Genomic DNA, 62,409 nt, shown 5'->3' on the forward strand with positions numbered 1-62,409 from the left:
CTCAGTTCATTCCAGTGCTGTAAATGCCACAAATCAAGGTTGAGTGTTACAGTGGCCTACTCAGAGGCATGAAAACAGAGGACAAAAAAAAATATGGAAAATATTGAATGTTTTAGAGAAAGCAGTCACTAATGGATTCCTAACATGATCTAAAATAAGCTGTGTGAGTAAATTTGGATATAGAGGTAAATATACCTTTGTAACGGGTGTTATCTGTTTATAGCATTACAGCAGCATTATTGCGGCTGTGCCCGGTTTGCCCGGGAGCGGGACTGGCTGCACGAAGGCCACGGCCTTTCCGCACACCGCGCTGTACGAGGAGCAGCGGCGCTCGTCCGGGGCGCGGCGGGAGCGGCGGGGCCAAGGTGCGGGCGGGGGCGCAGCGCTGGCCGTGGTGCTGAAGGGACGAAGCGCCTGGGGAGCGGAGCCGCGGCCGCGCCAGGGGCAGCTCTGCTCGGGAGGGAGCACGGGAGGGGACAGCGCGTACACCGAGGCTCCACGCAGCCCGTGGGTTCGGCCGGCGGCTCCGGGGACTTGGCAGTGTCTGCCCAGGGCGGCGAGCGCACCCCGCCCCCGCCAGCGCTGCAGTCGGGGACACGCAGAGCCGCCACTGACTCGAAACGCTCCCGCACGGAGATCTCCGTCCCCTCCCTGCCGGGCATGGTTCTGCCTCCGCCCGCCACTGCTGAACCCTGCGAGGCCGAGGAGAGTTTCTGACCGTGACTGGCAACTCCGTGGTGCCGGGAACCCCGGGGGCTGCCTGCAGCGCGCTCCGACGCCCCTCTCGCTGCCGCACACAGGCGCTCTCCCTCGCCCTCGCCCCCCCCGACTCCGCACGCCGTCTCCACCTCACTCACACACACACGCGCGCACTCTTCCTCTCATTCTCCCTTCATCCGTAGGTGCACCGATAGCCATTGAATGAGGACGAAAAGTTAAGAGATTAAACCAATATGAACCACCTTTGCTCGTAGCAGTGCCGTATCCAGTGCAGAGCATTATCCAGCGAGCATCCCCTCAGGAATGGAGTCGGTAAAACAAAGGATTTTGACTCCCGGCAAGGAAGGATTGAAGAATTTTGCTGGAAAATCGCTTGGCCAGCTCTACAGGTAAGACCGATATCTCTTACAGGATTGTAATTCCCTCCCAAAATTGGAAGCTTTTCTTAAACGTCCATTGCTGCAGGAGGTAGAATGCTTTGGGGAGGTTAGCGGTGGCAGGGTTGGGAGCTGTTGTGATTCTGCTGGATATAATCTAGATCCTGGAAACTAGTGCTGAAGCTTCTCAATATGGCACCCTCGTAACTTCTCTATCTGATTCGTAGATGGTGTCAGTAAAGATGTAGTAAAAGATCACCCCACCTTTCTTCCAAAAAAACAGGATCCCATATTGAAATCATAATCAGGAGAGAGTAGCAACCTGTATTTTTGTTCCATCATAATTTTGCAATGTCCTCACAGGATCTTGCCCTCTGGCCTTAATAGTTATTAAATATATATATATATATATATATATATTCTGTTTTTGATTAGTCTTGTCCTTCGTGTAATTCATCATCAGATGAAAGTAAACATGGAGATGTATAAATAATTGATATCCAAACGATTTTTTTCCTACTGAAGCTGAAACATATAGAGGAATGTGTTTAATTATTCATCCATATGCCTTTAGAAGCATCTGCTTGTCCTATAAATGATATACCACTGCAATTGCTAAACTCAAAAGCATCACTCCTGTATATTTCTGTGTGTAAAGAATATTTCTGTCATCGTAGAGCCCTGTGCACACAGATAAATAAACTCAGATTTTTGCATACCTAAGAAGTGCAGGCACTAAAATTCACACATCATTCTCCATCCAATCTGGTGATTTTAGTGACCTCCACAACGTTTGAGAATAATATGTGAAATTCCAATAAATTTTCGATTGTACCTTCTGCTAGAAATTACCCCGAAATATTTGGTCTGGTTTGGGGTGTTTTGTTAGTTTGGATTGGGTTTTGGTTGTCTATGTGTGTGTGTGTGTGTGTGTGTGTATGTGTGTTTTGGTTGGTTTGGTTTTTTTTGTGTGTGTGGTTTGGGGGGGGGTTGTTTTTTGGTTGTTTGTTTGTTTGTTGGGGTTTTTGTTTGGTTTGTGTTTGTTGTTTTTTGTTTTGGTTTGGTTTTTTTTTTCCGAATTGCAGCTATAAGGTAACTGCGGATTTGTCTGCCCAGGGTAGGTCACGTAAAAATCTTTTTTCCATACCTATGCGGCAGTGCTGGGCACATACACCAGGCTGTTTCACAGCATGAGTCACAACTTCTGCTGCCATTTTAAGGGAAGGGGACATATCAGTGAAGTGATAAAGACAAAATTAAGGTTTCCATTTTCATAGGAAGTGTGCCATTAAGAAAAGTCATTAAAGTCATCAACAATGCAATTAATTTCCTACAGTTTTTGGTTATATTTAAATAATTTTTAATTGCTGAAAACTAATAATAATAAAAAGAAAGGAAAATCCAGAATAACTGCTTAAAATATAATTAAGAAAATAAACCTTTTTTTTCCATTCTTAAAGGCTTTACAACATTTAAATAAAACTACTATCTCTACTACTTGTAGTCACACAGTGAATAATGGAGAAACGGTGTTTGTATTTTCCAGCAAAACTCCGTTTGAATTCACACCTCGACTAACAAACTCGCGATTTGCTTATCTTTTTAAGCTCAAGGCAATTAAGTACTTGTTCACTCTTCTTAGAATCTAAACAATTTTTTTGCCTCTTTCACATTGATTTCCAGTCTATTCCCGAAGACAAGACACCCATTCAGCGAGAAAACACTCCTACTCTTTATCCACACAAACGAATTTTGAACATAAACCCACGGTGGTTTATTTTATTCACAACTTTTAAGCTATTTCTTAATGCCGCGATCTTTAAGCGTGGAAATTATATGCTCAGAAAAATCAGGAGAATTTAATCTGAGTAGTTTTTGCAGAAAATCCCTGTATTTTCTCCCGAACACGTATAACCTTTTAAGCCTTATTCTGCTACTTGTTAGTGCCCTATCAGCTGGATGAGTTAACCTGAAAGAGATGCTCCTCCGAGTGATAAAGCCCTTCTACAGCAGAGGTGAGATCAGCGGTTGTAGAGTCCAGAGTATCGGCAAATGGTCACATATTTGCTTCTCAATACGACATAATTGGTTAGCTTTTCTGGTTTTTAAATATCTCAGTGACTTCAGAAGAAGGTTTAGGGATTCAATATAGGACACGTGCTCTATAAATCTGATTTTTCATGCTACCGAGAGAGCATTTTAAAGAATTTTCAAAAAAAAAAAAAAAGTTCTAAATCACCTTTCATGGTATTTTTCAGCTGATTGGAAATAGCTGCAAACAACCATTTCCCTTCAGATAGTTTTCTAGGAAACACGATTTTCAAGTAAAACCGAGGGAGTGAGAGCAAGGGGGCAAGAAGGTAGCGCTTAAAGCTGCTCTGGGAAGGTTAAACCTGCTAAGTGATCACACACAACGTGCAGCTGAACACTGAGGTCTTTGGGAAAGCCTTCTCCGGAGATGCCAGTTCTTGGCTGTGTTTTCTTTCACTGCATGTGACAGCCATTTTGCAAATCTAAAATAAATAGCAATATCGCCCTCTCCTCCTCCCTCGTCCCTCCCGTCTTTTTCGCTCAACATTTCTTTTTTTTCCCAGACCTAAAGCGAGGTGCACGCCAAGATCGCTCCCTTGGTGCTTCTAGCACAGCAAAGAGGTAATAAAACCTCTAGAAGCCCGTTTTGTTTCTGCGCCTCTTGGGCTGCCCAACATGGCGCCTCTGCAGTGGTTACAGATGATGTCTTCTTGATACGTCCTACGTATTTAAGCAGAAGTCTTTAATGATAGATGAGGAATTCTCAGCTAGAGCTCCTCCCTGGGCTGCTGCGGAGGGGTGGCGGGGGGAGTTGAGGATGACTAATCGTGACTCCCACAGGTCATTGCTAAAGAACAGTTGAAGGTGAATGGGAAGCAAGGAATAAATCCTCAATCTCCAAGCCAAAGGAGTGAGGGGAACGGTGAATTTAAACCTCCAGCTTCCCGAAATTGTTGTGCCTTCAGACGGCCAGGGCTTGACTTTCCCTTCTTGTGTCGGGCAGAGTCCTAGAGAAGAGGCAGAAGCCAGGGGACACAATCGAGCTGACAGAAGATGGAAAGCCTATGGAAGTGCCCGAAAAGAAAGCCCCGTTGTGCGACTGTACCTGTTTCGGGCTGCCCCGGAGGTACATCATTGCCATCATGAGTGGATTGGGATTCTGCATTTCCTTCGGGATCCGATGTAATTTGGGGGTGGCCATCGTGGATATGGTCAATAACAGCACCATACACCGAGGAGGAAAAGTTATTAAAGAGGTGGGAACCTTTCTCTCGTAAATCTCACATCCTCCCAGTACAATACTCAGTGAAACACCTCAACACAGGTGGGACAGGCTCTGGATGGTTTTGCCGCATTTCCCCCCACCAGAACGCCGATGCTCCCCGGTCCCGGGGTTGGCGGCCCCCCTCCCCCTGCCCTGCCCCGCTGGTGCCCTTAAAAGGACGGAAATCCCGTTCTTGACACACAAACAATTTCTACCGATTATTTCTACTTTTTCATTTCAGTTTCTAGACCCAGTTTGTGGTATTATTGTGCTGGCAATTTGCCCCTCGCCCTATCTTTTTCACACAGCCTTGAAAAAGGTAGATATCTCCTAAAATAAACGTAGGGGATGGGAGAAGGAGGGTATCGAATAAGGGACTGTCAGCGGGTGTACCTCGCCTTTAAGGAGGCGGAGAGGTTTTGCAGAAATATTTGAAAACAGCAGGGTGAATTTGCTTTGACAAAAGGCTTTAAATTATAGAGCCGTTTTAAGGCGAGTTAAAAGTGTGGTGAGAAAGATGTGACAAATGTAGATGAGTCTTAAACACCCAGATTCACAGATAAACGCCCCTTACGGCTCGCTGGCCGCACAGGCAAGAGGTGAGTTCGGGCTGTGCGCCTCCAGCCCCTGCCAGAGCAGGGCTGTGTCTGTGAGCCGAGGGTCCCGCGGGTCCCAGGGATGCCCGGCTCTGCCCTGCCCGACCCCGTGATCCGTGCCTCGCGGTCCCCCTGCTCCTCTCATGTACCAGGGAGGCACGGACGGTGGTGGTTCTATTGCTGTTCCTGGGTTTGTTTTGCCTATCTGGCGGGCAGTCCGAGCGTTTGCCGTGGGGGGCTGGGGCAGAGCCCGGTGCCGGCACCGGAACCCCTTCGATTGCGCTACGGGTGAAGCTGCTGCTGGTGAAAGCTCTGAGTGGCACAATTACAGCCTTCCTCCTGTCTTTTTCTCTTTCTGTCCTGGTCCTTTGCATTGGAAGAAAGCGAAGTTTAATTGGGATCCCGAAACAGTTGGCATGATCCACGGCTCTTTTTTCTGGGGATACATAATCACCCAGATCCCCGGAGGGTATATCTCATCCCGGCTGGCAGCGAACAGGTAAACACCGCCTAAATAGCTCCAAGCCCCGTCCGAGCCCGAGCCGGGCCGGGCTGCGGAGCGGCGGCGCGAGGGGAGCGGAGTTGAGCTCCGGACCGCCGGGGCTCCCCTGCACCCTCGAAACTTAACCCCCGCTCAAAGGGACTACCTTAGGAAGGGAAGGACCTCTTGCATGCGATCCGGGAACTCCGCTGTGATGGTGCATTGCTCTCCCTCCTTCAAGCAACCCCCTGGTTTTGCTGGGGTATCTCATGTTGGTTTCTTTTTCCTTTAGACAGTCACTTAAGGAGGTTGTAGCAATGATATTCAAACAGCACATATTCAGAAGCAAGTTCAAAAATACATTATTTCATCAAGGGTTGAGATTTTTTTTTTTTACTGTGATTGAATTAAAGCATTTTATGATTTTTCTTTTAATGGAAAGGAAAACGGTCAGCAGGAATTTTACATTAAAGCATAAATTAATTTAGAATGGTCGAAAAACATGTTTAAATGAGACTTCCACAATGAAAAGAAAGTACAGATGGTCCGGGGACTTAAGGACTCGTTTCTATGGTGTCTGGCAATTTTTCAAGCACCCAGGGTGCGATTCTACCTGTTAATTAGATCCACTGAGTATTCGAGACACATGAGGCTTTCACATCGATGCTTAATGCCACAGGCTCATCATTTGCAGAAGCAGCAAAGGTCCTAGTGCCACTCTTCAAACCAGGACCACACTAAGTGCAAATGGATACTAAACTCAGCCATATATACCTTTAACTCTTCTCAGGATGGGCAACATTAAAGGTAAGCCTGGATGGGCAGAGAGGCTTAGCCTGAAGAGCAAGATGGTTTATGTGTGCTTGAGACTGAGAGGAAGGAGAGAGTGTGGCTAAAGCAAAAAATGGTGTCCTCTAGATAAATATCTTTTAGACAGATCTACAGTAGAAACGAGTATTTACAAAAGGAGAGATGCTCTGTAACTGAGAAAATCACTAATATCCTACCCTTAAAAACAAATAAATCAAACCACATCATTTTTAAACTGGGGTATCCATTTGTCTTTCTGTTTACAAGTGCCATCTTTCTGATAATGGCTCAGAAACGTAAAAGGCTTTTTCAAATAGCCATTAACAGCTATTTAAAGGAGTTTACCTTTTCTTCCTCCTTTAATCATTTTTGTATATTTACACAGTCTGTAACTCCTCAGGATTAATTGGAGTTTTGGTTGAGTAAAGGCTGCAGAATCTGACCCAGAAAATCAAAAGCTGTCTTCATTCACTCAAACAACATCAGAAGAGCTATTTGAACCAATTCAGATGTAAAGTGATGCAACTACAGATTTGCAAGACAATGGCTGGGTCATTGCCAGGAAAAGTCAGTATTGCCGGGAAGCACACAAGTTGTGTTCAAATCAGATTTTTCTCTTCTTCACAAACATTTACATTTATGACAATAACTGAGGACTACCCCAGTTAAGCTAGATGTATTTTATCTAGCTAGGCATTATTCCTGTGGAAGCACTTCATGCCTCAGGCATCTCTCTGTCTATATATTCTGTAGGGAACCCGGGTTACTTGGGGTATCTGCCCCAAGTGGTGTGATGAAATCCCTTCTTTTCTTTTTGTCTTTTTCACAATCAAGTCAGTGACTAACCGGATTAGTGATATTTACCACATTGGGAGACTGATGATTATCTGGCTAGAGTTTATGAACCTTTCAAAGATTCAGATATTTATGATACTGCTTAGATTTGCTGTGGTCTTCACATTTCATCAGTGATTTGGGAATATGTATAAATGCTGGTAAACTTGTGGGTACAAAAAGATCCAGTCAATCAGACAATATATTAAATTTTTGATTGACTGAATGCTGTTCGATATATGACACTTGAGTACAAAGTAACACCAGAGAGGGAGGGACCACTGAAAAGCAGTCTCACTGAGTGGGATCTTAAGCCATGTGGGACTAGAAACACATCACAAGCTTCCAGCATAATGCTCTACTAAAGTAATCAGTGTAATCCTAGAATGTTTATTTTTCTTTATTTAGTGCAATGAGTGTATTTAAGTCAATGATGTTGTTCTTGGATTTTTGTGGGTAATTTGGACACATTCATATTAGTGTGGGCATTGAAAAATTAGAGATTCCTTTAGAGATCTTTAACTGCTTCAAAAATGACAGTATAAAGTGATCCCTAGTGAAAGAAACAGCAAGAACTATGTATTCAGGACAGATGTATATAAAAATATTGCTAGGAGGTAATCTGATTGTAAGTATGCATATAATTTCACTGGAAAAATTGCTTGGTATAAGTATATCCTTTAGTCCTCTGGAAAGAGATGACAAGAATCAGCAATTGATAGCCATATAAAAAAAATAAAGGTTAAATAGTAACAATAATGACTACCCACCACTGGCCCAACCAGAGAAATTATGTGATAGTTTTTTTTCATTGTTTTCATTGTTTAAACTGTTCCATTATGTTTTAGCTATTGTTAAATGTTTGCAGTAGAGTGATAATTAAGCAAAATATAAAGGATAATCAAATGTTAAAGGCTGTTGCCATAGTGAATTTCAGGCTACGTGGTCCTATTAGTAAGCACGTCTTGTTTTCAATCTAGAAATTTAATAATTTAATTCAAATTGATATTCCTTATTTCACATTCATGCTACTGCAGCTGACTGCGAATAAAATACCTGCTGTGCTGTCACACACACATGGAAAGGTGTGAAATTGTACTTGGTTTTATCACCTCAAGATAATTTAAATATCATTATATTTTAAGCTTCTGATACACCCTTTAAATATCCTCTACGTATCTGATTTCCTAAGTGAACTATTTAAACATTAACTGTAAATCAGGAAAGATTCTCTGAAATTAACAGGACATTGTTAGATTACACAACAGAGAATCAATTCCTGATGCAGTTATATATTTAAAACAGAAATGCCAGTTTTTATATATTTAAAACAGAAGTGCCAAGCATTCTTTCAAAAGTAAATCTGCAATAATCACAGACTATTTTTTATAAAACATAGCTGAGTGACCATTTTAGCTCATTTGTGTATACTCACACATAAGAACCTTCTGACACAAAGAGACACAAAGGAATAGAATACAAATTTTTTAAAAATATAAATCACCTGTGGTAATGACAGATTTCCTCTTATCTGTCAAAGCTCAAAACCTGGCACTATTCACATTAAAAAAATGTAATTACATGACTATACTACATTTCTCTATAATGCAATTCTCTCTGATCTATGTTGAACTCAGTCATCATCATTCTAATCTGAATGAAATTATACAAATTAACATTTCACTTCAAATTAATCTTTGTTTCTCAAGTGCCATTCTTCTTGTTATTAAAGGCTAAATCCCTCTTCCCAGCAAGAAATCTGATAGGATTATTTGTGTGAATAAAATGAATGATATTTCAGACAACTCTCAGTGCATCTTGTCTCAGATTCCCACAGATTTTCACTGAAACTGTCATTAGCATGTCAGTGAAATCAGAATCTCTCTTAACTCAGCTTTAATGACAGCAAGCATAACAATTTAAGGTAAAGTATTGGTTTAGAAATACAAGTAGAAAGATGTTCCAGAAGTTCACATCTTTGCATTTTTCTATTTTAAAAAGAGGAATTGTTCCATTCTTTTAGCAGGTAGGTATATTGTGCGTTTTCTGTTTTGCAAACAATGATTAATTCACAACATGAATAGGGGATTAGTGGATGATTAAACAAGTGCCAATTTCATAACTTCTGAGGACTTAAGATGACCTTGCATTGTGAGAGAAACACCTCCAGAGCTGCACTTGACAACCCCACCTTTCATACTCAGTCCAAAATCCTGCAGACTGAACTGGTCTCAGATCCCTGGCACTGGTGTGGGGCTCATCTGTTTCCAGGCAAAGAAGCCAATATTGCACAAAAAAACCCCAAGACGATTTTTTTCACCCTACTGCATTGCAGATTCTTTTAAGTACCAGTCTTTACAAGAAGGGGACTGGGGAAACTGGTAGCTGGAACTGCTTTTCCCTCTGCCATATGGTTCAGAGTTCTTCCATTTTTCTGTCATGAATGATGAAGCTGTTTTCACAATTTAATGATGCAACAAGGGATTTAGATGGGGGTTTTGCTTGATAAAAGGGGGCCTCAGATGTGTGACAAAAATTAATAATGTATCCAAGCCCTTATTATACTAGATTAGATGGCGGGAGGTCGACTTTTACATATTAATGCTTCATGAAGGGCTTATAATAGGATTTAGTATGAAGAGCACAGAGACACATCCCCCTCCTCCCATATACACATGTGAATGAAAATAACCTGTTTTATCTTGATTTAAGAAAGCCAAATAAAGCTGTTATTCTATGGCTTCTGGCCACAGACTGTTTTTAAAGAGGTTCTGTTTTAAGCAATTCTCCTATGAAGCATGTTCAACCTAGGACTGGTGCTTGGGAATAAGTGTTCATCTCTAATGGCAGAGGTAGATTATTCTCTCTGCTTTTTTGGGCAGCTGAATTCATCTACCACTCCAATATTCATGGCATAATCCCAGTTTTTTTAGCCCTATGTTGTTTTATGCAAATAAGGGCCCAATTCAGAAAAAAACACTACATTCTGTCTATCATTTAGGAAAACATAAATTTTCAGAGTGAGCATTTCACAGGGATATGTTTACAGTAGAGGGGTCAACAGAGTCATAGGGGAAAATCGCCTGTACTAGACAAAAGTCAGAATGACTATATGCCACAGAATAGCTAAACAATATCTCCCCATAATGGCTTAAATTCTACTTAGTTATTTTGAAGTACATAAACATCAGTAAAAGTTATCCTAAGAAGGGTTATCAGTGTGATTACAGACTGAAAAAGACAACTAGATTAAGACAAATATTATCAGGAGTATAAAAGGAGATGAACAAGTGACATGATAGTTATATAACTAAAAAAAAAAAATCAATACAGGTAGCATAAGTCTTCCAAAGGAGTGGCTACTCACAGTTTGCAGTCAAGGAGGTGAATATGAAGAAAGCTGAAAATGCTTGGAGAACAGCTGGGGGAAAAAATGAAAAAAAAAAAATCACACTATTATCAAGCAAAATTAATACTTTCAGAGTCAGTAAGAGCACAGTTTATATTTACATGCATTGGAAGCATGTAAACCATCATTAATGGTGTTTAACTTTTTAGGTTTCAAGGCACCTCAGGCTGTAGTGTTATAGGCTAAAATGTTATTTTCTCTGGTACTGAGAAGCAGCTGTATAACACTACACTGGTAAAGGTGGAATTTTGGAATTGAATACAGAAGGGAAGAAATCCTTGAGAAACAAAATGCAGACAACCAAATTTATCCTTGACTAATTTTTTCATGACTAAATATAAAATTTTCAGAATTTAGCCCTCCTTGTTGAGATGTAACTACCAGAGTAGGGTTATGTTAGAAATTTAGGTTTATTTTTGCATTTCATCCCCCACTGATAAAAATCCTTTGAAATCCTTATCTGTATAAAATTCACTACACAGTTTACATAAATTTACACCAGATACTTTCAGAGAATCCTAGAATGGCTTGGATTGGAAGAAACCTTAAAGATCACCCAATTCGAACCCCTGTGTCATGACACCCCTTTCAGAATGAGCCAATAAAGTGACTTCTAATTTATTAGGATTATATCATCCAGATGTGTCAATGCTGTCAAATAACTTTATTCCCAGTTCTCTTCTAGTCCTGAGTTTCCACAAATCGTTACTGCATTAACTGTGGTATCTAATAAATAAAGCAGTCTCTGAAACAAAACCCAGGGATGCTTCTGACCATTAATTGAAAGGCATGTTATGCAACAGGTATCCTTAATCACCTCTACTTGCTTTGTTACGTCACCCCAAAACAATTTGTACACCGGGTTATGCAAAACAATATTATCTACGTTGGTTGCATAAAAATGCTAGTGTCACTGTCCCTTTGCTCTGAAAGAATCTGCCTTTGCTCTGAGCAATCCTGATGAAATCAGCTGTAACATGTGGCCCATATATCAAAAAACACTCCAAAAAGCAGTACAAATGTCCAGCTTTTGAGTCCAACATATAGTAGTTATCCTCCCAAACAACCACAAAACATCTTAAAATTAAATCTACAGATTATTCTTTTGATAAGTGTGTTATATATCTCTAAATCAACAGAGACAGTTGAACCACAGCCTAAGCCTTGCATGTTTGTAAGTTGATTTGAATGAGATAGTCCTGGTTTGAAACATTATCTAGCAGATTACATATTTAAAGAGCAAGCTGTCCCAAAGCTAATGAGCTAGAAGGAATGAGTTGGAGCTTTGTCTAGACATATATAGATATGAGTTGTAAAACTGCAGGTTGAGAGATTCCCCAGGTGAATTCAGAGAGGACAGAGAGAGGATTGGTAGAAAGAGCAAACGAATGAAGAAAAAAGCAGACAAGGTGTAGAGGATCTGAATTGGTTAGTAATGCAAAAGAAAGAAGGCAGGATTGCAGTTGTGGAAACTGAAGAGATTAAAACCGTTAAAATAAAGCAGCATGGGTAGAAGATATATACTGGGTATATGAAGTAAAAAGTTGGAAAGGAAAAACTACTACTAAGTAGGGCGAATACTTATAACTTCTCAGATGGAACATAATCTGTGACAGTGCCCAAGTTTTTATAAAACAGATGTTGACATATCGAAAAGTAGGTCTGCGAACATGCAAAGGAAGGTGCAGCCTGAAAACTGGGGTCTTGGTAGGAGTCAGTGGCATCAGTGGGGTTTGAAGAAGGCAGAAAGCTGAAGACCTTCAGGTTGCTGATACACATTGATTTAATCTCTGCACGGCATTTCATACCAGTGCTTGATCTAGTCCTTTGTATCATCTGTTTTGCTAAAAGTCCCATGAATATTTTGGGATTTTTTCATCTTCCAACCTGGTAGACCAAACCGTAGCAAATTCAGGTCATCAAAATATACATGTTCTGTATCAAAGTCTTAGAAGGCCCTCATCACACATACCCATAACATCTCTATTGGTTTATATATATGGGTATATATATATCTATATGCTTTGTAAGAAGGGAAGAGTTAAGTGTCAATTAACCCCTAAAATTACTATATATTAGAAGAAAAATCTAAGTGAAAATCTTGATCATAAATTGCCAGCATAAATTGCCAGCAATATTTACAGAAGAAAAGATTCTGAAAAGCTGCTATAAGCCCACAGACATTCCAGTTAGATTCTATCTTGATTCTTTCTAGATATTAGGTTTTACTGGGAAAAAATGAAGCATTTAATATAGCATTGAGCCTTGCAGTTCCTCTGCAAGACAAAATATTCTTTGGGTTGTATAAAAATATAACATAAGCATGTCTATATTGTGTTCCTGCCCTTTGCAGAAGAAGTTTTGTCACAGATTAAAGACAATAAGTAGAGTCAAAGAATACATTTTAGAAATCTTGAGCTGACAGAATAGCCTAAAGCCACATTATGTGATATATACTCTGCTGCTCAGATCTGCTGCTGCTGCACTAAGACTATCCCAAACAAGCACTGTTCAAGAAAGAACAGCAAAGGAGAGTCAAAACCCAGCTTAAGTTTTATATATGTTTCATAAAATAAGTCTTTGTTCAACATATTTCATGTGATTTCTGTAAGGAAAATGTCAAACCAGCTCACCAACTTTAATCTAAATAAATTTCATTTATTTTATAATGAAAGATTTTTTTCATCTAATCTTTAGATTAGGTTGGGAAAACTTCAAGAAAGCTCGTATTTTCAATCCTCTTTATTTTCCACCCTCACCTAATATATTTGTAACTATGACTAGGGAAAATGTTTTATTACTGCTTACAAATCAAGTATTTGGTCAAAACATATATTCATTTTCATCCAATGAAAATAATGTTCTCTAGAATATGATCAATATTCATGTAGAATTGTCAAGTGCAGAGGTTTTTTAGAAAAGAAGGTGTTACATTTTCCATAGGTTCCTGTTTACAGTCAGAATAAACTACTTCATAGTATTTTGAATTTAATTTATTGTAGTTGTGCAAAATGCTCTCACACACACCCACACACACCCTATGCTTCCCTAGAAAACTAACAAAATAATCAAACTTTCCTATTCAATAGATAGATTTTCCATGAAATGATGATCAGTGGTGCTTTGGAGGGAAAGATTATTCAGTTACAGTCCTGAATTAATTTTCTATGGAAGCCATTGAATATTGGTATTTTTCAACACAAATCTGTTAAAATACATGCAATGGTATTTTGTAGTTGTAAGTGACCAAGACTTACTGTTCTTTAATTGAATTTTAATGAAATTATGTTAATAATTCACTGATACAGCATATATTTACACAACTTAAAACTATTTTTATTTAAACAAGCATTTTCTTGTTTAAATAATTATTTAAAAATCCATTTTAAACATGCAGAGTTACTTTTCAATTATTTTAAAGGACAAATTTAGCTAAGGTACTTCATATGCTTTAGAAAAGACACATTTAGTATCTTTAAGTTTCATTCTCTTGAGGTGATTTTACTTATTCAGGGAATAGAGACATCAATCATTGTGGAATTTTCCAAATATATTAAAAATTGACATAAATAAAAATAGTGGGGGATCAGAGATAAATTAATTCCATCACATACACATCTAAAAGTGTTTTTAGTTTTATGAATTCTTTGCAGCAATTTTCATTCCCAGTCACTGGGGTAAAAGGACGTCTCTAACCAAGACCCCTTATTTTCAGATACCTGATATGTAACTCAATATGTCTTCCATCTGTCTCTCAGCATTTGAAGTGCACTCTGCTCAGCTCTCTTTTTGAGCTGACACTGCTTCCAGCTGAGTAACAATATCTGTAACGCACTGCTTATGTAATGGGAATTGCCTGACAAAGGTAGATTACAATAGTGCTGCTGCACAAATGCAGAGATTAGAAATCCAGAGATGAAAATACATATATTTATTTTTCTTTTGTTCAAAAGAGAAAGATGAGCAATTGACTTGAAACACAAACAGATTAATTCCCTCTTCAACCTGATTCCATTCTAAGCACTTCTCCTGAAATGTCAAAGTAATTTTCTTTCTTTTCTTCCATCTCAAGTGTCTTGCATTCAAATTGCTATTATTACTGCTTATATTACAGGAGGATTAGGTCACAGTTCATGACCTTTGAGGCCAATGCCAGCAAAACAATGAAGATCAATGCTAGATTCTGATTTTTGGAACTGGGTCTATCCAGTCTAGAAATAGATAAGTAAAGCATAATTTTTTTGTTTCAGGACTGCTTCTGGTCACTTATTAGAACCAGAATTTATCAGGGTTTTTCCCCCCTCTCCTTGACATACTACTACTGTATTTATTGTCCTCTTCTATATATGGTTATTTTCTTCCAGATATATTTGCAGAGTCGCTGATTTTGAGTCAGAAAGGAATTTTTTTTCAAGACTTAGGGGCTACTGAAGACATGTCATGTCTTCATGCCGTCATGTCACAACGTTTTAATTCCATGCTAATGCAAGGTCCAAGAATTATGGCAGTGTATTACCTGCTTTATCTCTGTGATATAACACAGTTTTCCCACAGTTTACCTTCAGTCTGCTAAAGCTCTTAATTTGTGCCATGGCATTAAAACGTTTTGTGGGGTTTGGAGTATGCCCAGAATGAAATAGATTTTCAAGGATACCTCTGAATGAAAGTCCAGCCACATGGATTTCCCAGGCTGAGCTCAGCCCAAGGGACACCCTGCAACAAGGCTTGGCTCACTCCAGGGCCCAGCTGTGGAAACACAACTGAACAAGGTACAACAGGGCATAGCAGCTTCAAATCTGTGTGTCCGATAAGGCAGCTCTCCATTCAATGTGGAATCAAGCAGGCAAACAGGTACTTGTATAAAAATCTGATGAAGTGTGGAGAGGAGGGAACACTCCTAAACAAGCTGGAATTATGTTTTGCAGGGAACTATATCTGTCTGAGAATGAACATTAACCATCAGTGCATACAACAATGGAACCACACACACATTCAATTTGCCATGAGAACAAGAAATCTAAGCTTTGTAACCCATTGCTGAAGTTAACTTTGTAGAAAAATTGAGCAAGATGCAGAAATTAAACATAAAGGATCATAAGTCGCTTGCTTAATAGACAGAAAAAAACATAAGCAGAAAAAAAAAGGATTATGCAATTTGACAGTTTGATGTGTGAGTCAGCAAAATAGTTTAGAAATGCCCTAGGAACAATCAGAATGTTCCATTTCCCAATTGAACATATTCAAATATGAGCTGCATTCAAATATATTTTGATTGACTGCAGATCAGATTTATTTTTACTTGATCTAAATAATAATAAATATTGTTAAGTGAGATATTTAAAGCAGTAAAACAGTTTTTACAAAAAACAACACTATATCACAACATTTTGTTAGGCAGAATTTAGTATTTATGGAAATAAACAAAAGAAGATTAAAGAGCACAAAGGAGAAATACTTATGATGTTTATGATTGTGAACTGAGGATGCAAAGCAAATATAGGAAGATTTATTTGCTCTTATTAAGATTTGTAGAGGAAATGGACTCACTGAAATAGCCATGCATGACATCACTTTTAATAGGGATTCACAAAAAGAATTAAAAGCCATTTCTTGTGAGAATCATAATTTAACTTATTCTACTTTTAAATCCTTAGATTTTTGGGGAAAGAGAGGAAATCATTCTTATAAAATATAGTTCAGAGAGAGAATTGACTCACAAGTAACGCTGTGGAATCATTTCATCATCTGCACCCTGATGTAACTGAATATTCACCAACACTTCTATGTCTAAATACAGGCAAGGTTTTAATTTAGAAGAAGCACGTCTCCAATCATTCCTTCAGTTACATTTTCCTTTGTCTTCTAGAAGGAACAAACTCAAGGAAATAGCTTCTCTTTAGTAAACATGAGAACAAAGATAATTCTGGGAAATGCAACTTTAAGTTGTGTGCAAATAGAAGCTAATTTCAGATACAGGTTTAAAAAACTAGAGTAAATTTCCTTGAAGAAACAGTTAGCTACTGGAACAATTTTGTAAATCTCATCTTTATAAAGACATAGCATTTTTTAATATTCTATCTTCATGTGATTTTAACAGGACAAAACACTATTGGATTTATGTGACCATAAGGAGGTATAAAATTGTAAGGAAATGAAGTGCATGTAGTTTTGGGGTAGAAACTTACACATAAAGAAATCAAGAGTTGAAGAAAATTTAGGTCAAAATAGTCCTCACAGTGCAACACAACCACATGCCCAGACAGTCCCAGCAAATGTATTGAACATGCTGACAAGCAAAGCCAGAAACATAGTGTACAGGCAGCTAAATGTTGTTTAACTTGAGATGGAGATCAAAGGGAACACTATGAGGAGAAAAGATTAAGAGCTCTTTAGCAAAGCTTCCTTATATATGTATCAAATAAAAGTGGCATATACTCAGTTTGCTATTTGAAGATTTGTTTCAGACTGTGATTGTAAATACAGAATGTGGAACATTGTGTCTTTGAGGAGAATTTTCGTCCTGCTTCTTTAGCCCAAGCATCCTGCATCTGTAGCCCAGCATCTGTTTCTCACCAACTTAAGGCACTGTACCAGTTTCTGAAGAACTCAAGCAAATGTCAAAGGTTTCTGTCCAATCTGTTCCACATCAGAAACAGTGATGTCATATGTCATCAGATTTATATTTGCATTATATAGCTTTATAAAAAAAAAAGACACAATAATGCTGGAGAAAAGGTTTCTTCCTACAATAGGTGGATATTAATTGAGTCAAATGAAAATTCAGTCAAATCAGTGGAATTGAAAATGGATCACCACTTCATGCATTTATTTAGACTTTGTAATGTGCTTTATTTGAAGTTAGGATGCTGTGGAATCAAAAGGAGCAATTTTTAGCGAGTAGCCTCTGAAAAAATAGCAGTAAGAATGATCTGTTTTCTACAGATATGTGTTTCCAGATTGATTAACTCTAGTGTCTAAGAAAATCCCAGCTCTAAAATTCTGCCTGATGCTTTTGGCCTGTATGAAAGTGGATTCTCTTCTGTTTTATAAGAAATGAATGCATGGTGACACTTTCTTACTGAAAGAAAGAGAGAAACTCTTTTACTGACCATCTGTTTTAGCAAACCATTTGGAGACAATTTCTAGTTTTGTTTCCAGAGGGTGGAGTAGTCAATCAGATTTGGTTGAAATTAGTGTGAAAATTAAAGTGGGTGTTTATAGGGAAAGTAATATCTATACCTGTGATTGCATAAGATATATTTCCTTAGGAGGTTATGCTAAATAGATAAATACATCCATGTTTGGTCTGGGTCTTACCAGACAGATTATTACACTAGATGGAAGTAGACACTTACTTATCCAGTCCAGTCAGTATATTCCTCATATACAGAACACGTGTAGAGAACATCTATATTGATATATGAGCATATGTAGAACAAGCCAATTGGAACAACACTGAAGTTTCTTACTTTTCCTTTTTTCCCACCTTTGCAGAGTATTTGGAGCTGCTATACTGCTGACATCTTCCCTCAACATGCTAATACCATCTGCAGCCAGGGTGCACTATGGATGTGTCATCTTCGTTAGGATCTTGCAGGGCCTTGTAGAGGTATGGAAAAATTATATAACAAATAGTAAATGTGATAGATGTTTGTTAGCCTTTAACTAGCAATTGTAGCTTTGGAAGGAAGAGAGAAATGGTTTTGAATTTATTACTGATATTGAGTATAAACAATTTCAATGTTTTATAGCTATTTGATTTTTCTTCAGCTATAAAATTTCATGGCAAAGTATTCTCTGGCTGAGAAGCCAGTGGGATATGCATTTAGCACTGACATTTCACTAAACTCCTATACTGCATAAAGCTTATACTGGTGTAATTCTCAACAAATACTTGATGATCAGCATCCCAGAATAAACATATAATAAAAACTTAAGGTCATATCTTAAGTCCTGACCATGCCATGTTTTTCTTGGAATGAATAAGAGATTTACTATAATTTAAAAGAGGAAAAAAATAATTGAGCCTTGCCTCCCCTCGCCTTGCTTCATCTCCCCTTCCCCTTCCCCTTCCCCTTCCCCTTCCCCTTCCCCTTTCCCTTCCCCTTCCCCTTCCCCTTCCCCTTCCCCTTCCCCTTCCCCTTCCCCTTCCCCTTCCCCTTCCCCTTCCCCTTCCCCTTCCCCCTTACCCTCCCCCTTACCCTTCCCCCTTACCCTCCCCCTTCCCCCTTCCCCTCCCCCTTACCCTCCCCCTTCCCCTTCCCCTTCCTCTTCCCTTCCACTGGTGGCTGGTTCATTGCTCCTCAGGGCCACAAAGCTTCTGTTGCATTAACTGTTTTGAGCTACTGTACTTTATTGTATTAAAAGATTCCAAAAAAGGGTGCAGAAATAGCCTGAAATTTAGGTGACTGTGAAATAATTTCTTAAAGCATATGTGTATAAATTTGGATCCATTCCTGACAAGTGATCTGCATGCACAGAGGGTATGTTTCACTGCAAATGTGAGAGGACAAGAAGCAAGTGGGTAATGAATTACACAATAAAATACCTATTGCAGACTCACACATTTCTCCAATACTGTTCAAAGGAATTATGAATGCAAAACATTCCAAACAGGACTTTTTGAAAAAGGGTTGTGATAAATAACAATAATTTTATAATTATATATTTATATATTTTTTTTAAATTATAAAATACTGAAATAAGCAGGAAACTGTGTACAGGACAGTTTTGTTTTTTCAAAACAAAAGAAGTGATTTTACAGAAGTGATTTTTCTGCATGTGGAGGCTCATCCTCTGAATATTTGTGAAACCCTCAGCATGCAAAAAAAGTTACTGATTTTTCTAATTTTTAGAAATTTTTGGAGGAACAAATGATCAGATTAGGAGAAAAATGAATCTATATAACCTATATAATATATATGATATATATATACACCATAATTCTTAACCAGCAATTTGTGTACAGTTGCTGTACATTTCATATAACATCTTCTAAATTTCAACACTACAGGTTTAGTTTTTCTATTGCTAAGTCTAGTTTTGAAGAGAGACCTAAAAGGTAGCTGGTTTCAAATCAAGTAAAAAAATATCATTCAACTACTTGCTTTACATGGTCAAGAAGGTTCATCAAAGACTCCTCTTAAAAGTATATTTCTAAACAGTTATAGATCTTATTTCCTAGTTTTAGAGCAGTGGCACTTTAATCTGGATTTCCTAGACTATACTTTAAATGTTAGATTAAAAAAAATAAGGGTTGGATAAATCAGTCCTGCATTAGAAAGACTTCAGAGGGTCTGTGTTCCCATCCTTTCTTTGACTCTGGTTCTTGTACACTCTTTCTCTTTAATTATTTGCAATTCTTTCCTGAAAGGGGGAGGGGAAACAAAAGGAAACATGTTTTATATTTGTTTCATATAGTTTCTTTAATGATTTGGAGTGATATACAAAACCCATTTCAGCTTGAATAAATATTGACATTTTTCTGTGGCTGTGCTCAGATTTTGCTATAAAAGTACAAAGCATTATTATTACTGCTATAAAAGTGCAAACCTCTTGTTTATAGCAATTAAAAATAAAAACTCATTCAAAGACAATTAATTGAGTGACTGACCAGCATTAGCTAACTTGTGGCACACCCATTCCCCAGGGGGTCACCTACCCTGCCTGCCACGGTATTTGGAGCAAGTGGGCCCCCCCATTAGAAAGAAGTAGGTTAGCAACCACTTCCTTTTGTGGTAAGTAACTTTGTATTTTTGACTTCCTTCCATTTGTAATGTACAAATGTTTTGAAACTGATTTTTTCTCCCTTTTCATCCACATGTCTTGTTTTGTAGGTTCCTATGCAGGAGCTGTCATTGCAATGCCTTTAGCTGGGATTCTAGTGCAATATACTGGGTGGTCTTCTGTGTTCTATGTGTATGGTACGCATTTCTGTTCATTTCACTCCAGTATTGTATGACCTCATTCTACCCTTTCTAAAAATGTAAAAGCTACTGTTAAGAGGACAAAAACCCCAGAGAAGTGGGATTTCTAAGATAAAAGTACAGTCCAGACAAAAGAACAATGAAAGAACAGAATTTAAAGAGTATGAAGAAAGCAACCTAATTAAATAAGAAAAGCTAGCTCATGTTGAAACCTTCATCACCTTTAGCACAAGCAGTGCAAACTTCTGTGCAGACCTATAGTATCTCTGCTCACAGTAACAACTCTCACACTGATGAAACTGCAAATTTAGAGTAGCTTCCCTGAATAAATTGTCCTGATTTTTATCTGAAGACCTACATAACTTTATTCACACCAGTTTTGTTAACCTACACTGACAAAAAAGAATGTCCCAAGGGAATTAATTCTGCATTTATGTGAATTAAGTGGAAGCATTATAAAAATTTGATGAACTACTCAGGAAGTGCATTGCTATTTTGAAAAATATTGCCAGTCTTCTATTTTGCAGGTAAAAAATTTAGTGCAGTAATCAAACAGCAGCATCTTAAAGCTGAATGAGCCTTCATTTACAGTTTGGTGAAATGAAATGGAAGCTGTTTCATTGCCTTGTATTTTACAAATTGATGTTAAAATCATTGAATATTCACTTCCAGTGAAATCATGCTGTAAACGAAGCAAAGACTGCTTCACTGTGCTATAGTTCTACATGTATTTTGAACAAGTATTATTTAGAGTATCAAACTCTGTGTTGGAGAGTTATCTCTACTGAGAGAACTCAGTAAAGACACACTGACAACAATTGCCATTTAAATTTGTTGTAATTCTTCTCAGATTATTCTTCCTTGTTTGCTGTTTTACTGTGTATTTCTTTTTAAAGTCTTTTTTTCCATTCCAAAGGGAGCTTTGGTATAGTCTGGTACATGTTTTGGCTTTTGGTTTCATATGAGAGTCCTGCAAAGCATCCTACAATCACAGACGAAGAAAGGAGATACATAGAAGAAAGCATTGGAGAGAGTGCCAACCTCTTAGGTGCAATGGAAGTAAGAATATTACCCACATGAGATATTTCCAATGAGATAGTAAGAAAAATAAACACCCCAGCACCCATATAAAGACAACAACAAAAAATCACTCTCCTTTAAGATCGAAAAGTGTATTTTGAGCAACTTGAAAAAATGTGGTCCTGGGGGATGGGAAGATCTTAAATCTGCTGGTGGATTTCTGGGTGGATACTGTTTTTGCACTAAGAGAACATAGGTTCCAGTTCTTCTAGCAGATGACTCATGGAATTTATGCCTCTCTTTCAACTCCAAATTATAAAAAAGAGGTACAGCTACATTTGAAACTGCAATTTTATTTAGACTTTTCTTATATCTTGAGCTGAAAAGCCAGTTTCCTTCTTATATAGTAATTTCTGGAAGGTTTTAATCTTCATAAAAGCAAACTTCAGGAAAAGCACTACTCAGTGTCTTTTGAGGTCCCCAGAACATCAAAAAATGCCAATCTATATTATTTTATGTTTTGTCTGCTAGAAAGACTGCAAGTTGCAATAGAGCATGCTTTGAGATCCATAAGAACACTTCCCGTTATTGCAGTAATTTTGCTGGAGACATATTATCAATAATATAATCTTAGTTTTGTACTGGTTTAGTTCTCAAGAACTGCTAAAAACCATATATGGACTCTGAATTTTCCAGCCATTTAACATTCTATTCATGAAAATAATCATGTTATTTCTGTATCTGCTGAAAGGCTTTAAAGAAGCTATTGCCATGTTTGTTCACTCAGGAAAATAAAAAAATTGTTTAAGTCTCACTTCATTGCTTAAATTTTTGCACCATCCATTCCCAGTAGACCCTCATTATGTTTTCTGTTTGGTCAGAACACTGGTTCTTGATTGAACTAATGAATTAATAATTTTTGTCTTTGTAAAAACTTTGTTTCATATTAAATAAGGAACTGAAAATATTAGAGCCATTTTTTGATAGCTGACATTTTTAGATGTTATTGAGGACCTGTCTCAGGTGGTATTCAACGGCATTCAGCAATGTTCATGGTTTTGAAAACCTGATGTAAAATGAGCTCTTTGAAGGATGCCCATACAATTTGAACTGGGATTGTATGATTTATGTCTATTTTTTATTGTGGCTTTTTAATTAAATATTTTTTTTCCAAAGTGATTATATTGTTTCAGTAGTTCAGTTGCCTCTAAAATATTTAAGCTGAAATTCTTCCCATACCATCGAGTTTGATGATTTTCTGGCTGGCTTCTCATTAATTAAGTCAATTAATCCTTTCCTCTCATTTAGGTGTAATTTAATAGGTATACAGGGTGTTGCACATATCCATATATGGACTGTTTTTCTTTGAAGAAAAGCCAGTGTTCAAATCAATAGTAGACTGAATTCAACCTGAATTATTGCTGAAGTGACTTTCAAGCACTTATCTGGGTATGGATCCTGTGTTTGGATCAACACAGATGGGTGGAAGCTTGGGCTTGTGGACAGGTGCTGGAACCCAGCTGGATTGTCCATCTGTCTTTCTCTTTTCCTTTATGCAATTTATTTTAAAAATACAAGAAAACAAACAAAAAACAATATTGACCAAGAAGTTTCAGCTGAGGCTTGATTTTTTTTAAAAAAAAAAGTAGAATACTGCAATTAGGATTTAAATGCTAAAATACATGTTTGCAGCAAATATGAATGAAATCATGTAGTTACAATGTCAAATCTGACTGTTGCTCTACATACAGCAACATTGTCTTTTAAAGACACTATTTAAAGATGTTATTATTTAAAATGTCATTTAAATACATTATTATTTTGATCTTATATCCATGTATGTTCATGTTTATATGACTGAGATAAAAGCACTTGTACATGAGTGTTGTGATACAATTAAGTATCTCTGGGTTTCTCTACTTGTGCATTTTGTAGTAACTTTTATATGTTGTGCATATATGTGCTTGTTGGACCATAGCTAAAAAAGGGCAAAGAAAGAGAAGATGGATGGTTGATAATGATCAACATGGTAACTGGATCCTTTTTCTATGTTTCAGAAATACAAAACACCATGGAGAAAATTTTTTACATCTATGCCAGTCTATGCAATAATAGTTGCAAACTTCTGTAGAAGCTGGACTTTTTACCTGCTGCTAATTAGTCAGCCTGCTTACTTTGAGGAAGTGTTTGGATTTGAAATAAGCAAGGTATGTAAAAAGAATGTAAAGCTCTTATCTTAACTAAGTAAATATCAGAGCTACATTCATAGTATTTAGGAAGAACAGGAAAGAAAAGTGTTACACATCTTTATCATGGATTTATATCTTAACTCTTACTCATTCCAGTTGCTGTTTCCTTGACCAGCATGAATGAGTGAAGTAACAGTTATGATAAAGGATGAGATAGGGAAAGGTGGAGGCAGGATGAGATTTAGTGATGAGCTACTTGGAGCTGCATTGCAAGTGCTCAAAACCAGATGTGCTTGGTATTAGAAAGGTGTCAGCTGACCCATTGCACTCTGTCCCTGATGCCCATGGGGTTGCAGAATCCCATCAAAGCAGTACAGAAAGCATTGACAAATGTATTTTTCCAGGTGCCTTTCAAAAAGCAGTGCCATCTTGTTCTAGGAAGGATAATATTTGTCACCTCTCTGTATGCCACTTCAATGTGGTGAGAACTGCTCTCCCTTTCTCATGTAGAAAGGAGAAAAGATGGTGGCAAAATGTGAGTATAGGGTTGATGTAAGGTTCCATGTGATTCATTTGAAGTTTGGATCGGACCTGTAATGCATGCAGACATTTACAGACATGTAAATATGAATGCACGCATATAATCTATTGGAACAGTCATCACAAAGTACTACATCTTATTTTGCTATGTATGTGTAGTACTTAGAATATCACCAATGGATATTTAGTATTTTATCTTTCACTACATAAAAAGTTTTTCAGACATATCTTTTGCTCCCATGCACTTTGCAGCTTAGTCAGAAATCAAAGACAAATAGCCATTGTGCACGTGATGATTATCCATAAGGAATCTGTCTAGGTATGTGAGGCTTACTGCAAAGCTGCAATGAACACCAAAAGAAATGTAGCAATTCAGTTTTACATGTTTGATCATTAATATTCTGAAAATTCTGACAAGGGGACTCTAAGTGAGGGGAAAAAGCTTTAGCTTAAATATAAACTATGAAAACAATCTGTAAACAAAAATTGTCATGGTATCAGAGGGTCTTATAAATTCTCACTGGACTAAACTAAACTAAACTAAACTAAAATAAAATAAAATAAAATAAAATCTTCAGATCACCAGTTTTGTTAATTTCATAATCCAGCACTTTTAGTTTTAACACAGGGAGTGACGTTGAAAAGAAATAACTATTTAGCTTCTGAATGCTTCAGAAAATGAAGAATAAAGGTTTTCTTATGGTTTATACTTGGCTAATTCTAATTTTAATTTTAGGTTGGTATCTTATCTGCTGTACCACATTTAGTGATGACAATTATTGTTCCTATTGGGGGACAAATTGCTGACTTTTTAAGAAGCAGGCAGATTGTTTCAACGACTAATGTGAGAAAGATAATGAACTGTGGAGGTAAGTCTTTGTATTTTATTTAGAAGTTTATTGGAGGGATTGAATGTTCATATTGTTTTCTGTATAAAATAAAGAAACAAACTGCACAGTTGTATGTTCTTAGGAGGCACTTTTTATGTAATGCAGATGTTGTTACTAAATAAAAGAAAACACAGGTGCTCCCAATCACCATTTCCATCTAGTTACTTGGTATTTGGAATGGAAAACCATTTAGACTGTTAAAGAAATAGATGAGCTTTTGGAGGGTAATTTTCCTACCCTTGGCTATTTACTCAGTCTTAGCTCCTTATCTAAACACCAAGAGAGCCCTGACAACTACCTGAGATTAACATCCTTGGCTTCTGAGATGTTAAAGCCACATTAGCTGTGGTAAGGGCTGGAAAATTCACAAGCAGGTTAAATGTATATTCCCATGAGAGTTGGCTGGGATGACCTAACTACATCACAAGTGTTTATTTTTATCTTGAAACTGACAGAAAATAGCAATAAATTAGCATACAGAGAGTAAAATAAGTATTATTTGAGAGAGGAAGAACATGTGTTTTATAGAGATGAAAGAAATACCTGATTATATCCCACCCTGAGGTAATGTTTTATTTGTATTTCTATGAAATATCATAGTACCTAAGACCTGCATTATTTGAGAAGTAATTAAATCTGATGCCTGGTTTTATTTATTATTTCACCAGGTTTTGGTATGGAAGCAACTCTTCTTCTTGTGGTGGGATATTCACACAGCAAAGGAGTGGCTATTTCATTCTTAGTGCTTGCTGTGGGCTTTAGTGGATTTGCCATATCTGGTAAGATTATATTACTATTAATACTAAATTATTTTATCTTAAGAGACAGGATATCTAGCTTTGCTTTTATTCATGGATAGTAATCAAAAAACTCACTCACTTTGAAATTCCCAGAGGACATTATTTATGATTGTTACAAAGGAATATACATTTGATACTTGATATTACAGCTTTTATATTAGATTATTTTTGTTCAAATAATTCAATCCTTTCCATATTCATCACAGCAAATTAGACTCTCTCCTCATTAAGATGCTAATGTACAGATTTTTCTTGAAATCAAACAGAAGGCATATGGACTGGTATTACACAAGGATACCTAAATAAATATCTTTGTTTAAATAGAAGTATTTTTTCCACTGTGTATTGGTTATTGGTTTGTTAATATTGTATTATTTTATTAATTTGGGGCCTGTTAGTATTATATAACTTTATTTTGGGGCCTAATTACCAGAATTTCTTTTCTGAGATAAAGTTCAGCTATTCCCCTTTCCTGCTGATTCATCAACCCTTTGCCTTTGCCTTTCCCTTTCCCAAGCACAAGTCACCTGGCCTCTCCTTGTTTTCCCACTGCGATTTTAGTATTCTCTCCCATGGTGGTTCCTTATGTCTCAAAAACGTTCTCTTTCATTTTGTGCCAAACATCTAAAATCTCCTCTAATCAAATCTGTCCTTAATCTCATGTCTTCTTCAAGGTATCATTCCTGTTTTGTTCAATTTGGGAAGTGTATTGAACTTTCCCCAAGCTGATCATATCATACTGCCTTCCTTTTCCCTTTTACTATCTGTGTCCAAAGGTTTGGTTTCCGATTTCACTTATATAAGTACTTATTTTGGGAACATTCATTATTCCTCTTCAGATTAGTTAAATAGTTACTGCATACATTTTCAACAGAATTGTTCTGTGGAAAATACAAGAGAACAAGTAAGTATCTTTCAAAATTAATTAGTAATTCAGTTATAGATACTGCATTTTTTCTCCAATTTACCACTGAAGAATAGAAAAGAAGTCCTATCTGCTGGTCTGGTGACAAAAAGAAAAATGTGAGTAATAGGGAAGGAACATATAAAAAGCATGAAGAAAAAAAGATATATTATTTCCATCATGAAATGGGCGTGGAAGGGACTATGAAATACAAATTCTTTTTCTGCCTAAATATCTTCTGGGTTCTCCATAGAGACACTTCTGGGAGGTTTTGGGGTTTTCTTAAACTGCAGTTTTGGGAGAAAATTAACCTGGTATCCCTTTAAAATATTTTCTTAAAAGAAAATGAAAATCCAGAGTCTCTCTAGGAATATTTAAGCATTATAAGTCTAATAGAGGTAAAGAAATGCAATTAAGCAGCCCAAATACGTTATAGTAAAAATGTCATGTCACTTTTCTCAGCTGAAGTACTGCTTAGTCTTGGTGTGAATGCTCACTGACCTTTCTATTGCAGGATTCAATGTCAACCATTTAGACATTGCCCCAAGGTATGCTAGCATTTTAATGGGGATTTCTAATGGAGTCGGGACCTTGTCTGGAATGGTTTGCCCTATAATTGTTGGAGCAATGACAAAGAACAAGGTAAATGGAAGTACAGTTTTCGAATCTTGCAATTGGTTTCAAGAGAAAGACCTTTCTGTAATACAACTTGCCAGGCTATCCATACATCCATATTGGAGTCTGGAACTTGCATCCAGGGATACAAATTTGAGGCAGGCTTCACTATATGCCCACTAGGTTGATGCTTTTGTGAGCTGATAAATTTTTCAAAGAAAGATGGATATAAATATTTCTAAAATGTACGCTTAAATGTTTTAGCAATGCTTACAATCACAAACTCAATCCCTAATTTAAGTCTTCCAGCTCACAAGAGTTAGGTAAATCTGTGTGCTACTCTGATTTTAAAAATTACTTTTTTACAGACACGTGAAGAATGGCAGTATGTCTTCCTTATTGCTGCCTTAGTACACTATGGAGGTGTGATCTTTTATGGCATATTTGCTTCAGGAGAGAAACAACCCTGGGCAGACCCTGAACAGACAAGTGAAGAGAAATGTGGCTTTATTCATGAAGATGAACTTGCTGAAGAGACAGGGGACATTACTCAGAATTATGTAAATTATGGTACCACCAAGTCTTATGGTGCTACAACCCAGGTCAATGGTGGCTGGCCTAATGGCTGGGAGAAAAAAGAGGAATTTGTACAAGAGGAAGTACAAGACTCATACAACTACAAGGAAAGAGATTATTCATAACAAACCTAAATATTTGGTAAATTTTGTAGTGTTTGTGATTAAATTCATTGTGATTGTTTGCACACAGAAATAAAATGTGGTATAAACTTGTAAACACATATCAAACAGGAAGGTCTTACTGTAAAAAAATACATCAAAGTGCAATCTGTATGAGTTGTGATGTTATCACTTTCATTAGGCTATATTTGTTCTATAAACATTAGATTTTTAAGGGTTTACTGGTCAAAACTATAGAGGCAAGTAGATACTTTACAGTATACAAGAGCTAAAACTCATAATTAAAGATTAAAGCACAATTAAGCAACCAAGCTGGCACATCTAATGCTCTTTTTCGAAAGCCAAAATTACTTGATCATTAAAAATGCACTTATATATTTGTTACACTGTATTGAAAGAGATTGTGTTAAGGACACACATTTACTCAGTGCGAAGTAGGAGTTGTGTGTTTAGTCTAGGACAAGAACTTTCTTAAAGAAGAAAAGTTGAGTCCTAGGCATTTATGAGGATTGATCCAGTTCCTTTAATAGTAATTGTATCAAGCCTAAAGAACAAATAGGGCATATTGTATGTTTATTGTGATAACATGCTGCAGGCTACTCTGTGATAAAGGAATGAATTATTTAGGAGTTTTATACTGAATGTTTGGGCACAAATTCTTATTTCTATTCTTTACAGAATCTCATGAAATTATAGACATTGTCATGTTCTTCCCTGCATTTATCAACTAATATAAAAACAATATAAAATACTAAGTCTGACTTTTCAGACAACCTGGAAAATCCCTTTATCAAAAAAACAAGCTTTATTATTCTATTATTTACAGTATTTTCTGAATTTGTACTGGTGATTTTAGAAAGAGGAAAAAAAAACCAATATAACATAGAAAAATATAGTCTTTTACAAAATTCCAAAGAGAAGTTTACTATCAGCTAGTAGCCCTATGAAAAAGGATGCATTTGTTTTACAGAATATTTTGAAACCAATAGAAGAAACAGAATAATTTAACCCTTATCCTTCCCTTAATAGCTTTCATATTTTTACACATCATGCCACAGTTGTATACATAGATATGTTTATTGAAGATACTGTAATTATAGTAATTGTTGTTATTTTAGAAATCCCTGAAATAAAAGATGTATTTGTCTTTCAATCAAACCTAAAAATGGACACTGAATATGAGTAACATAAAAGCTCACAATAAACCAAAGTGGTAAATAACTAGTGTTGGGTTGAAAGAAGCCAACAAGCATTATGCTTGTCTTTTTAGCATAACTCAACAGCGACTGCAACATTAGTGTACCAAGCAATAAGTGCAATGCATTATGAAGTGCATAATCTTCTAGATGATATATTAACCTTCATTTAGCTTGTTGTATATACTTGGGGTTGTTGGGATTGAACCAAACTGAATCAACTGAAGTTCACAACACCAGACCACTTCTTAATATTCTAAAATGACAACAATGATCCATTTCTTAATTCAATCAAATGATTATTATTGTATGTAATAATCCATTCTGGATTCTTGGTCTGTTCATTGTACTGTGCTAGTGATTGGAAACCCTGCTACCGCAATATACAACTTGAGGATTGTTTTTTCTCCTTTTTTTAATGCAAATCATACCTTGACTTTAAGAAAAGAAGTATTTTGCTTTGTGCCTCAAAGTGATGTAAAACGTGACCATAGCTTTTGCTGTGTTTAATGAAAAAGATGTGGACTGTGTCACTTTTGTTGCTGCATAAAGTGTTAATAAAATGCTCTATTTATCCTTTTATATAAAAAAGACCACTATAGCTTCTTGTAATTTTTAGATGTGTTTTAATATAGATGACTAAAATTATAGTCACTGCAGAACAAATTCTGCTATTGACATGGAGAGAGTCTCACAGCTGGGAGCTCTGCTCCATACCCAACCTTTCATATTGTTCTTGCCTCCAACCATGTGCATGCCTGTGGTGGGGAAGGCACCTGTCTCAAGATTGTCCTCTCATAAGGATGGTTGGCATAGGTGTGGAAGAGAAAGGAGCAGGAGGATCAGTGTGACAGATACAGTGAACCTAGGAAGAACAGACTAATCTGTGCTAGTGGAAAAGCTGGCATAGATCAGCATTCTCTAAAGAAAATGAAAAGCTACACATTGCTGTTTGCAGAATTTTTCCCTTTCTTGATTATGCAACAAGGCTCCTTAACTGAAACATACTACTTTCCATCCATTTTTTAGATAAACCCCACAGCAATCTGTAACGTAAAGAAACCCTATATTAAAAATAAGTATTTTTCTAGTAAAATTTTTCAATAAATAGTAGAATAATGCAGAAACATCAAACTGAGCAAAAGGCTTCAGAACACTAATCAGAGCAGTAACAGGCCCCGTGCTTTTCACCAATAGGCTGGTTGCCACGAGATGCTGAGTCAGTTAAAAAACAAAGTTTATGCTAACTGTTTTGATGGACTGGTGTGATGTTGCCATAGAAACTTCCTGAAAGATTCAGAAGTTGGATAATTAGTGGCTTCAAAATTACTGTTGTATTTATTGTGATAAGTGGACGGCTCAGAAAGTACAAACTAAATAAAAATAAATTTTTCTTAATTTTCAGTCTGATCTTACAGGTTCTCTATCTTGGAATTATTTCAATAATTTCCTTTCATTAAATATAGGTAGGGGTTTTTTACTTATTAGCTTGAGACCTTTGAATTATATAGAACAAAGGAGAGACTTTAATCTAGGCATTAGATACTGCACTGTTCGGCCAGCTACAACTCAGTGAGGACCTAACAATTGTCTGTGAATACTATACGACTAGAGGAACTTCCACATTCTTTTTTTAGCTCTCTGCTTCTACTTTGGCTCCTTCACTCCCTTTTTCAATGGCAGAGGAGAAGAATCCATTCTTTTGGGAAGGAGAAGGAGCATGATAGGTCTTAAGGTTTTTACTTCACAGACTCCTATTCATGTGAAAATACAGGAAGCAATTATTAGGAACATGACAGAAAAGGAAGAAGGGGAAAATGGAGAAAATAATTGGGTTCTTCAAAGACAAGTAGTAACAGCTATGTCTGCTTTAGGACAAAGGAGAGCTGAGGGGACATGACCTTTTATCTAAACCCCTGTATTTTTTCTCAGTAAATAGATTTATGTTTTTCTCTTGCTACTTCATTTTTATAAAGTAGCATTTCTAAAATATACCTCTTCAGCATCTTCTGAACTGTGCCTTTTCTGCTCAGAGGTTTCTCTTCTGCATAGGTTCAAAGATTTGCTCTGCAAGCCTGGTACACATGTATGGTGTAGTGCTTCCCTTTTGGAAGTCTCAGAAGCTTGAATAATCTCTGTTTGTCAATCAGACCATGTTCATAGTCACTGGATGGTTTTGTCTTGTCACCAATTTCTGTTTTGTTCCCCACCTGATAATTCCCTGCTCAGTTATTATGTTGAAAAAAGAAAAAAAAGGAGGAGTTGTTACCCACATTTTTATTTATTGCTTGGTTATCTTTTCAGTGAGGTAAGTAAAATGAAGAGGCAGAATCTGGGCTCCATTAAAACTGTTAGAAAAACTTTGCATTTAGATGGGCTAGAATAACACCTCAGATGTTCATGTCTTCAAATGATTCCATATTGACACTATCAGTCAAATTGATAATTCTTAAAATATTTGAATCTCCCTCAGTGGGATCCCTTCTGTTAACACATACTCTTTGTTGCAGATATAAAGCTATCATAAAATGTTCTTTGCTTTCAAAAGTGATCATGAAATTCAATTGATCAAATTTTTTTAAAAAAACTTTCCTAAGGGGAAAAAGAAAGCCTCAAGGTAAAGGTTGAATAAAAGTTACAAAAGAATATCAGCAAATATGAATAAAATTCTCTTTCAGCATGAAGCTAGGAATAGGAATGAGGGTGGAAGTCAGAATAAATGTCACAGTTCAAAGCCATACCGTAAGATAACATCACAGTCTCAGTTGCTGCCTCTGAGAGATGAAATGTTTTGTTCCTTTCATGATATGCTGTGAAGGAGTTTAAAGGCTAGTATAAGTCTAGATTAACTACTTAACAGCAGCTGCTTTTGTACTTATTTGGAATTTGTCTGTGTCTTTTGCATGAATAATTTTCTTTGCACTGGGAGACTTAAGAGTAAATAGTCAAGGGACCTAGAGCTACAGTGGGATATTTTAATTAGATATCTATGGATATCCTCTCTATCCAGCTAGTGCGTCTCATGTTGCTATTCTAGCTTTGCTTAATGTCTCTTCACTCAGCTGTAAGCCCAAGCACATCAAAGAATGAAATGTATTATCTGTTTGCTTATGAACCACTACAGAAGCCTGTGCACTTTTTTATACTGAGGTCAAGTGCTTAGACAGTATCTTCCATGCTTGGGAATTAATGTAACAAAATGATTGTTGGCAAATGTCTCTTTGGTAAAATTTTAACACTAGAAACATACAATCCTTGCAATTTTTGTTTCAGGTGAATAAACATTCTCTCAAAAACCACAGGTGAGACATTAGAAAATAATACAAAATTACATTTTGAGCAATGGTCTAACCTGTCACAGGCTCTTATCTATAAGAAAGTAGAGAATAAGTATGAAACAGATGTAATGTCAGACATAAAATATATGGGTAAGTTATATATAAGGAAAAAAAACATTGTAGGAAATTTGAGGAAAAGCTATAGAAGAGCCGACAAATTTCTTCACTTTTTCACAGAGAATCATAGAGTGGCTTGAAATGCAAGGGACAGCGAGAAGAAAAAAACCCTGAGTATGAAGTCCTAAATATCTGGTCAACCTCTCTTGAGGCTAAGGTGGGGTCAGAGGTTGGCTCAGAAGCTGATTGCCACATTCTGTGGGACCTAGCCTTGTGTCTAACACGTTTCTCTGCCAGGGCCACAGGGACACTTTCAGGCCTTAACTTCCCTGCCCATTTTGCACTTGCACCCCCAACAAAAATTATGCTTGGAAGCATAAAATGAATTATGAGAAAGCATGTGAAAGAGAAGATATTGCATTATTAAGATTGGAAGATTGCTATTTTAATAGAGTTTTTATTGTATAATCAATTCAATGTGCCAACACTGGCTAGATGCTACCAATGGCCCTGCACTAGAAGAGTTTGTGAGGAGAACACGATAATTTCCTTCAAGGTAAACATCTGAACAATCAACTGTTTTCAGTTTTAATCTAGACAGTTCCAATGTTATTTTCTTTTTTGTAAATGTTGCTTTGTGGAAATTAAATTGAATCAAGTAAAACTAGAGTCAACATTCTTCTCAGTTGTGTTTTTCTGTGGAATTATATCTGATCATAAGGTCAATAAAGCACAAACAGTTTACCCTGCATAGATGAAGCACCAAATTAAATGTGATATATGTGATGTATTATATATATAATGTGTGTGTATATGTATAGATGTGATGTATGCATGTATTAAAGAGGCTGATTGGCACATACAAGTCTTGCACATAAAATCACAAGGCAGCACTGTAAGGTGAAGACTGACCATCTAACTCTGCTTCAGGAATCTTGAAGGTAGTGGTTCACAATGGCTTTTGCTTGACTGCAAGTGTGTTTGGACTGTGAAGAAGTGGAATGGCAGTGCTTTGTGAGACAATATCGACCATTGCATGAACATGAAAATACTGTTGACATATGCCTTTTAATAACAGAAATGTAATAATAATCTCAGTCAAAACTCTAAAAATACTTAATTCATATAGCATGTCTGTATACATTTTCCAAAAAACTTACTGGCTCATTTTAAACAAGCTGAAAATGAAATACATTAAAAAATTATATACATTAAATATTCTTTTCAATTATGTTTTTCAGAAAACATAATTTTAATTTTTTTTCCATATATCTCAATCACACCCAATTAAAACCATTTCTCTCTCATTTTTATATAGTGAAGATACTCAGTTTTGAAAAAGACAAAATAACATCTAAGAAATCAGAATTTCATTTTTAGGCAAATTATTTTAAAGGACATTTTTGTGTATCTGTGTCTGTGTTTCATATGAGTAAAAAGAAAAGGCATTTTTCTAAAAAACATATTCTAGTTCATTCACTTTCTTGCCTTAGAATATTTTTATTAGCCTAGAAACTTGCTTATACAATGCCAGCCTTATGCAACAGTAATTTATTGTTTGTATCACTAAATGTGAATAGTCCACATTTTATTTAGAATAGAATCCTTTGGGCCATCAGTAGTTTGTTTGTTCTTGTGCATTAATTTTATTTGAGAGGACACAAAAACTACCTACAGAAAACAAACAAGCTGAAATATTTTTTGTTATGTAGAAATAGCAGTACTGTTTAACATTTAATTATTGGCACTCACTTAAGATCAATTCCTTAACTGATACTTCAGTGCAGACTATGACACTTTGGAGAATCAAGTGCTATTCCTTTACCAAAATATCCAGTTCTGCTCCCTATGGAGGCAATATGTTTTGAAGACACTGACATCACTACAATGAAAATAAGCCAAGTTCTTCAAAATTGTCCCTGTTACACCAGTGGCTGAACACTGCTAGGTAACAGGCAGTCTGCAAGCACTGAAATTCTGTTCTGGCACTGTTGCCACCGAGTAGAAGATTCTCCACAGTGCTTCTGCTCACTACATTTCACACTATGTTCCCTTTTAACAGAACAGAAGAAATAGAGAGAAGGCCTTTACTGTATTTTCCTCAAATTCAAAGCTCCTGGCATTTGTTAATTCTCTGATAGAATGAAAGCTTTATTTTCACAGGACTTCACAGTGATGTGGGTCAGCTTGAGAGTACTCCTGGGCTATGGCTGTGGCTGCAGTGAATCGGAGCCTCAGATATCAGTCTCTCATATTCCAAGAAATGTTCAAATCCTTCTGTCACTGAATTGATCTTCTGTAATCTCCTGTCTCTACTACTTAGCATGAGTTGGTTAGAGTATTTGAAGCAAAGAAAAATGAAGTTTGTATGACACAGAACAAAAGATGGGAAGGTATAGCTCCTGGTCGCTAAGGGAGCCACCTCCACCTGCCATGGTGCCCAAATGGCAGATGTTACAGATGTTTTGGTTCCAGCATCAGTTAGATAATATGCCTTAATGCTCACCTAAATTTCTGTCAGTACTGAAAAAGGTAAGTCATGCAAGAAAGACAATCCCATATACAGTTAATCAGCCTTGAGAAACGTCAGAAAAAGCCTCCTGGTTTGACTAAGAAGTGAAACTGAAATGAAAGGCACTGCTTGGAAAGCTTACTTCATTTTTTACTATTGATTAATTTAAAGTTGTAAATACATCACTTTCAGTTATGTAATAAAAATAAACCAATGAATCATATACAAGTTTTTTAACAGCAGCATATTGGTAGCATGGCTTAACCATTCTCTGTGGAATTGCCTCTTTCGTTTCAAGCAGCTTTGGCTTTCTTTCCTTTACAATGAAATCCCATACCATGTGATTCTTCCTGGAATTATCTCAAATGACACAAAGAATCTCACAAAGAAATGCAGAAAAAGGAAGGTGTGAGAAAGAATGAGACAGAAAAGAATACTCCAGTTGACTAAGGGGAGAGATTTAAAGGTCAGTACCAAAAAAACAGCTGCTAAACCAAACATCAGAGAAGACAATAAAATCAATTAGCAAAATTGTATAGCTGATGTTTGAAAGTTAACTATTTTAATTACAGGGTATAAACCTGTCACATATTCAAAAATTTTTGGGCAACTTTATTCACTTCCAAAATAAAAGGTCCATGTAATTTTTATTAGAGATTAAAATTTCTTTAGAAACCCTTTTGATGAGCATACATTACAGTTTATATGGACAAAAAGTGTTTACAGAGTAGCTTGAAGCCTGATGTCACATTGTGTGGCTTTGCTTCTGTTGCCTGAATAGACAGTGTAGGAGCCATCCTGTGGCATCTAAATGAAATTATGTGCATCTCCCAGGGAAAAATACTGGAGTCCATAATTTCATTTGGTGTGTCCATTAGTTTGTGATTAATAACAAATCAGGAATTATAATAAACAATAACAGGAAGAAATAGAGATGAATTATTGATCATATTTGGGTACTAACAAGAACAAGTTTACAGTTAATCTCTAAAGCACTTTTTATCTTGTTGTAATTAGAAAAACAAATTTAATTACTCCTCTGTTTTTCTTGTGATTAATAGAATGTATGACAAAAAGTCAGCACCATATTCCTAATAAGGTATTTATGAATGGGCACTTTGATTTGCAGATGTCATTCTCCTCAGTTGAAAGAACATTCTCCTCGTCATTCTCCTCTGTAGAAAGAACAGAGGTTATCAGTAGCAACTTTAACAGTCAGCAGGTTTTGGGGTAAATTTTGCAATATGCTAATATTATATTTGCAGTAGATAAATATATCCAGCTGGGGTGGTGGTGGAGTGCCGAGATCCCGCACCTCTCAGCTGCTATAGTGAATTGAGCCTTTAAAAATGCTCAGTGAAATTCAGCTCTCAGTGGTGTGGAAGAAAGGGAGATGGAGCTTCATATCTGATCTCTTCGGAGACTTTAATTCAGCTCTCTGCCCCAAGAAATCTCTGTACTAATGCTACTGGGCTTACAGAAATCTGACCTTTTATCTCCTGCAGGTCAGGGTGTGTTAAAGGGAACAAGCAATAAGCAACGCAGAACTAACATGAACTGCAAAGGATGCTGGACAGGTGGCTTTTTGCTTCACCACACCTGTGAAGGTGGCCAGCTAAGGTTTCTCCCCTAAGGAGAGTGGCAAACTGTATCCTAAATAGTTTCTTCCCTTCAAGGAAGGATGGATGCACTGTTGGCTGGCCCACCATCTGTCACAATATATTAGGAACAGTGGAAGCACAGCACAGAATCTTTATCTGGGTTGCACAAGAGAGCAAGGTTTAGTATTCCAGATCATCTTTTATAGACAGTTCCAAGAAGGTCTGGAAAGGTAAAACTCTCATTGGTCATTAAACCAACACATCACCATCATTGGACAGCTGGGAACATCACTCCTTGACCTTTTCTTGCAGAAAACAAGAAAAGAAAACAAGAAAACAAGGCGACAAACAACACCTACAAAGGTTGTTTTCCCTCTCCAAGGACTGTTTTGATTCCTTCTTTTGATTTCTCAGGCCAGTTTGAGAAAACTATGTGACTTGGTTTCACACAGGCTCAAGCTAATGCCTGAAGCCTAAAAATCTCTTATTTGACTATTGCCAGTTCCCACAACCATTCCTCACAGACAAAATGCTTTACTAAGAAAATATAGGCACACTTTACCGTTAGGATCTGATCTCATGCTTTGACAAAGCTGTAACAGGCCACATTATCAAGTAAACAATCCTAGACTTTACAAGGGGTTATCTTTTAGCTGGATCTTCTCCTACTAATCTTACCTTCACAGTCCCTGAAGGTGTTTAAGAAAAGACTGGATGTGGTACTTCTTTCCATGGTCTAGTTGACATGGTGGTGTTTGGTAATAAGCTGAACTTGATGATCTCAGAAGTATTTTCCAACCTAATTGATTTAAAAGCAAGATATTTTAGGTAATTTGCCACTCTGATACAATACCAAAAATGTGACATATTAATGGAAGAAACAAAAATGTCTACATGACAGTTCTAATTTCAATTTTTAAAACTCTATTAATTCTAAGTAAATTCACCTTATGTGCTTTGCATTAATATTCACAGTAGCCTCACTAGTGTTGTTGAATTTATTACAACTTAAAGAACAGAAAATCACAACATTATCTCTTCTTTTTCCCTTGAGGCTTTAAACAAAGTTGAAGTCCATAGACAGAAGAATAAACTCACCTTATCTTCTGCTGCTTCCAGATGATGCTCAGACCTCAAACTGAGCATGTGCAACAAATACTCACTGGAAATTCTCGTTGCTACTCTGGGTGTTTATGTGTGTGTGTGTGAAGACTGAAGATTGCAAAGACAATTGCTAGCAGTCAGGAAACATCAGAATTAAAATTTCTATGTACAACTTTGGTTTCTTTTCCACATATGTTATGAAAAAATGCACAATGAATTAATATACTTTTTTGTGACATCTCCATGTCACTCAGTACACAAAGTAATAAAATTAATTAATGAATATGTTTTCTATGTTGTCATCACCCCATTTAAATCCTAATTTGAAGACTGAATTAATATTTTCATTAATTACAGCTCAGTAGTACTCATCACTACAGTGTCCTCGTGCTTCAGATGTGGATCTCAATTTCCTCAGCACCTATATGCTGGGAGGGCCTTGATTGTATATTTAATAGAAAACAAGATCAAAAATTATAATTAACACAAAAATTATTATTAACTTAAAGAGCACTAATTTGAGATTTTTAATTGTGACTTTTAAGAGCAATTTGTGATAAATAAAACTACTTCAGTTTACAGTATAGCCCCCACATCAGCTACAGTTACAAATGATCTATTGCCATCAGATGCATCATATGACCATGATCTTTTCTATCATCCCAGAAATAAGAAGTACAGTTATTTAATATCTATAAGAAGTTTTGCTTCTGTTTTTTTAATAGCTTGTTAATTTTCAGTCTGGAAATTTTGGAACAAGAACAAAAGGAAATCACTTAATTGGGGTGGCATCCAACTGCCTCAGTAAAATATCATCCCCTTTTCCTGGTAACTTGCTAACGATCCTCTGCCTCAGCCAAAACACTTTTGTGAATTAATGGAACAAGTTGGAGTTTTTTTTTCATCTACATGAACTATTTTCAATTAGCCAATTATCTTTATGAGAACAGCAGTGCCCAGTTCCCAGCTTGTGTTCCTTGACTCACTACCCAACAGCACAAATCTGCAAAATACAATTACCAGCCCAGATCTATTATCTCAGCTTCATTTGATTCCTTAATCCAGAGAACCATTTGGACAGCAAAATTTTTGTCCCTAATCTGTCCATATGCCAATCCTTCCTGAGGTTGGTAAGAGCAGCCATAATGGTCTACATCACCTGTGGAATCTTTTTCATGGGTGTTCTACAGGAGCTGGAACTCTGCACACAAATAAATATTTGTGCCTTTGAGTACAATGAAGTGGAGTGTCTTTTCTGAAACTTCAGTAGACAAATGTAATGATTGTACAGGCTACTCTGGAGCCCAAATATTTCAATGCATACTTTCAACCATTTCCCGGTTTTAAGTTTTGCATATTGATTTAACAGTCCAAAAGATTAATTATCAATTTCTGAAAGGTTTGCTTCTTATTCTATGAAAGAATATTTTCATTTTGTCATGTATAATGCAGAAACAGGCAAAAGACGATGGGGATATACTGATAGAAATAAAGCAGCAGAGTTGCAAAGAGATAGTCATGCAACTTTGGTAAGTAGCTCTACTGTATTCATGTTATTCAGGCTAGGTCAATAAGTATAACTGCCTTGCACATCTGTCATTTAAATTTTGAAAGATTTTATTTATGCAAGTATTCATTCACACAATGAATAAAAAGTCAGGCAAAAAAATAACTAACAAATCAGTTTGAAAATAGATATGATTTCTGAAACTGCTGAACTACTTTATAAAGAACTTCTGTCTTCAAATATCTGGTTGATTTTTCCTAGCTATTTACTTAAGAATCAAAACCTATATATACATTATAGAAAATGAAGAAGAGAAACCCCTTGAACAAACAGTGAATCATGTGCAGTTTACTCTAAAAAAGGCAACTCCACAAGGAGCCACTAGAGTATAAGAAATTTCACTTCTCTGTAAATTCATGAGAGATAGTTAGTCAAATCCAGGCAATGAATTATGAATGGTTCAGAGCAAAGGGGGAAAATTGTACATACTGTACAACTGACAAAGAACAGTTCAACATCCAAATACAGAGAAAAATACTGAATACAAAATAAATAGTAATTGAGAATATAAAAATATTTTTCTATTTCACAGCTGCCAATCTAGTGGTGAAGTGTATAGTTTGAAGGTGCTGTCCTTTGTTTAAATAAAGAATGAAATGTTTGCAAGAGGCATGAATTATGTCATCTTTCTCTGGTATTTCTGAGTTGCCTGCCCATCTTTTAGTTAATAATAACTCTTTTTTCAAACAGCTGTTTCTAAAGATAAAGTTTAGCTACTAGCTCCATTTTCCGAGTGTACAAAAACTAGCAGTGTGGCTTTGATAACATCAAAGAAGAGCTGGCAACATGATGTGCCAAACTCCCCAAAGTCTTGTGTACTTTTAGCTACTCATGCTGTCACATACTTTGACATGTCTCATATCCTTTATCTCTGATTCCTGAAGGTTGCCAATCTACTCACTCTATGTCTAGTTGATTAGATACAGAACCCTATATACTAAACACCATAACAGAGGTGATGGAACTAGATGATATTTAAGGGCCATTTCAACCCAAGCCATTCTCTGGTTCTGTGGATGCTAAATGCAAAAAGTGAGGGAACAGAGCCTGTGTGAAACTAAGTCACACAGGCTTCTCATTCTGGCCTGAGAAAGCATAAGAAAGAATCCAAACAGTCCTTGGTAAAGGACAGCAATCTTTGCAGTTGTTTAGGAAAACAGTCAAGGGGTGGTGTTCCACTTAACCAATGCTGGTGATGTGTTGCTTTAATGACCAATAAGAGTTTTACCTCTCGGACCTTCTCGAACATGTGTATAAAAGAAGATTAAGAATAATAAACTTCACTCTCTTGGACAATGAAGCTAAGGGAGTCAGTGTCATACTGCCTCACTGTTCCTAATATAGTGTGATATGGTTTATGATGGGAGCTTGATATGACAACTATTAAGATTTTCCTTTCAGCAAGATTAATTACTTTCAGGGTTTTCAGATAGACTACATTGGTATGAAATATTTGCCTGACTGAAAATTTTAAACAGAATTCAATGTCAAATATGGCAAGTGTGTTGAGTTTCATTTTTATTCTCTCATGAGCTTTCTCATGAATCATAAAAAGCTTATTAAACCAAACCTTTCTCCTTTTTCACAGTTTCAAAATCTTTCTGTCAGGACTGGCATAAAAAGCCCTTGCAAATAGATAGCAATCTATTGCTATAAAATAAAATCTATAAATCAATAAAATATCAATATATCAATAAAATCTAGCAATTTTATAATGTTCATCACCAAAGTTAAGCATGCACACATGACTTTTTCTCTGTCCACCCAGTCATATGCTCTGCTCATATGACAAATCTGGCATTTGGAGAGGAAAGAATTAGTCACTGGAGAGGGAGGGAGAGCTAAGGATTTCTTACAAAACTGTGCCTTCAAACCATCACTCCCTTCACATAAGAATTCTAAAATACATGGCATGTTTTATGGAAAGTTGCCTTTTGAATTTAAAATTATAATAATGGGAACTGTCTAACAGCTGCCCCAAGGTTTGGAATATGAATACTGGTCCCAGTAGGGGCAGATGAGAGGACAAAGTACAGATGAAATGGGGAAATGTGAAAGGTTACTAGCTTGTATCTCCAAAATGTATCTTGGAGATATTTACGGCATAGTTATGCTCTTATGTGTACATCATTGTTTTAGTTTTGGTTGGATGCCCTTTAATATAGAGAATATATAAAAGCATATTTACATATTTATTATATAGTTGTTAGACTTGAAATAGCATCTATCAATCTTTAGAAAAGTTTGTGAAATACAATAATAAAGAAATTGTCACTAGTATGTCATATATCGTGACCCTGAGATGAGCTCAATTGGTCAGAGCATGGTCCTAATAACACCAAGGTTGTGAGTTCAATCCCCATAGGAGCCATTCACTTTAAAGTTGGACTTGATAAACTTTGTGTATCCCTTCCAACCCAAAACATTCTATTAATAGTCTGTGAATTTTTTTTTATTAGGAAGTAAATTAATTAAATACCGAGGAAAATCTTTGGACTAACTTTATTTCTTTTGTTCATAAATCATTTTTGTATTTACTCAAAGCCTGTACCGTTATAAAATCCTAAATTTTTTTCTGTAATCTTTGATTTTCAGGAACAAATACTGAAAACTGTAATAATTAGGCAACTAGTTCTACTGTATGGACAGTCTGCAAGTAGATATGCATAATCACTCCAGCAGCATCAAATATTGCCTGTGGAAATTGCTGGGAGCCACTATCAAGACTGGGAAATAGGATATGCTGTGAGATATCAGGAAACATGTCTATTATTTCATCATCTGATGAAGAACATATGCAAAGCTGCCAATTTCTTACCTAGCTTGACAGAACACAGTTCCTTTAGCAAGAGATGAAGAAAGCTAAGTACCTCTTGGCTCAGCCTGAGCCCCTTTCTGGATTACAACATACAGAATCTGCTTTCATATAATTTTTAGTGGTAGCAACATACTGTCTAAGGATTTACTCCCCCCTGACACTGCACAAAGCAAAGTCTTCTGAAATCTCACACAATATGAGTCTTATTTTTTCCTCTTAAAGACACTGGATATGCAGTAAATATATAGTAGAAATGTTCCTAAAAGAATATTCTAATTAAGCACTTGACATTTGGGAAATAGATGAGGTAGAGATGCTTCTGAAATTTCAGTGTGTGTATCTTTCTGTACATGTATGATAACATTTTTAAGGATCAGTTGATACATTTTGGACTTATTTTACACACAAAATGTACAGAAGGACAACATTGTTAAGAGCTCTAAAGCAATTTCAAATTATACTTCTTCAAATATTCGAAGTCCTAACAAATTCACTATTTAAACAGTAATTTTTTCTTCAACTTTTTCCTCAACATTTTTCTCAGATATTCAAAGGAATATTTGAGAAAACTGTATATGGGAATTGAACCGACTGGGACGGACAGTGGCTTGTGCAGAAGGCATAAACCTGAGACCATGGGACATAGGATACTGAAAAGATAAAAATTAGCATGCTAATTGGATCATCCCATAGTAGGCCATGTTTCTGGTTCTGGTTCCCATTTGGTCTGGGACCTGTCACATATAAGGTCATTTTCCTGGTCTGCATTCACAGTTGGACCCCTGCCCTCTGGTATCCCTATATATATATGTCCCTTGGTCTTTGGAGCTTGCCTCCAGAAGATGCGGTTTCTGCAGTTTGTTATTTTACCATCATTAAAGTATTTCAGGCAACTCCATCACTCCCGTCTCTCTATTTTGCCATGCTCACCCAGCCAGTCTGGACTCGGAGTCACAGTGAGCTGACTGTGACAAGTGGCACCCAAACAGGGACTCCCACACTGGGAAAGGTTTGGCTGGGTCTTCGCCAAACCAGTAGGACTCTTCTCTCAACTGTGGATTATTTCGTCAGGCGTGACACTTTTCGGCAACAGACAGCCATCGGAAGATAACCAGCCATCTTGGAGGATGCCTGCTAGGAATGCAGGTGAGTGGAGAGAGGGAAAACTTCTCCCATCACTCATAGCCCAACAAGGGGGTCATATCCCACCCCATCCAAGTTTTGCTGTCTTGCAAGATGGGTTTAAGATTTTCCACATTAGAGAGGGATGTATATGGATGGCGCAAATTACTTTTATCAGACCATGGGAAGGAAGTTGGAAAGTGTGAGCTGACAATCCTGATAAAATGGGTCTTGCACAGTTTTCGTGCCGCCACAGCCCCAGCCACCTCAGTGCTGGCTGGAGCCACTTCATGTGGTGTCACAGGAGACCACTCAGACTGTGATAACTTTTCTGTGGAATTTTGGGAGTCAGTGGGAATTAGGCTGTATGATTTAAGAACTAGGAGAGATCCTTGCTTGCCTTTCATGTGATTCTCAAGACTCTTAAAGGCAAAGATGACAATCGATGAAAATACAAGTCCTACCTCACCCCCCAGCCTCGGACTGCTTTCAACAATCCAAACCCTGGGGATCAACCACAAGAGCAAAGCCTGTCACAGACGCGGGAGCCCATGCAATTTGCAACTCCTGTCCTTTTGTGTTCCCTCCCTTCTTGCCCTTTGGACAACCCTGGAGTGGGATACGGGGCCAATATTGCTGGCGCACTTGGAGGAAACATCAGTTCACCCTGTTACTCCTCCACCCTGCGTCTACCTCCAACTCCACAAGGGGCCCAAGATGGCAATGGCCATACCATCTGGGACCGTTCTGCCTCCACACTCCCAGCACCTCCAAAGACCCATCCTCCTACCTCTTCACCCAAAGTACTACCTGCTAATGACCCTCCTGCTGCCTTGCAACCTGCCTGAACCATGCTATCTCAAGTTTCCTTCCCCTGGCTCCACCCTTCTTGCCCCAGGCCCCACCACCCCTTCTCCAGACCACACCCCCTCAGCCTCGAGCCACACCCCTCATGGGGGGGACCAGAACCATGCCCACCATCATCCTGGAAACACCACTCTCCAACATGGCGATGCCTGTGCAGCTGGTGCTGGTACTGGAGACCAAACACTGCTGCCACCCGTCCAGCAACAAAGGCATTGTTCTTGTGCCCCCCCCCCCCCCCCAGAAGAGGACTTAAGCTTTTCTGGATGCAGCAATTCCATCAATCCATGGAAGAAAATCTGGACTAGTGTGGGTGGTTATAGCAAGTTGGCCTCAGGAAACTGTGTAGCATGGGACAGCCCTGCACTATCACACAAATACCTCAGCCACACATGCCCATGACCACCGGAGGCTGGGTAACTCAGAATTTCAATATCTCATCTCAGGGCTACCAGCAGCCTTGCCCCCAAGGTGCCAAGGAACTGGCAAGTGCCAAACCAGTAACACTGACTGATTATTTTACACATACCATATCTACAGGCCAACTTGGGCCTGAAGATCAGCCCCATGAACTGTTAATTTTGGGTGATTGTAGATCAAGAACTGAGGGATTTTTTGTGTTACCCTCTGTGTTATCAGTAACATGCCAAGACAAAATCACTGCACTGTCTATGTGTCCTGACCCACCTTGCTTTATCCCTCAGGGACTGGTAATTGCTCAGACAATTGTGCTCCCCAAACGGGACTCTAGCAACACATCAGAGTCCTTGGTAATGTGTATTAAGGTAATAAGCCGGCCTCAACTAATCTGCACACTAGAATTTAACACCAAAAAAATTGTTCTCTCAGGATTCATTGACAGAGTTACAGACATGACAGTCATCTCACAGTCCAAGTGGCCTCCTGATTGGACTCTTACACCTGCTCCAGGGAAAATATCCAGAATTGGAGGTAACAGCATCAGCCTGAGGAGTGTGCAGCTGATCAAATTCATGGGACCTGAATGCCATATCACCAACACGAGACCATTTGTGAGATAGCACAGCCATTGCAACTAAATGAGAAACCAGAGACTCCCCTGTGGGAACTGACAGCAGTCAAATAAGAGATTTTTAGGCTTCAGGCGCTAGCTTTAGCCTGTGGGAAAGTCAAGTACATAAAATTCTCAAACTGACCTGAGAAAGTGTGAGAAATTTATGAGTGACCTGACAAATCATAAGGATGAATCCAAACAGTCCTTAGAGAAGGAAAACAACTTTTGGAGGTGTTGTTTTTCTCCTTGTTGTTTACTTGCAAGAAACGGCCAAGGGGTGTTGTTCCTAATGGTCCAATGATGGTGATGTGTTAGTTTGATGACCAATGAGAGTTTTACCTTTCTGTACTGATGAGTTCGGTGGGAGAAAATGCAGCACTCAATATGAATGATCAGCAAGTCTCGTTTATTAGTAATTCTAAAACCACTTATATAGCATCAGTAATTAGGCTCATACATAGTGCAAAAGAAAGCTCATTATTGGATATTTCATTTAAGGTCAACTCCACCTAATTCTACATTCTTGTGATCGCTCATCTATGCTGAATTCACATTCTTCTGATCACAGCATCCTGTTCTCAGTTAACAGTTATCACTAAGGCCTTCCTGACTTTGCAACATCTCACACCAACTGTACTCCATTGTCTAACTCTTTCCCAGCTAACTGCTGCATGGGAATATGACCTTTGCTCTCTAGTCATTCCTCTACAGTTCCCGTTTTCTTTTTGTAGTAACAAAACTGTAGAAGTAGCTTTCTTTACTATATTTTGCAAGCACTGCAGTATGCAAGGAATAAACAGTAACACAATCACAATGATCAATATAATAACAATTGCCATTTGTGCTAAATTTTTTAACCATCCTGTGAGACCTAGGGATTGAAACCATTCTTCTAATGGATTCGTGTCCATGGTTAATTTTTTCATATTGCTCTATAGTTGTTGAAGACGAGCATGAATAGACACTGAATGGTCAGAAAGATTCATGCAACACATCCCATCAAAGTCTTCATAGCCATGGCCCTGTGCTAATAGCAAAAAATCAATAGCAGCTCTATTCTGCAGTACAGCATGCCTAACACTGTTCATATCCAAAAGCAAATCAGACAAAACTTTTGATGTAATATTAAACTGTTTTCCTGTCCAACATGCCAGTCGTCGTAACTGTGTTAAGTCTTGAGCACTAGATACTCCAGGTGTAAAAATAGATGACACAATCACTGTAGGACGTTCCCAAAGCTCAACCTGATCTTTGCATTCTGGTCCCAATTGGAACACACTTCTCTTTATTCGTAACCTGGTTCTATTGGCTCCTAATAGTTGCTGTATAGTGGGTGCAAACAATGTCAATTTCCCAAAATAACAAGGCCCTCCATAAATGTTTGCTGGCAGTCCTTGCCATGCATGATCTCCACAAATTAGAAAAATACCAGGTGGTAATTGTAAAGGTGTACTGCTAGAATTTACTTTGTGAGACCAATTGCCACAGTATGCATCATTATTTTGCAAATATAGCAAATTTTGTGGAGAAACATTTGTACCATTTGGCCCATGAGACTTTTTTGCATGATTGCTCCTAGCCCAATTAACAAAAGTTAAACAATAATTGCTAGGGGCTGAACCTAATAGTCTTAACTCTTGTGGTTCTGACCCAGTAACATTTAAACCTGTAGCAATGTACCAATTTTGAGCTCCAATGGGATTTGCCTGAATTAAGCCTGTGTCACAGATATTGATCCTGAATTTACCTGATGGAATTTCACATAATATTTTGTTTGCTTCCTTGGGTGTTTTCCAATTCTTTGTCCAGTTTTTAAACATTGTGGCATTGAGTGAATCGTCTAAAGGTGCGCCCACTAAACAAGTTCAAAAAGGATCCGAAGGGGTAGCCATTGAAAGGCAAAAATTATCCTGTCCAGTTTGATTAGCCCATCTTACCTACATATTTTGTCTCTCATCCATGTCAATCAAAAACCCTTCATTTCCCTTTATCATGATAAACCACAACAACAACCTGATCAGAGGTAGTCCCTTAAGGACTTTAAAAGGATTGCGGCAGTTCAGCCAGCATCTTGGCTGGATCCCATGTGAGATCTTGCTTCCCTTTTCTTTTACCCATCTGCCTCACCCGTTGATTCGGTTGCTTCGAACCACGGGGTGTTCCATCTTCTCGGCAGCAGGGATAACTTTCAGGGAAAGACCCTTTCTCTCGAGACTGCCGTTTTAAAAATTGCTCCCAATTTTTATTTTTTACCCCTGGAATATCACACCTGACCTGTGTAAGTGTTTTACGACAACGTATTATGGTTATTTCAATAATATATGGTAAAGGGGTATTAGGATGATAACAATAATTTTCTGGATTTATCCCAAAAGCAAAAATCTCCCACCATCTATCAGATCCTTTTTCAAATTGTCTCGTTTGCACACCTTCCTGTAATGCAATCTCAGTTAAATTTCTTTCAAAGTTGTAACACTCTGTACAAATCCCTCTTGGGGACCGACCCCACTTAGAATGTATCCACCACTTTTCCTTACACACTTTACAAATGTAACATACAAAAGGATAACTTTCACAATTTGGTACTGTGCACACGATTCACGTGTGAGAGTTCATCAGATCCCGTCTCTGTGTTGATGGTAGAGAGCAAGAAGTATCTGCTAAATTTTCTGGATCAACTGAAGGTAAATCACTGGGATCAGCAGGTTTAGTCCATCGGCTCGGCACCCAGACAGGCCCAGTGGGGGTAGACACACAAAGATAACCACGTCCTCAATAGAGTACTTTGCTAGGACCTCCCCACAGTCTTGTTTTTGGATCCTTATAAACCAATTGGTTTGCTTTAGCATTTCCTTCTCTTAAACCCACATCCCATTTGTGGCTATGAATATGGATAATAGCAAAGGCAACAGTCCTCAACTTTATTGCTCTTTGAAGCTGCAAAAACAGTTCATATAAACGAAGGTTTTTTACTTCCTTAATGTCTGCATTTTCAATACGTTCACTCACTCCTGCAACATATAAAGAATCAGTTACCACATTAACAGGACCCTTAAACTGCACCAAAACCCAAACAACAGCAACTAATTCCAGAGTTTATAATGTATCCTCCTTTTCAAGCTGGAATAATATGAAGATTCCATTGTCCTTCTGAATTTTGCCATGTAGCAGCAACTGTACGAGATTTCTTTCCAGCATCAGTGAACACGCAACAACCACTCTAATACCCATATCTCCCCCATTTTCTTTTATTGCTGCGTTAAGGCACCGATGAGATGTTGAGGTCCAAACCATACAGTAAGGTTAATGTCCAAGTATCTCATCTACGAACAACACCTGTCTGGATACAGTCCATTATTTTGTTGAGAGCTTCTTGTTGTTCACTGGTGACCTGTATAGGTGCTGTAGGATCAGTACCCTTTAACAAAGGTCATAAGGATTGTAAAAGTTCATTAGGAATACTCACGACAGGTTTAAGCCATTGTAAATCTCTTAGCAGTCGCTGAGCATCATGAACAGTATGAAGTAACATGTTTAATGACAGTTTCTGAGGGACAACATACTGCTCAGTTAAAGTCTACACGAGATATTTCCATGGAGATGACTGCTGTATTTTCTCAGGTGCAACAACCAGTCCATTCTGAAGTAGTTGTGTTTGAATGTCTTTAACTTGTTTATCTGCAAAAGGTTGTGACTGAGCAAAAAGAATATAATCCATATAATGATAAATAATACTTGTAGGTCACTGAACCTGCAGTGGTTGTAAAACATTATTTACATAAAGCTTAGTGGCACCAATTGTGCAATTTGTTGTCCTTTATCAATTTTGGTTGGTGGTGCCAGTGTATATGCAATGATATATATTTCACTAAAATAGTCCACATCAATTATTCCAGGTAAAATAAACAGTCTTATTAGACTAGCAGATGAACGTCCCAACGCTATTGCACCCACAGCTTTTCCATTTATTATCACTGGTCCAATAATTCCTGTGGGAATCTTGTAGGGCTGTGATGTCAATAAATCCACAGTCACTGAGGCTGCCAGGTCCAGGCCGAGGCTCCCTGCTGTGGCAGGCTGGAGGGAAGTTGCACTGATGTTCCAGCAGCTGCTATTTGTGTCGTGGCGTAGCAGCTTCTTACGCTGACCTTCCCGTTTCCCGATCTCCGGTGGCAGACATTATCAGTGTGGGTATTAGATCAGCACTGACTGCACAAAATAGATGGTACAGTACATTCCTTCCGAATATGTCCAAGGTTGCCACAGTGAAAACATTTGAATTGGGAGGTTGGAATCCTGCCATGGTTAGTTGTAGCCACTTGTAGGGGTGCAAGAGCTGCTAAAACCTGACTCTGAGTAGATGCAGCTTGCGTTTTTAACTCTTGCCCTAGTTCTTTAATTGCCTGGACTAATATTGCCTGTAACTCCACCGGTATATTAGACATCCTTTCTAATGCCTTTTCAATAGTCCAATTAGCATTTAGGGAATTTAAAACTGACCTGGTTGCTGGATTACAATTTTGTAATGCACATTGTTTTAATAATGCTCCCCTCATATATTCAGGAACACCTGCCCTCTCTATAGCTGTAGCTACTTTATCAATAAATGTTCTAAATGGCTCATCTCGCCCCTGTTTAATACCCATATAAGATGGAATACCTCCTGGCTCTTTAATCTGATCAAACGCAGCTCGCACTAACCGTGTTCCTTCTCTCAACTTATCTGGTCCCAATATAGCTTGTGCTTCCACTTGACTATATGCTCCTAAGCCCATAAGTTCTTCCAAAGTTAGCCCATGCAGTGGATCACCTGCCTGCCTTTGCACATTTACACTTTCTTGACAATAAGCTTGCCAGTGTGCATTAAACAACAACTGCTGATGCTGACTAAGAATCAATTTCATAATAATCCTACAATCTGCAGGCAACAAAATCTGTGTACCCCACAAATAATCAATCATCTGTCTAACCGGTTCACTGGTCACTCCAAACTGACTGACTGTAGATCGCAACTGTGATAACCATTTCCAATCTAAAGCTGTAATTTGAGCTTGTATTCCTCCCCCTTGCATCGGTGCAAAGGTTATGGGACATGCTACTTCCAATACAGCGTCTGCTTTTTCCTGATCTCTCTCTTGCAAAATATTCCGTGCTAATGTAGCCCATGTCTCTCTTCTTTCCCGTACAATAGTCTCACCTAACTCATGCCCTACCCCAGGGATAGATTTATTTCCCATAGGGGAGGATGGTAACAGTGCCGAAGGCTCTGTTCCAGAATCAAGGTTAGTAGGTGAAGGAATTTGAGACGGCACAAAAGGATTAGCAGCTGCAGCAGGGGTCAGTGACTGCGTGGGGGGAGTCAAAATTACTGTATTCGTGGCGGGTGGCAATGGACACTCATTAACTCCCTCTAATAATCTATTTTTCGACATAGCTGCAGATGCCTTTGTGGCAGCTCCCTGTTCAGCCTGATACTGCAAGAGAGCATTATGAACTGTCCACCACAGTTTTCCTAATTTTTTAGCAGTTTTATCATTATTAAAAACAGCTTCCCACAATTTATCTCCAAATTTTTGCCACTCACTTAATTCATGGACTGTATGGGGATTCTGAAAACAACCCTGAGCATACCCATAAGCAAGAAGTCCAGGAAGCTCCTTGCGCAAATCAAAATCTTTAACCTGTCGCTTTTCTAAAAATCAGGTAAATAAATCATATGCTGCTTGCCTTTCCATCTTACCGTCAGCGCGCACTGTTTCAGCCCCTACAAGGTTTCGGCAGCACGTTACGGCAGGACTCTCCTCTGAGGTCGCCTGGGCGTGGCAACCCTACTGTGCGATCAGGACTCTCCTCCAAGTTGCCTGGAATGCAGCACAGCCGTTGCTTTTCGCCGTCCTTGCTGCAAAGGACCCGTCCCCTGTTGCTGACTCCCTTGGCCAACCCCGACTCCTTTTTAAAGTCCTTAAGGTTCCAAAGGTTCCAAAGGTCTCTAGGGTCCCAAAAGTCTCAAAGGTTCCTGTTCGGGCGCCATTTGATGAGTTCGGCGGGAGAAAATGCAGCACTCAATATGAATGATCAGCAAGTCTCGTTTATTAGTAATTCTGAAACCACTTATATAGCATCAGTAATTAGGCTCATACATAGTGCAAAAGAAAGCTCATTATTGGATATTTCATTTAAGGTCAACTCCACCTAATTCTACATTCCTGTGGTTGCTCATCTATGCTGAATTCACATTCTTCTGATCACAGCATCCTGTTCTCAGTTAACAGTTATCACTAAGGCCTTCCTGACTTTGCAACATCTCACACCAACTGTACTCCATTGTCTAACTCTTTCTCAGCTAACTGCTGCATGGGAATATGACCTTTGCTCTCTAGTCATTCCTCTACACTGTACCTTCTTGAAACTGTCTATAAAAGAAGATCTGAAAGAACAAAATAGGCTCTCTCTTTGCAGCTAAGCTGAGAGTCTGTAGCATCACTATCACTGTTCTTAATACAGTGTGACACTTCATGATTTACAAAAACTGTTAGAAACTATTTACTGGGTTAAACTTCTGTTTAGGATCACTAACAAAGATTTAGTTCCATTGTTTGTTTTGTTAAAGGGAGATTCTGAGTTAAATTCACCCAGGCAGTTGATAGACGAAGAAAGGAATGCCTTGGGAAAAGTATCCCAAGCCATTCAAACCCATCAAGCACACAGAATGAATCCAAATTTACCATTCCTTCTAGCTATTTTGGGGAAGGGACCTCAACTCCATGCTTTGATTTTTCCAGGGGGACCCTAAGATATCTGATCCTTCGTTAATTCTAGTATGAGTTCTCATGCCCCACCAGGTGGGGAAAACCATAACAACAAATCCAGAGATGATGGCTCGTCTTATTGTCAGAGCCAGATCACAATTATTTTCCCAAGGAAAGGGAAAGACTTCTCTACTGTATTCCTGCCCACAACTACAGTATATTTGGATTGGCTACCACAGTAATCAGAATGTTTGTAAATTACACTTGAAAATTTTACTGGGCAAATTTCAATTCATTACCCTAAGCACAAGTTATTGCATTCTGTCTTTAATTTAATCCCCAAACCATTAAGAAATGATGAGCCATTTAATGCACTCACTGTCTTCACAGATGCATGAGGATGGTCCCATAAATCAGTTATAATCTGGCAAAACCCTGTAACACATGAGTGGGAATTGGACATCCAAACAGTAGATGGTTCACCCCAAATGGTTGAATTAGCCGCAGTTGTTAGAGCTTTTTCTAAGTTTACATGCCCTTTTAATTTGGTTACTGATTCTGCTTATGTTACAGGTATCGTTGAGAGACCTGAAAATTTCTAGACAGTTACTAATTATCAGTTATATATGTTGTTAAAAAATTTAATTTTATTCTTTCTCAGAGACAGCACCCTTATTTTGTCTTGCACATCCATTCTCATACCTCACTGCCCAGATCTCTGACTGGAGGTAATGAGCAGGCTGACACACTTACCATGACAATGCAGATAACACTGCCAAGCATTTTTGAGCAGGCAAAACTCAGCTACTCATTCTTTCACCAGAATGCTCCTGTGCTACATTGCATGTTTAAAATAACTAAAGATCAATCCAAGGCAATTGTTAACACATGCCCTGATTGCCAAAGGTGCTCATTACCATCCATCAGGGCAGAAGTAAATCCCATAGGGCTTCGCAGTTTACAAATATGGCGAAGTGATGTAACCCATTATGTGTCTTTTGGTAAATTTAAATATTTACATGTATCAAGTGACACTTTTTCAGGGGCAATTTTTGCATCTGCTCATGTGGGTGAAGCAGCTAGAAATGACATCAAACACTTTCTCCAGGCATTCACAACACTAGGCATTCCACAGGAAATAAAAGCAGATAATGGGCCAGCTTACATCTCACACGAATTCAAACAATTCTTTAATATGTGGGGAATAAAACATGCTACAGGCATCCCCCACTCACCCACAGGACAATCAATTGTAGAAAGAGCCCACACATCTCAAAATAATTCCAGAGCAATAGAAAGGCAGAGTAGAGATCCTGTTGATTGTAGAGAGGCTCGATAAAGCTAAATATGTTTTCAGTTTTTTGCACAACTCACTTATGGAGCCTAACCCCCCATTTATCAGACATTTTTCAAACACTACACAAGCACAGTTAAAGGAGAGGCCACTGGTTCTAATCAAAGATCTAGAAACTAACCAAATTTTATGCCCTTTTCCATTAATCACCGGGGGGAGGGGACATACTTGTGTCTCTACAGGCAAAGGACAAAGTGGGTTCCAGCAAAAAAATATCAAGCCATACATTTACAGCAGCCTTTACAGGAATACCAAGAAGCTCAACAGGAGGAACCCCAGGAAGAACCTGCAGAAAAGACACCTTGAGGCTTGCAGATAGCCTTCTCTTGCCTCTTACCCACTGCTGATTAATACCACCAGTTTCTTAACTCTCTAAGCATTATTAATTTTTAAGTACGATCTGCAGGTTATTCCACCAGACATGACTCCTAAAGGACTCCTGCTTGCTGTACCCATACTGGTCCAGTAATTCCCTGTCACAATTACCATCTGGGACATTTCTCATTTGTGGAAACTGAGCATGGTCCACGATTCCATCTCTCATTAAGGGTGGACCATGTAACTTGGGGACACTTACTGTGCTAGCACCTGAGATTGCCATAATTCATGACCAAAAGGCATAAGAGATTTGTCCATCAATTCAAATCCGATTGCTAGAACAAGATTATCTTTTGGAGTAAAGGAAAGAGAATAGCAGCCTCAATATTGGCCCCTGGGGTTGCTGCAGCAAAAGTTTTAAAATGTTGGATGATCTAGGGAATTGGCTGAGTAGGCAAACCAATGCTACATCCTGGGCACTGAGTGAGCTATTGACAGATGTTGATAGCATCAGGCATACCACCCTGCAAAATGGAGCTGAGTAGACATCCTGCTATTAGCCCAAGGACATGGTTAGGAGGATTTTGGAGGCATGTGCTGCATGAATCTTTCAGACCACAGTGAGTCCATACACAAAAGCATCCAGATTCTTCCTTCCAGGGAAGGAGTTAAGAAACTGCAGGTAGAAGATGTCAGGGACTGTTGAATGGACTATTCAGAGAATGGAATTTGCCTAGTTGGGCTCTATTTTTGGTTAAAACAGGTTTACTGATTTTTGTAGTTGCTATAGTTGTGTTTATGTTTTTATCCTGCTTTATGAGTTGTCTGTTAAGAGTTTTTCGGAAGTCTTTACAAAGGATTTTTATGGTTCAACAGGAAGGGGGAAATATGGGAACTGAACAGACTGGGATGGATAGCGGCTTGTGCAGAAGGCATAAACCTAAAACCATGGGAGGCAGGATACTGAAAGGATGGAAATTAGGATGCTAATGGGATCATTGCATAATAGGTCATGTTTCTGGTTCTGGTACTCAGTTGGTTTGGGACCTGTCACATATAAAGTCATGTCCCTGGTCTGCATTCACAATTGGACCCCTGCCCTCAATCATCCCTGTATATTGTTAAGTTTGCCATGACCCTTGGTCTTTGAAGCTTGTTCCCGGAACATGCGGTTTCTGCAATTTGTTATTTTACCATAATTAAAGTATTTCGGGCAACTCCAGTGTTCCCATCCCTCTATTTTGCCATGCTTACCTGGCCGGCCTGGACTTGGAGTCACAGCAAGCTGACTATGACAAATTCAAGAAGTTAATATTTCTTTATACTGCTTACCAGATGTTCCTTGGGCATGTCTTCCACTATACAAGTTACTGTCATGTGAAATGGCTGGTCACTTGGCATGCAATTTGGAGATAGGATGTGGAATGTGCCATGCTGGGAAACCATCAAAGGTACTGCTCCAGCAATCTCAATTTTGTGACCATGCAGAATGGCTGATTCACTTGTCTGAGGAAGAGCAGAGAACAAAAAAAGATCAGGCTGCAATATAGCTGATCTAAAATTTTTTTCATGATGTCATCAAAGCTACTGATTGTTCATGTATTTCCTAAGTGATCTCAAAGACATTTTCACAGAAAGAAGAGAGCATTATGCTCTCCTACAGGTAGGAAAATCCAAGTTCAGTAAACTAAAAACTGAAAGGTCCAGGACACATTTATGTAGTAGGCTATAGGCAGAGCTAGGAACAGTATCCATCTTCTAGTGCTAATGTACTATAGAACTATGATTTTGGTGAAGAATTAAAAATAGACCCAGACTTGGATTAATTGGATTGAAGTTTGATTAACTTCAGCCGAATTTAATCATTGATTCTCATAGAGCACTTGACCCATTAGAATCTGAAAACTGGTTGCGCTGCTGGGAAATACATTCTCTACACTCATTTGTGTAAATGGGACTCCTGTAATATCAGGCTGTGAGTGCTGAATATGTTCAGCCATTCACAGGATTTAAAACTAGTCCTAAATAATTTGATGGGGAAAATTATATCTCTATCTCCCTTTTGGAGGCTCCCTTCTAAGGCACACACTTGTTTTTCAGTATAAAAAATTTCTATTGTTCTTCTTTAAGCAGTGAATTGCAAGAAAAAGATTTTACTGGGCACTTCAATAAACCCCTTTGAGCTTCTTAGCTATGCAGATACGCAGAGAATGAGTAACAAATGCTCCTTGAAGGATCAGGACGATTACCGGTGAATGATATTATATGCACAGACTGTTGCTCTGTCTTGGTAGCACACATACAAAGCAACTCTTAGAAGATATTAAACTTATATTATTAGGGGCATATACATTTCTAAATACAACTATTATCTCCTAAAAATCAACATCTGTATTTCAGGTTCTGCACCTCTCAAAATGTAGCATTTCAAAGACAAATGCTTTAGCAACCATGGTAACCCTATGTGACAAAATGCAATTTTACTGAATTTTCTGCATTAATGTTTCTTAAAGAACATTAAACATGAAATATATATTTCCCTCAAGGGATGGAAGTCTGAGAATTCCTTTTTTGAGAAATACATCCATTTCTATACGAATATTACAGAACAATACAGAAAGGCTAACAGTTTATCCTTGAGATTAATGAGCAAAAGACCTCTTCACTTTCCTAAATGAAAGCAAATGTTTCTCTGTGCCATAAATCACAAATATACAAGAAATGAGATTAATTTTGTAATAAAATATGCCTAGTTTGGATGAAATGTATAAAAGAGAAACATTCTAAGACAAAGACAATGCTTTTATTGCAGTGAGCTGTGCAAAACAAGGGCAGCAGTAACTTGTGTTGCTACCAACTTTCACAGCTTTTCTTACCTTCTCATTGTGCTGTGCAATAAAAAATGCATACAAGTAGTTTCCATGGTAATTCCTGCATCACATGATAGTCATAAACTATTGCAGAGATACAGAGCATTTTCATAAAGAAGCATGCATAGATGCACACAGATAACAGATAATAATTTTCAGATAAAGGTCCTCGTACAGTACATCTTTAATTTGATCGGGTGTGAAAAAGTTAGCAGAGGAAAAAATCATGTCAAGGCTTCTCAAGCTGTAACAATTAAACAGCTTAGCAACTGTAACAGTGAAAACACATTTTCATGTAGCATAATAGTTCAGTGGGCAGAAATTATTAATTAGGTTCTAAAACTTTTGGATAGAAATCTTTCTCTTCAGCAGTGCAAAGAGTATTGCACATACCTTGAAAATAAATATAACAAAAACTGACAATTAGTTCCTTTGTAAAATAGGCCTGAAAGCACTTGACAGACATGGTAAGAAGGATCTGCATGTGTTAAATTAAACTCATTCAGTCACAGAGAAAACAGCAGAATTAATCTGATTTTGAAATTCTGCATTTTTTTCAAATATGGAAGTAATAACTTTTATTAGATAATGTGTTTTAGTCTTCAGTCACAACCTAAACACCCATGTCTGAAGAAAATACCCCAATTATTAAAACAAAATACAGCATTTCAACCCTAGGGGTATGCCCTTGCTTCACCATCTGAGAACAGAGCTCTTGTTTTCGAAACAGCTTGTCTTCACCTGTGAAGCATCCTTTTATCAGACTCTCTCTAAAAGTTTCATTTGGGTTGATCTGAGACAATGCTTAGTGTGTGACCAGGGAAGGACATGAAAGGACAGACAAAACAAAAAAATGCTTCATTGAAAGATTTGCTTACATAAGCAAATTACATAGGAATAGCGAGAAGATGAAGGAGGCCACATATTTACCTTTGTCCCCACATTTCCTATTTCACTAATACAATTCCTGTTTCACTGTTTCACTAATACTGAGCTTTTGCATGGCTGACCACAAGTATAGCAGCGAAGTCCACTTGGCAACCTCTTGCTGTTCTCTACAAAGGCTGATATTCTTTTTCAAGCAAAGGTTGGGAGAGAAAAATAAAGCAGCTCTAATTAGGGATAGAAATTAACAGTATTATGTTCTGTGTATAAACAGTTGTGCAAGAAATGGAGAATTTCAGCTTCTACCAGCATCTGAAGACAAGGAGGGTCATAAGCACTTCACAAATGCTTTTTCCAGTATTTGAAACATTTTTTGGCATGTTTTCTTTGTCTGTTTTCCATATCAGAGCAGGCCCCATTTCTCCTGTTCATCACCGTAAGGTACTTAGAGTTATGAAACTGAGTCTCAAGAGAATGTCAAATACAATGAAAAAGAAAGAGGAAAAAAAGTATTAAAAAGTTGTCAACAAGTTCTCCTATGGGTCACATTCTCACAGGTTTGGCAAGTTCTTGTGTTTCATCCACTAAAAACATGCTACCACCTCAGCTGCTTCTGCTGCTGTCATTGCTGCTGTGGTGTGTGTCACCAGGGTATTGTCCACAAAGAGAACTCCTCCTAAAGTACTGTGTAGTGTCACTGCCAGTTTGCAATATGAAAAAACAGTTCTGCTCTTGAAAAACACCACTGGAGGTTTGCCCCTTTCTTTCTTTACCATGAAGCAGATCGTGAAATAAGTGGAATATAATGACTTTGATGAAGAAAATACAAACTATTTATTATTGCAATGAGATGTTCAAGGATAGTTTTGAGGATATTAGGTTATATAAGTTGATCAGAAACCTGAGAGTATAAAAAAAGATGAGGTCCTACATTAAGAACTGCAAGACTGAGACCTCTTGACAAAGAGGAAATGCCACTGGCCTGTCATACTGATATAATCAGTACTTCATTCTAGCTCTTCAAATGATAGAGAGACACAACTTACAAGTATAAAAATTATAGCTATGAGTAAACATTAAGCTAGGGGGAAAGTGACAAAAAAATTACAGAAGGCATGTCAGTAAGTTTAAAATACTTTTTGTTTTGTGTTTTGATTCTGTATGTTGGCAGCAACTGGTTTACACCTAGTACAAAATGAAATCTTAAAAGAATGGAAAAAGAAATATTAGTCAGGCTACTACAGAGATATGTCTTGGAATCTTTACTAAAATTCTAAAAATTAAAAATAGCATAAGAAGATTTTCAAATAAGCCACAGTGAACACTGAGGTACTAAAGACTGTAGGGAGAAAGTAGTTAAATATTTATGTTAAAAATGAGTGTAAATGGGATCCTCCATTCATCACTTCCTGATGTTTAGGAATATATTCTATCACTGTAGAAATATGAAATTCTGTCTTACCTCAATGTCATTCAAGCAATAACACAAATCTGGGAAGTGTCTGAAACCCAAAACAGTGTAAGGTAAGGACTAAAGTATAAACTAATTTATATTAATAAAAGTTAGATAACCAGTTGTCCAACTATCTGATGAACAACGTCCTAAAACAACTTTCTGTATGGTTGCTGAGGGGAAGATGAAGCTTGATCATATAATGAAAGTGTGTATGCAATGTGTTTGTCTGAGTAGCAACAGAGTACATATTTGGATTCAGAAATTTATCTCTAGGCCTTGCAACATGTGAGATTACTTCTAAAAGGAAGATGATACCTTTGGGAAATATTCTTAATGCAGGTCTCTTAGCATCACATCCACACCATGATGTTATTATTATTTTCTTTAGTAAACTGGTTTCTGTTACAGAAATTACAGTATTTGGTTTTCTTTTACAGTGAATTTCTAAGGCAGAATTGCTAAGAATTAATCTTCAGACTGAATAGGGCTTTTTCCAAATGTTTCTCACCAAGTAATTATTAAAACTGGGTCTACTAGTGCTTTGGAAGCAACATATATGTCTCTATTTGCATTTCAGGTCTACGCTGAGTATGGTAACACCAGGCAGCTTTCCATAATTGCAGATTGAGATTGGCAGGTACAGCATCATCTGTTTTCTTTTTTGCTCATGTTTTCTGGTTGTGAAAAAAATGTTTTAATCTCTAAATAGCCAAATACATCTTCTGACTTGCAAGAATATGAAAAAAGTCTGTGATGATCAACATGAATCATTTGACCCACTCATATTTAACAAGTGCATGGGTGTACACAAGAAAGTTTTACTGCTGTCAACTTTTAGGCTACTGTCACGATCCGCAAGGTGGGATTCATGATGTGGTTCTTTTAGTCGGTCTTAGAGTACAAAAGATTATCAGCAAACCAAGGACTTAAACAACAAAACACACTTTATTGAGTGCTCATCAGCACTAATATGCGATAGAGAGAAAAGAGGAGAAAGCAAAGCATAAGGAAAAGAGAGTAAGGGGATTATAGCTACCAATGTCGAAGTCCACTCAGCCATCCAACGACGCAGAGTCTTCTGTCTGTTGGGGAGATCTCAAAGGAAGATAAGTTTGGGGTATAATTTTATAGCCTTTTGCAAAGCAAGGGGCGCAGGGCCAAAACCAGAGGAGATTGATGATCATTGTGATGAATTCCATTGCGCGGGGAGCAGGTGTAAGGTACAGAGTGATCCATGTCTTGCAAGTCTTTGCTCACCAGCAGGAACGAGGGCAAGGTGTTGTGGAAAACCCATTGCACAGGGTACCACACACAAACCTCTGCTCACCAGCAGGAATGAGAGCCATGAGTCGTGGAAAACCCGTTGTGCAGGTTACCAAGCCTCTGCTCACCAGCAGGAACGAGAGCAGTGTACTCTGCAACCACCTGCAAACAATCACTTAGCAAACATCCATCTCAGCTAGGCCCAAACCCCCAAACCAAGTCCCTTGTGATATTCAGGGTCTCAGTCTCTGTCCTTGAGACGGTTGTGAGACAGATGAGGGAATCTTCGGACCGTCTCTTACAGCTACAAAATTATCAGGTAACAAAATTATGTCATTTATACCACAGAATTTTCAGTAACAAGCTCTGCTGGACAAAAACTAAAGAATTATACGAGATTTGAAGATTGAAACTGAATGCCATAAAAGTATATAGGTTTCTTGTGTGTTCTTGTGCATGTTCTGAAGGTCACTGAAGTGTGATGCAAGAAATCTACCCTTTAACTTCTGTATAAGGATATTTTTTCTCAGTTCTTCCGTCTTTACTGATGAAGCAGTTCCATATGCAAGGAAGGAACACAGAGGACAAGAATTGCTGTCCTTGTCAGACCACATCTTACTGCTTTGACTCAAACAATGAAGAAAAATGAGCTCCTATGAAAGAGTAGGAAAGAAGACAGGAATACGCAGTATTTCCCCTATTCATACTCTTCTAGCTTCCAACAATTCTCAGCTTGGAAAATTCCCAAAACCTGCTGGTATTTGTCTACTTAGTAATCATCAATTAATCTCTCTTCCAAATGCTTGTTAGTCCCCTTTTGGCAAAATATATTTTGTCATCCAAGATGCCCTAAAACAAACAATTTCACATGTCTAACACAACCATAACTTCCTTCTTGCTTTTAATGTTTTGGGATTTTTTTTTTGTTTGGGGGGTTTTGTTAGTTTGTTTTTTTGTCAGCCCCTCCTACCTTAATTTGATGGTCCTGATTTTATGTTGGATAAGATAAATGCCAGTTCACTCTCCTACTCATGATTTTGAAGGCTTCTGTCTTGATCAAGCTGCCTTAATTTCCATGTTGAAGATTACTAGTCATCATGGTCTACGTGAGTGTCATTCCATTCTTTTAAATTCCTAGTGTCTGAAAGTTTTCTACTTCCAGTATATATTTTGTTAGATTAGAGGACTATAACTGTCCATGACATGTCTGATGCTGACAAACCATAGATGGTTTAATGTAGTTTTCTTTCATTATCTTTTCCTATACATGTAATACCAAATGTTTGATTTTCTTTTTGACACTTAGCATGCATCTCTATATTATGATTCCAATGCCTTGTTCCTAAATGGTAGTGCTCATCTCAGAGTCCATCATACAGCATATGAATGTGAGACAATCTTCCCCTTATGTGAGACACTTTACACATAAATAAAATCTAACACACAATTTATATATATAAACAATTTATTCCAGAAATAGTAACATATCAGTGTCACATGGAGAAGAGAGATCGGATTCCTAATATCTATTTCACTAAATAATTAAATTCTTATATTATTTATTGATTGGAAAGAAGAAGCATATCTCTTAATAACTTAATGCTCTCAGCAGACTGTGGGCTTTCTCTCTTGTCTCAAACATGCCTTCTCTCTTGCAGACCTCCATGAACTTTTAATTGTTCAACACAGAATTGGGCAGCTTAAGCATCAGAGACTGACAATGTATTATTTTACAGTGTTTTACTGGTTGATGACCAAAACCATAAGGAAGGGAGTGAAAGAGAAACAGAAAGAGGAATGAGAACTGGAAATGAAGGAGGGAAGGAGGGAAGGCAGGGAAGGGAGGGAAGGAAGGGAGGGGAGGGAAGGAAGGGAGGGGAGGGAAGGGAGGGAGGCAGGAAGGCAGGCAGGCAGGCAGGCAGGCAGGAAGGCAGGAAGGCAGGAAGGCAGGAAGGCAGGCAGGAAGGAAGGAAGGAAGGCAGGAAGGCAGGAAGGCAGGCAGGAAAGCAGGAAGGCAGGAAGGCAGGCAGGAAGGCAGGAAGGCAGGCAGGAAGGCAGGAAGGAAGGAAGAAAGTCAGCAAGGAAGGCAGGAAGGCAGGAAGGTAGAAAGGAAGGCAGGCAGGAAGGCAGGCAGGAAGGCAGGAAAGCAGGTAGGAAGGAAGGCAGGCAGGCAGGAAGGAAGGCAGGAAGAAAGGCAG

At 37.9% G+C, this 62,409-nt stretch overlaps 1 protein-coding gene and 1 pseudogene across 1 annotated transcript; one reads left to right on the forward strand and one right to left on the reverse strand.

Annotated features, from left to right (window-relative positions):
• The first annotated feature begins 491 nt into the window (after window positions 1-491).
• On the forward strand, window positions 492-28,415 carry SLC17A6 (solute carrier family 17 member 6). Its single transcript, XM_005531583.3, has 12 exons — window positions 492-1,109; window positions 4,132-4,384; window positions 5,369-5,487; window positions 18,017-18,131; window positions 20,172-20,259; window positions 20,359-20,445; window positions 21,365-21,507; window positions 23,526-23,675; window positions 24,934-25,066; window positions 25,756-25,866; window positions 27,306-27,433; window positions 27,775-28,415. Exons 1-12 carry the CDS (start codon window positions 1,024-1,026, stop codon window positions 28,105-28,107), a joined length of 1,746 nt encoding a protein of 581 aa, XP_005531640.1. The 5' UTR covers window positions 492-1,023; the 3' UTR covers window positions 28,108-28,415.
• Window positions 28,416-46,013: 17,598 nt separating this feature from the next.
• On the reverse strand, window positions 46,014-47,136 carry LOC148183969 (syncytin-A-like; annotated as a pseudogene).
• Between the last annotated feature and the right edge of the window lie 15,273 nt (window positions 47,137-62,409).

Source organism: Pseudopodoces humilis, chromosome 7 (assembly GCF_049639895.1).
Source record: "Pseudopodoces humilis isolate 2021_Gansu_Grassland_sample_001 chromosome 7, ASM4963989v1, whole genome shotgun sequence".
Taxonomy (NCBI): domain Eukaryota; kingdom Metazoa; phylum Chordata; class Aves; order Passeriformes; family Paridae; genus Pseudopodoces; species Pseudopodoces humilis.

Excerpts from the sequence above, each read along its gene's own strand:
- SLC17A6 (XM_005531583.3), top strand. The coding sequence starts at position 1,024 with ATGGAGTCGGTAAAACAAAGGATTTTGACTCCCGGCAAGGAAGGATTG. Across the intron at positions 4,385-5,368 it reads GAGGAAAAGTTATTAAAGAG|AAAGCGAAGTTTAATTGGGA; the intron begins GTGGGAACCTTT and ends TTGCATTGGAAG. Across the intron at positions 20,446-21,364 it reads TTCTGTGTTCTATGTGTATG|GGAGCTTTGGTATAGTCTGG; the intron begins GTACGCATTTCT and ends TCCATTCCAAAG.